The following is a 72,089-nucleotide window of genomic DNA, read 5'->3' as shown; positions in this document are numbered from 1 at the left end:
CTGGTTATAGAACCTGTGATGAAGAGAGCATTTGAGAAGAAGCGAGAAAAATGTTCAACATAGGCAGCATTTGGAGGACTTACTAAAAGAGTGAGTGGAAAATTTGAAGAGGAAATGCATACAAAATTAAAATTCATGGATTTTGAGTTAGCCCTTGGATCTCAGCTGCAAGAAAGGCCTCACTTTGCCTTGCAGGAATTAGAATATGTACTTACCTCTGCGTTCTAAACAAAGTATTACTGCCCTGACAATACTGATTGAGAGTTAAGCTGAAACCTGGGTTGAAGTCACAAGAATAGTGAAAAATATCTTAGAAAAATAAAATCTAAGCATAAGGAGGACTGAAAAAAAGGCCTTGGGGAATAGCAGTATTTAAGGAAAAGCCAGTAGCACGTTCTATTGAGACAGCAGAGGCAGGGCTGCTACTGCTAAGTCGCTTCAGTCGTGTCTAACTCTGTGAGACCCCATAGATGGCAGCCCACCAGGTTCCCCTGTCCCTGGGATTCTCCAGGCAAGAATACTGGAGTGGGTTGCCATTTCCTTCTCCAATGCATGAAAGTGAAAATTGAAAGTGAAGTCACTCAGTCATGCCCAACTCTTAGCAACCCCATGGACTGCAGCCTACCAGGCTCCGCAGTCCATGGGATTTTCCAGGCAGGAGTACTGGAGTGGGTTGCCATTGCCTTCTCCCAGAGGCAGGGCTAGTAAGGTGTAAATGAACCCCAGGAAAATGCAAGGACTTCATCAGTTTTTCTCAGACCTCTGATCTCAGAGCTAGGAAAAATAGTGTGTAAGAGTATCTATTGAATAACTGAATTGAATTGCATCTGATAATACTGATAGACCCTAGGCACTTAATATCAGGCATTTTGTGGTTCCTGATATAGATCCCTTTGAATGAGAAGCAGAGTTCAGGTAAACATACTGGTATGTAGTAATATAGGAGATAAACTAACAATTTTCCTATTAACCTGGTGTTTATCTTTAATACTTGAACTTTGCTCAAATTTAGATCTGATGATAAAAACCAATTTTTCTGAAGTCATTTTGTTGTTGTTTAGTCGCTCAATCATATCCTACTCTTTGTGACCCCGTGGACACAAAGGCTTCCCGGTCCTTCACTATCTCCCGGAATTTGCTCAAACGCATATCTGTTGAGTCGATGATGCCATCCAACCATCTCATCCTCTGTCATCTCTTTCTCCTCCTGCCTCAATCTTTCCCAGCATCAGAGTCTTTTCCAATAAGTTGGCTCTTCCCATTGGGTGGCAAAAGATTGGAGCTTCAGTTTCAGTCCTTGCAATGAATATTCAGGGTTGGTATCCTTCAGGATTGACTGGTTTTATCTCCTTGCTGTCCAATGGACAGTCTTTTTCAGCACTGTAATTCACAAGTATCAATTCTGCACTCAGCCTACTTTATGGTCCAACTCTCACATCCATACATGACTACTGGAAAAACCATAGCTTTGACTATATGGACCTTTGTTGTCAAAGTGATGTCTCTGATTTTTAACATGCTGTCTAGGTTTGTCATAGCTTTTCTTCCAAGCAGCAAGCATTTTGTTTGTTTGTTTGTTTGTTTGTTTAATTTCATGACTACAGTCACTGTTTGCAGTGATTTTGGAGCCTGAGAAAATAAAGTCAGTCACTGTTTCCATTTTTTCCCCATTATCAAGTGGGGGGACTGGATGCCATGATATCAGTTTTTGAATGTTGAATTTGAAGCCAGCTTTTTCACTCTACTCTTTCACCTTCATCAAGAGCCTTTTTAGTTCCTCTTTGCTTTATGCCATTAGGGTCATATCATCTAATGCACATTACCTTCAGTTAAGTTCAGTTCAGTTCAGTCTCTCAGTCATGTCCGACTCTTTGCGATCCCATGAATCGCAGCACGCCAGGCCTCCCTGTCCATCACCATCTCCCGGAGTTCACTCAGACTCACAGCCATCGAGTCAGTGATGACACCCAGCCATCTCATCCTCTGTCGTCCCCTTTTCCTCCTGCCCCCAATCCCTCCCAGCATCAAAGTCTTTTCCAGTGAGTCAACTCTTCGCATGAGGTGCCCAAAGTACTGGAGTTTCAGCTTTAGCATCTTTCCTTCCAAAGAAATCCCAGGGCTGATCTCTTTCAGAATGGACTGGTTGGATCTCCTTGCAGTCCAAGGGACTCTCAAGAGTCTTCTCCAACACCACAGTTCAAAAGCATCAATTCTTCGGCTTTCAGCCTTCTTCACAGTCCAACTCTCACATCCATACATGACCACAGGAAAAACCATAGCCTTGACTAGACGGACCTTAGTTGGCAAAGTAATGTCTCTGCTTTTCAATATGCTATCTAGGTTGGTCATAACTTTCCTTCCAAGGAGTAAGTGTCTTTTAATTTCATGGCTGCAATCACCATCTGCAGTGATTTTGGAGCCCAAAAAATAAAGTCTGACACTGTTTCCACTGTTTCCTCTTCTATTTCCCATGAAGTGATGGGACCAGATGCCATGATCTTCATTTTCTGACTGTTGAGCTTTAAGCCAACTTTTTTACTCTCCACTTTCATTTTCATCAAGATTCTTTTGAGTTCCTCTTCACTTTCTGCCGTAAGGGTGGTGTCATCTGCATATCTGAGGTTATTGATATTTCTCCCGGCAATCTTGATTCCAGCTTGTGTTTCTTCCAGTCCAGTGTTTCTCATGATGTACTCTGCATATAAGTTAAATAAGCAGGGTAACAATATACAGCCTTGATGTATTCCTTTTCCTATTTGGAACAAGTCTGTTGTTCCATGTCCAGTTCTAACTGTTGCTTCCTGATCTGCATACATATTTCTCAAGAGGCAGGTCAGGTGGTCTGGTATTCTTATCTCTTTCAGAATTTTCCACAGTTTACTGTGATCCACACAGTCAACGGATTTGGCACAGTCAATAAAGCAGAAATAGATGTTTTTATGGAACTCTCTTGCTTTTTCCATGATCCAGTGGATGTTGGCAATTTGATCTCTGGCTCCTCTGCCTTTTCTAAAACCAGCTTGGACATCTGGAAGTTCATGGTTCACGTATTGCTGAAGCCTGGCTTGGAGAATTTTGAGCATTACTTTATTAGCATGTGAGATGAGTGCAATTGTGTGGTAGTTTGAGCATTCTTTGGCATTGCCTTTCTTTGGGATTGGAATGAAAACTGACCTTTTCCTGTCCTGTGGCCACTGCTGAGTTTTTCACATTTGCTGGCATATTGAGTGCAGCACTTTCACAGCATCATCTTTCAGGATTTGAAATAGCTCAACTGGAATTCCATCACCTCCACTAGCTTTGTTCATAGTGATGCTTTCTAAGGCCCACTTGACTTCACATTCCAGGATGTCTGGCTCTAGATGAGTGATCACACCATCATGATTATCTGGGTCATGAAGATCTTTTCTGTACAGTTCTTCTGTGTATTCTTGCCACCTCTTCTTAATATCTTCAGCTTCTGTTAGGTCCATACCATTTCTGTCCTTTATCGAGCCCATCTTTGCATGAAATGTTCCCTTGGTATCTCTAATTTTCTTGAAGAGATCTCCAGTCTTTCCCATTCTGTTCTTTTCCTCTATTTCTTTGCACTGATCGCTGAAGAAGGCTTTCTTGTCTCTTCTTGCTATTCTTTGGAACTCTGTATTCAGATGCTTGTATCTTTCCTTTTCTCCTTTGCTTTTCGCTTCTCTTCTTTTCACAGCTAATTGTAAGGCCTCCCCAGACAGCCATTTTGCTTTTTTGCATTTCTTTTCCATGGGGATGGTCTTGATCCCTGTCTCCTGTACAATGTCACAAACCTCATTCCATAGTTCATCAGGCACTCTATCTATCAGATCTAGGCCCTTAAATCTATTTCTCACTTCCACTGTATAATCATAAGGGATTTGATTTAGGTCATACCTGAATGGTCTAGCGGTTTCCCCTACTTTCTTCAATTTAAGTCTGAATTTGGTAATAAGGAGTTCATGATCCGAGCCACAGTCAGCTCCTGGTCTTGTTTTTGTTGACTGTATAGAGCTTCTCCATCTCTGGCTGCAAAGAATATAATCAATCTGATTTCAGTGTTGACCATCTGTTGATGTCCATGTGTAGAGCCTTCCTTTTTTTTTTTTTTGTATAGATGCTAAACCCCCACCAAGTGGGACAAAGTTACTACTTGATGACCAGGAACAAGTTGCCCCATACTTACTGGAACCTAAGGACTGATAATGTTAACAACCTGTGACAATACCCTGTTCCCTCATCATCATCCAATCAGAGAATTGTGCACAAGCTGTTTACAGGTCGCGGGACACCTATCCCTCACCTTGCCTTTAAAAATGCTTTTCTGGTGGATAGAATAAAAATTATGTATGCTGAAAAAAAAAAAAGCTTCTCTGAAACCCATGTGATCCATGAGTTTGAGTGTTTTGAGCTCGAGCTGTCCTGAACTCCTTGCTTGTTGCTCTGCCCTAATTTCTGCACTTCTCTTCACCACCATCAGTAGATGAGCTTTACTCACAAAGGCAAGCAGACCCATGTTTGGTTCCATAGCAGAAGCAGGCTCTTGGGTTAATGTTCTTTTTACTATAGCAAATAAATTATGAGACTTCAATGGATTAGCCAAATGTCCAAGCTAGTCTTCTCCTTGAAGGCAATGGCAACCCACTCCAGTGTTCTTGCCTGGAGAATCCCAGGGATGGCTGAGCCTGGTGGGCTGCCCTCTATGGGGTCGCACAGAGTCGAACATGACTGAAGCGACTTAGCAGCAGCAGCAGCAGCAGCAGCAGTCTTCTCCTTAACAATAGTGATAATATTTCAATGCCTTCTACAGGCCAAACAGTTTATATTATTTTATCTCTTTTTCTTTTTTTGAAATTTAATTATTTTAATGGAGGTTAATTACTTTACAGTATTATATTGTTTTTGCCATACATCAACATGAATCCGCCACGGGTATACACATGTCCCCCATCCTGACCTTTCCACTCTTCTGTAAGCTTTTTATGCTATCTTTTTTCAACTGATCAAATCAAAGGGAAATATAGTAAGGTCTACTCTAATTCAGAGAACTGTTAACTAAAATACATGAGCAGGAATATCTTTCCCTTTTTTAAATTCTGATTCTTAAACTACTCTTGCCTGTTCTTGTCCCAAAACTAATGAGCAACTAACAAATAACTATTCTTGGAAAGATACATTTAAATGTCCCTTTTTTTCCCCCATAGGGAATTCATTTTTTTTAACTTTTTATTTTTACTTTATTTTACCTTATAATACTGTATTGGTTTTGCCATACATTGACATGAATCCACCACGGGTGGATACATGAAGGACTTTGACTTAAACATCTTGTAAGCAGACCACCAAGAACCTGTAAACAGATTGCCCCATTACAAAGCTTCACATCTATTACTGTCACAACATGCATCACATATAACTAGCTTTTTTCACAGATGAGAACATTGAGGCTAAGATTAAAAAACAAATGTTCAGCAAAGTCATGTTACTTTCTCACTTTTATCCATGTGGCAAATCTAAGAATTGAACTGTGTTCTCTATGAATTCACTCATTCTCTTCACTTATTTTTAAAACATCTTAAAAATGTGGAATGAATGAATACATGCTCATGACTGCAGTAGATATTTTCATAACTATTTTGAACAATACAACAATTGTTTCCAATTGATACAATATATTGATATTTATGGGGGGGCTTCCCTGATGGCTCAGTGGTAAAGAACCTGTCTACAATGCAGGAGATGTCAGTTCAGTCCCTGGACTAGGAAGATCCCCTGGAGAAAGAAATGGCAACCCACTCCAGTTTTTTTTTCTTGGGAAATCCCATGAACAGAGGAGCCTGCTATGCTACAGTCTATGGGGTCACAAAAAGAGTTAGACTTAGTAACAACACAACAACAAATGCGTATATATATAATATACAAACCTCTTTAATATGTGCTACTGAGTTCACCAGTTTCCTGTGAACAGTTGGCTTTATAAACTATATGAAGATTTATACAGTCCCTGATTTATTCAGAAAAGACTTCGCTACACTGAAACACTGACCTCAAGCAAAGACTTTCTGGGTCTGAAAAAGGAGATTTGATCCTTTGAAAGTCAGCCCAAGCATTAGCAGAGAGTCTTTATAAGAGAGAATTATCTCCATTTCACAAACTTACAAGCAAAAAGGTCTCTGTCCTAAGGCTGGGGAAATACTTCCTCATCAGCCCTTCCCCCTTAATCCATCTCCAAAGAAGCTCTCTTTTTTTTTCAGGAGACCTCGTAGGGACTTTTCTGGAATGATCAAACTCTCAGACTTGAGAAGACTTTATAAGGAGCCCAGGATCTGCTGGGTGAGAGCTGTTTACTCAGCAGAAAAACAATTCCTAGGAGAGAACTCCACACAGTTGTGTCCTGCTAACCCTTTACTCCCCAAACAACTGACTGTGGACAGCAGTTTCTTTTCAGACTAACTTCTCTTTTTTTACCCCCAAAAGATAATCCTGAAAATGGATTATGATTGTAGTTCTCATTGAAAGGAATTTTACCACTGTACAACTTACAAGACAGCAGCTCAACTAATGAGCATATGAAAACATATTCCACATGATGTCATCAAGGAAATGAAATTAAGCTAGTAATAAAATGCTGCTATATACTCCACATCATAAGTCATCAGGGATATGAAATTCAGATAGTATTAAAATACCACTGCATACCTGGTAAAATGTAAAACTTCCGAAACTGATATCAAATTCTGTTGAGGATTTGGAGCAACAACTCCCATTCATTGTTGATGGAAATGCAAGATGGTATTGCCCCTTTGGAAGGGTGGTTTCTTACAAAATTAAACATACTCATATCATAAAACCAACCAGCTATACGCCTTACTATATACCCAGAAGAGTCAAAATCTGAAGTCTGTAAACCAAAGATCACACATGGATGTTTACAGAAGTTTTATTCATAATTGCCAAAATTTGGAAACAACCAATATGCCCATCAGTAGATGAGTGGATAAACTGCTATATCCAAAAAATGGATTATTTGTAGGGCTGAAAAGGAATGAACTGTTAAGTCATGAAAAAACATGAAGAAAACCTGTTAGAAGGCAATCATAATGGCTATATATGACTTTCTGGAAAAGGCAAACTATTGGAGATAATAAAAAGATCAGTGATAAACAGAAAGTGGGGGGAGGGAGGAATTCATACATGGAACATTGAGGATTTTTAGGACAGTGATAATACTCTGTATGATACTGTAATGTTGGATACATGTCATTATAATTTGTCCATAGCCACAGACTACACAACACCAAGCATAAAGCCTAATGTAAACTATTGACTTTGGGTGATAATGATGTATTCATTAATGTAGGTTTATCAGTTGCAACCAATGAAACATTCTATTGTGGGGTACGGGGGTCACTGTTGTTAATGGATAGAGAGCATACACATATGTAGGGGCAAGAAATAAATGGGAAATCTCTGCACCTTCCCCTCAATTTGCTGTGAACCTAAAACTTCTCTAAAGAGTAAAGCCTATTCTTTTTTTTTTTTTTTTTTTTTTAAAGAAAACAGCTAAAGATGATGAAACTTTATGTCCTGGTGTGTCCCTTGCCAGCTTACAGAAGTAATAGGCTATTCCGATGACTGGCCTAAAACTGCCACTAGTGTATTCATCCCCATGATGGAGGTATTAACCATGTTTAACGGACAGTCTCTGTCAAAACTTATGGAAACACATTACCGGTTTTCAGTCTTTGTCCTCTTTATACAGTCTTTGACAATTTGTGGTAAACTGAGGTTGGTGAGTTTCAAATCCAATAATGAATTAAACTTGCTTCTTGGCATAGAAGACTATGCTAAGAGAACATTGCCTTGCAAAGGTCTGCTATATGGAAGAAGAGGATGAGCTAACTATACCACTAGAATTATTGCAGATCAGAGACCTTACTTATCCTATTCAATTTTTTTCCCTTCTGTTGCAAGATTCTAGACTCCCAGTGTAAGGAAAGAGCAGTTTGTCAAAAGTGGTCAGTCTCTCTTGCTCCATGCCCTCTCACTCTCCCTCCACCTTTAGTAAATACATGGTTATGTAACAACTGAGATCTTTTATAGCACTGCACATATGCAATGACCTATATCAACACAACCTGAAAAGCTCTTATAGTTGAGTTGAGTAGGCTGTGTCCACTGGGTCAACCATAGGAGAGTACAGCATGGCTGCTGCTGTTGCCTTCCAACCAGCAGAGAATAAACCTACAGTTCCTTACGTCATTTTCCAGCTTCTCCACTTGCACCTTGCCTGCCCTGGGTTCAGCGAGATACCCAGGAAAGTCTGAAAAGACATGTTTGTTTCCAGGAGTTCATCAAGAACCTGATAAGATATGCTGCCATTTTTTTATATCTTCTGCTTTAGTAGAAGCATTGTCTTCCCCAAGAAAGCACTTCAGCAGATGGGGGAGACTTTTTATAAAACCCTGAATATGTTTGCCAGGAAATATTTGAAACTCGGTGGAAAAAAATGTACAATTGAAATAAGTTTCCAAGATATAAAAGCAAACAGAGATGCCCAGGCTGTTATAGGGATATAAAAATGAAAGTCCTGCTGGCTATGCTAAAGATTCCAATTAGAATGGTGCTAGTCCATGAGCCAGAAAGGGCAATGGCACCCCACTCCAGTACTCTTGCCTGGAAAATCCATGGACGGAGGAGCCTGGTAGGCTGCAGTCATGGGGTCGCTAAGAGTCAGACACGACTGAGCAACTTCACTTTCACTTTTTACTTTAATGTGTTGGCGAAGGAAATGGCAACCCACTCCAGTGTTCTTGCCTGGAGGATCCTAGGGACGGGGACGTCTGGTGGGCTGCCATCTATAGGGTCACACAGAATCGGACATAACTGAAGTGACTTAGCAGCAGCAGCAGTCCATGAGCGGGGCTACAAAAAAGGCTACACAGCAGAACCTCAAGCTTTCTTAGCACAAGCCAAAGGGTTTTAAATTATTCATCAGCCCAGGAATAATAAGCAGTGGGTACACAGACAGAGGGGAAAATTATCAATGTTTCTTCAGAGTGTCTTGTCTAATGACCTGTCCCAAGATTTGACCAGTTCAAATACTTTCTCTGCACACACCTACCCAGCTAGAATGCTATCGTGAAATGCTGTCTTTCTACTTTTTCTGCTTCAGCCCTCCTGAACACATCTTCAACTTCCTGAAAATGACATGTTCTATTTTTCCTCCTCTAAGCCTTGTTTCATTCTGTTTCTCCAAGGTAACATTAAGGTGTTTATTTATTCCAAAATTCTGCCACAAATGCTAGCAGAAAAGAGATTTTATTTTGTATTGACATAAAATTAATGTTTGTATTAAAATAGCTTTTTTCTCCTAGATGTCCTAATTTCACACTTAAGGATAAATGACAGTGGAGTATTGTGAGTTTTTAAAAATTTTGTTTCGATTTTGGTTTTTATTTTTCACTTTGTATTTTAGTTCTCCTGCTTCACGATTTCCTAATGTTGGGCTCGATCTGCCTTTACGATAAAACACACCACAGCTGTGGCCTGTGTCTGCAGCATTTCTTTAACATTCTATTTTCTCCTTGGAAGAAAAGTTATGACCAACCTAGACAGCATATTGAAAAGTAGAGATGTTACTTTGCCAACAAAGGTCTGTCTAGTCAAGGCTATGGTTTTTCCTGTGGTCATGTATGGATGTGAGAGTTGGACTGTGAAGAAGGCTCAGCGCCGAAGAATTGATGCTTTTGAACTGTGGTGTTGGAGAAGACTCTTGAGAGTCCCTTGGACTGTAAGGAGATCCAACCTGCCCATTCTGAAGGAAATCAACCCTGGGATTTCTTTGGAAGAAATGATGCTAAAGCTGAAACTCCAGGACTTTGGCCACCTCATGCGAAGAGTTGACTCATTGGAAAAGACCCTGATTCTGGGAGAGACTGGGGGCAGGAGGAGAAGGGGATGACTGAGGATGAGATGGCTGGATGGCATCACGGACTCGATGGCCGTGAGTCTGAGTGAACTCCGGGAGTTGGTAATGGGCAGGGAGGCCTGGTGTGCTGTGATTGATGGGGTCACAAAGAGTCAGACACGACTGAGCGACTGAACTGAACCGAACTGATCTCCTTCTATCGTCTACTCTCCTAACTTCATCCCTAACTCCCCATGGGAAAATTCTCATTTCCTAAAATCTCATTTTAGTATTTATATTTTGTTAGCCCCCCTTCATTGTATGGGGCTGCTGCTAAGTTGCTTCAGTCGTGTCCGACTCTGTGCAACCACATAGACGGCAGCCCACCAGGCTTCCCCGTCCCTGGTATTCTCCAGGCAAGAACACTGGAGTGGGTTGCCATTTCCTTCTCCAGTGCATGGAAGTGAAAAGTGAAAGTGAAGTTGCTCAGTCATGTCTGATTCTTCACAACCCCATGGAATACAGCCTACCAGGCTTCTCCATCCATGGAATTTTCTAGGCAAGAGGACTGGAGTGGGTTGCCATTTTTGTGATCTACATCAGTTCAGTTCAGTTCAGTTCAGTTCAGTCACTGAGTCGTGTCTGACTGTTTGCGACCCCATGAATCACAGTACACCAGGGCTCCTGTCCATCACCAACTCCCAGAGTTCACTCAGACTCATGTCCATTGAGTTGGTGATGCCATCCAGCCATCTCATCTTCCCTCCTTCCCTTCTCCTCCTGGCCCCAATGCCTCCCAGGATCAGGGCCTTTTCCAATGAGTCAATTCTTCACATGAGGTGGTCAAAGTATTGGAGTTTCAGTTTTAGACAGTCATTCCAATGAACACCCAGGACTGATTTCCTTTAAGATGGACTGGTTGGACCTCCTTGAAGTCCAAGGGACTCTCAAAAGTCTTCTCCAACACCACAGTTCAAAAGCATCAATTCTTCAGCACTCAGCTTTATTCACAGTCCAACTCTCACATCCATTCATGACCACTGGAAAAACCATAGCCTTGACTAGACGGACCTTACTTGGCAAAGTAATATCTCTGCTTTTGAATATGCTATTTAGGTTGATCATAATTTTCCTTCCAAGGAGCAAGTATCTTTTAATTCCATGGCTGCAATCACCATCTAGAATGATTTTGGAGCAACCAAAAATAAAGTCGGACACTGTTTCCACTGTTTCCCCATCTATGTCCCATGAACTGATGGGACCAGATACCACTATTTTAGATTTCTGAATGTTGAGCTTTAAGCCAACTTTTTCACTCTCTTCTTTCACTTTCATCAAGAGGCTTTTTAGCTCCTCTTCACTTTCTGCCATAAGGGTGGTGTCATCTGCATATCTGAGGTTATTGATATTTCTCCCGGCAATCTTGATTCCAGCTTGTGCTTCTTCCAGCCCAGCATTTCTCATAATGTTCTCTGCATAGAAGTTAAATAAGCAGGGTGACAATGTACAGCCTTGATGTACTCCTTTTCCTATTTGGAACCAATCTGTTATTCCATGTCCAGTTCTAACTGTTGCTTCCTGATCTGCATACAGGTTTCTCAGGAGGTGGGTCAGGTGACCTGGTATTCCCATCTCTTGAAGAATCATACACAGTTTATTGTGATGCACACCGTCAAAGGCTTTGGTGTAGTCAATAAAGCAGAAATAGATGCTTTTCTGGAAGTCTTTTGCTTTTTCGATGATCCAGCAGATGTTGGCAATTTGATCTCTGGTTCCTCTGCCTTTTCTAAAACCAGCTTGAATATCTGGAAATTCATGGTTCACATATTGCTGAAGCCTGGCCTGGAGAATTTTGAGCATTACTTTACTAGCATGTGAGATGAGTGCAATTGTGTGGTAGTTTGAGCATTCTTTGGAATTTGAATGAAAACTGACCTTTTCCAGTCCTGTGGCCACTGCTGAGTTTTCCAAATTTGCTGGCATATTGAGTGTAGCACTTTAACAGCATCATCTTTCAGGATTTGAAATAGCTCAACCGGAATTTCATCACCTCCAGTAGCTTTGTTCATAGTAATGCTTCCTAAAACCCACTTGACTTCACATTCCAGGATATCTGGCTCTAGGTGAGTGATCACACCATTGTGATTATCTGGGTCATGAAGCTCTTTTTTGTACAGTTCTTCTATGTATTCTTGCCACATCTTCTTAATATCTTCTGCTTCTGTTAGGTCCACACCATTTCTGCCCTTTATCAAGCCCATCTTTGCATGAAATGTTCCCTTGGTATCTCTAATTTTCTTGAAGAGATCTCTAGTCTTTCCCATTCTGTTCTTTTCCTCTATTTCTTTGCATATTGAACGGCTGCGACGGACCACGCAGAAGCTCTCCGGCTGCAACAGACTGTGCACAAGGTGGCCAAGAGGAGCTATCCCTCGCCCAAGGTCAGGGGCAGCGATAGAGAGTGCCAGGCTGTGATGGCACAGGAGCGGCCAAGAGGAGCTACCCCACGTCCGAGGTCAGGGGCAGCGGCCCAGACCAGTTACCCATGCTAGAGGTCAGGGGCCGGCGGCCGAGAGGAGCTACCGCACATCCAAGGAGCAGTGGCTGCACGGGTGGAGGAGGGCCGAGAGGAGCTACTCTACATTCAAGGTCAGGAGGGGCGGCCCTGAGAAGATACCCCTTATCCAAGATAAGGAGCAGTGGCTGCGCTTTGCTGGAGTAGCCATGAAGAGGTACTCCACGTCCAAGGTAAGAGAAACCCAAGTAAGATGGGAGGTGTTGCGAGAGGGCATCAGAGGGCAGACACACTGAAACCATAATCACAGAAAACTAGCCAATCTGATCACACAGACCACAGCCTTGTCTAACTCAATGAAACTAAACCATGCCATGTGGGGCCACCCAGGACGGGCGGGTCATGGTGGAGAGGTCTGACAGAAGGTGGTCCACTGGAGAAGGGAATGGCAAACCACTTCACTATTCTTGCCTTGAGAACCCCAAGAACAGTATGAAAAGCCAAAATGATAGGATACTGAAAGAGGAACTCCCCAGGTCAGTAGGTGCCCAAATATGCTACTGGAGATCATGGAGAAATAACTCCAGAAAGAATGAAAGGATAGAGCTAAAGCAAAAACAATACCCAGTTGTGGATGTGACTGGTGATAGAAGTAAGGTCTGATGCTGTAAAGAGCAATATTGCATAGGAATCTGGAATATCAGGTTCATGAATTAAGGCAAATTGGAAGTGGTCAAACAGGAGATGGCAAGAGTGAACATCGACATTCTAGAAATCAGTGAACTAAAATGGACTGGAATGGGTGAATGTAACTCAGATAACCATTACATCTACTACTGCGGGCAGGAATCCCTCAGAAGAAATGGAGTAGCCATCATGGTCAACAAAAGATTCCAAAATGCAGAACTTGGATGCAAACTCAAAAACAACAGAATGATCTCTGTTCGTTTCCAAGGCAAACCATTCAATATCACAGTAATCCAAGCCTATGCCCCAACCAGTGATCTACATCAGTGCTTCTCAAATGTGAACGCCAATGAGTTTCTTAGACATCTTACAAAATTGCCTGATATTCTGCATTTCTATTTTTAGAATTTTTTTTTTTTTGGAGTATAGCTGCTTTGCAATGTTGTGTTAGTTTCTCAGTTCATTTCAGTCACTCAGTCATGTCCGACTCTTTGCGACCCCATGGACCACAGCACACCAGGCTTGCCTGTCCATCACCAACTCCCAGAGCTTACTCAAACTCATGTCCATCAAGGCAGTGATGCCATCCAACCATCTCATCCTCTGTTGTCCCCTTCTCTTCTTGCCTTCAATCTTTCCCAGCATCAGGATCTTTTCCAATGAGTCAGCTCTTTGCATCAGGTGGCCAAAGTATTGGAGTTTCAGCTTCAGCATCAATCCTTTCAATGAGTATTCAGGATTGATTTCCTTTAGGATGGACTGGTTGGATCTCCTTGCGGTCCAAGGGACTCTCAAGAGTCTTCTCCACACCACAGTTCAAAAGCATCAACTCTTTAGCACTCAGCTTTCTTTATAGTCTAACTCTCACATCCATACACGACTACTGGAAAAACCATAGCTTGACTAGATGGACCTTTGTTGACAAAGTAATGTGTCTGTTTTATAATATGCTATCTAGGTTGGTCATAGCTTTTTTTTCAAGGAGCAAGTGTCTTTTAATTTCATGGCTGCAGTCACCATCTGCAGTGATCTTGGAGGCCCCAGAAATAAAGTCTGACACTGTTTCCACTGTTTCCCCATCTATTTCCCATGAAGTGATGGGACCACATGCCATGATCTTAATTTTCTGAATATTGAGCTTTAAGCCAACTTTTCCACTCTCCTCTTTCACTTTCATCAAGAGGCTCTTTAGTTCTTCACTTTCTGCTGTAAGAGTGGTGTCATCTGCATATCTGAGGTTATTGATATTTCTCCTGACAATCTTGATTCCAGCTTTGGCTCTAGGTGAGTGATCACACTGTCGTGGTTATCTGGGTCATGAAAATCTTTTTTGTATAGCTCTTTTGTGTATTCTTGAAACCTCTTTGTAATATCTTCTGCTTCTGTTAGGTCCTTACCATTTCTATTCTTTATTGTGCCCATCTTTGCATGAAAAGGACTTCCCTGGTGGCTCAGATGGTAAAGTGCCTTGCTTACAATGCGAGAGACCTGGGTTCAATCCCTGGGTCGGGAAGATCCTCTGAAGAAGGAAATGGAAACCCACTCCAGTACTCTTGCCTGGAAAATCCCATGGACAGAGGAGTGTGGTGGGCTGCAGTCCATGGGAAAGCAAAGAGCCAGACAAGACTGAGCAACTTCACTTTCACTTTTCACTTGCCTGAAATGCTCTCTTGGTATCTCTAGTTTTCTTGAAGAGATCTCTAGTCTTTCCCAATCTATTGTTTTCCTCTATTTTTTTTTTTTGCATTGGTCACTGAGAAAGGCTTTCTTATCTCTCCTTGCTGTTCTTTGGAACTCTGCATTCAAATGGGTGTATCTTTCCTTTTCTCCTTTGCTTTTTGCTTCTCTTCTTTTCTAAGCTATTTATAAGGCCTCCCCAGAAAACCATTTCGCCTTTTTGCATTTTTTTTCCCTTGGGGATGGTCTTGATCACTGCCTCCTGTACAATGTCACAAACCTCCATCCTTCCGGCACTGTATCAGATCTAATCCCTTGAGTCTATTTGTCACTTCCACTGTATAATCATAAGGGATTTGATTTAGGTCATACCTAAATGGTCTAATGGTTTTCCCTACTTTCTTCAATTTAAGTCTGAATTTGGCAAGAAGGAGCTCATGATCTGAGCCACAATCAGCTCCCGGTCTTGTTTTTGCTGACTGTATAGAGTTTCTCCATCTTTGCCTGCAAAGAATATAATCAATCTGATTTTGTTATTGACCATCTGGTGATGTCTATATGTAGAGTCTTCTCTTGCGTTGTTGGAAGAGGGTATTTGCTATGACCAGTGTGTTCTCTTGGCAAAACTCTGTTAGTTTCTACAGCACAACAAAGTGAGTCCATCATGCATATACATATATCCCATCTTTTTAAAAATTTCCTTCATTTAAATCATGATAGAGCATTGTGTAGAGTTCCCCATGCTATATAGTGGGTTCTCATTAATTATCTACTTAATATATAGTATCAATTCTAATCTTCCCATTCATCCCATCCCCTCCTTTCCTCTTTGGTGTCCACGTGGTTGTTCTCTACTTCTGTTTCTCTATTCCTGTTTTGTCAATAAGATCACCTACACAGATTTTTTTTTCAGATTCTACATATATGAGTTAATACAGAATATTTGCTTTTCTCTTTCTGACTTACTTCACTCTGTGTGACAGTCTCTAGGCCCATCCATATTTCTACCTGGGACCCAATTTCATCCCTCCTCATGGCTGAGTAACATTGCATTGTGTATACGTCCCACATCTTCTTTAACCGTTCTTCCTTTGATGGACATTTAGGTGGTCTCCATATCCCGACTTTCATATATAGAGCTGCAGTGAACACAGGGGTGCCTGTGTCTTTTTGAATTAGTTTTCTCTCGACATATGCCCAGTAGTGGGATTGCTGGGTCACATGGTTTGTTCTATTTTTAGGTTTTTAAGTAAGTCCCATACTGTTCTCCTTAGTGAATATATCAATTTACATTCCCACCAACAGTGCAAAAGGGTTCCCTTTTCTCCACACCCTACTCTGCCTTTCTAACAAGCTTCCAGGGAATGCCAATACTACTGTTACTAGTTACAATTCTCGCACTCTTTAATCAATAGAAACTGGTAAGAGGCCAGATGAGAAATTCAGGGAAGGGTTTATTGCGACTTATGCTGCAGAACAAGGGACAGAAAACAAGTAACACGTTTCATTGCTCACTCCCTAAGGAGGGGTGAGCTGGCCCCTTAAATGGGATGAGGCTAGAGGCAAGCCCAGGGGTTAGGCCAGAAGGCTGGCATGGGTTCTCTGCCCACCCTCTTGGTGGAGCTGTGTGCAGGGATCATGCAAAGTGTCCTGCTTTTGCTCTTGACACTTCAGAAGTGGCAGCTGAAGTTTTTGGTCTTTTTGCATCTTGTTCATAATTTGCCCCAACTTACACGCATGCAGTTATTTTTAACCCCTTAATGTTTCTTTGCATTCTGTTGCTACAGGAGACATTTGTCCAATTGCAAACGCTGAAGGCACAAGGTTGCAAGTCCTAGAACCCATCCCATCTCACTGTACTTCTTTAATAGCAAAGATCTCTATTAATTCTCCTTTTTGAATAATTATAATATGACATTATAATTTCCCATGTAATTATATCCGCCACTAGAATCTGTGTATTTGGGCAGTGTTACATCCTCAGATCTTTTTCAATAACATATATTGTGCATACAATGTTTTTGAAAAGATAATTGAATAAAGAATTTTGATGGAAGCACATAAGACATGGTGGAAGCAGAGAGGAATGAAATAAATAGGAAGAATAGGAATAGCTGCAAGAAGTTGATAAAGAGAAAATAGGAAGAGCTATATTTCTTCATGAGTGTCCCTCATGGCTCAGCAGTAAAGAATCCGCCTGCAATGCAGGAGACGCAGGGTTCAATGTCTGGGTTGGGAAAATCCCTTGGAGAAGGAAATGGAAACTTGCTCCAGTATTCTTGCCTGGGAAATCCCATGGATAGAGAAGCCTGGTAGACTGTAGTCCACCAAACAACAGTAACACGTTTCTTTGTCCGCTAAAATCAAATGGTTAATGTTGGCCAGGTCAGCAAAGAAGGAGAAACTGCTGTTAATTTGACAAGACTGAATCAAAGAGAAGAGGAGAAATTAGACTTTCACCAGATCACATAGGGCCAGCACACGTTGTAGGACCTTAATGATTTTTGTGAATAGTGGCCCAAACACAACATTCATTGATGCAGCAACCAGATTTTGCTGCTGTTATTACTGTTTGCTTACTTTTAAGTTCATTTCTACAGTTTTGATATATTAGAATACCTGATTTGCCTCTGGCCTCTTGCTTCTGTCTCAGACTTTGTGTCTTTCAGAACCTATATTCTTTACTGCCCTATAAAACCCTCAACCCTGATTCCTGCTTTCCCACTTCCTGATTCAGGATGACCATCCACATCAGCTGCTATATACATGAATTTTAAAGGTTCTATAACACCCTATGACTCAATATAAATGTTTTATTTCTACACCATTGAGAATTGTCTACATTTACTTCTGTGAATAATGCTGCAATAAATGTTCCCCTACATAAAATGTGGCTGGCATCTCTGATACTTTTCCTTTACATGAATTTCTAGAAATGAAATATTATGGACATTTTAAAGCATTGATATATTGGAAGATTCACTTCCATAAAGTTTATGTGTGCGTGCTCAGTCATGTCCAACTCTTCGTGACCCCATGGACTGTATCCTGCCAGGCTCCTCTGTCCATGGAATTTCCCAGGCAGAAAGACTGAAGTGAGTTGCCATTTCTTATTCCATTCATGAAGTTTATAAAAATATTGTAAAATAGTGCTTATTGTTGTCATTGCTGTGTAGTTGCTAAGTTGTGTCTGACTTTTTGTGATCCCGTGGACTCTGGCCTGTCAGGCTCCTCTGTCCATGGGATTTCCTAGGCAAGAATACTTCCCAGGTTGCCACTTTCTTCTCCAGGGATCTTTCTGACCCAGAGATTGAACTTGTGTCTTCTGCATTAGCAGGCGGGTTCTTTACCACTGAGCCCCCAGGGAAGCCAAAATAGTGCTTAGCAGTATTCCCTGCAACAGGGACAGGGACACAACTGTGCAGTATGTTTTAAAAGTTTGCTGATTTTTTAGGAAAGAGTTTTTACTGTTTACTGTAATAAAATGTTGATACTCTAAGTAATATTTATTGCCACTCCCTATGCTACAATTGTTTTTGTTTGTTTTTAGTTCTATTCTTTCTGTTTGGATTAACAAGTCTGGCACACATTAACATGGAGTTGAATGACATCACAGACTGTGGTATGTTTCCCAGATTCAATGTTATTGATATTGATATTTTGTTAACTGCATATGCCTGTTGCAACTAATTTTATTGAGGGATATTTTGCTCAGGTTTTTCAGAAGGTTGGATTGATATACCAGCTGCTCTTCTCCTAGGCTAGTGTGAGAGAAGAGCAGTGAGAAGGGCCATATATTGAAAGTCTATGCACCCATGTGTGGATCAGTGTATCACAACATCCCTGTGCACACACCAAGCTCTGTCACAGAATGCACACAATGCTACTATAGTAACTCTACTGTTTTGAGAGAAAAGTAACATTTGTGTCTAGAGGAAAAATAATTCTGGTATTGTCAAGTAGTTTTTGAGATCTAGGGCAGCATTCACTGCCCTAGAATTTGCCCAGCCTGGTAGAGGAAATGTTTTCACACATCTTGAGTTCACTGTGAGGACACACAACAGAACAAACCTTCATATGCAAAATATAAACATACACAGTGACAATATGCTAATATCCAATCTGGTATACAGGCATGAATGCGTGCTATGGGATTAGAACATCTTGAATTGGAATCAGTGGTAAATGGATGGTCATGTGAAATTCTCTAAGGAATGAGTTTTAAACATTAAAACTCTCCAATAGGCCATGCTTTGAATAGTGGTTGTGCCACTTAATAACTGAGAGACTGAAGTTAGTTACTTAAATCTTGGCAACAGCATATATCGAAGGACTACTAGATTCTTCTTCCAAATATATTATCTTATAGTTGTGCAGATCACAAGTCTGACAAGAGTCTTACTGAGCTAAAACCAAGGCATCAGCAGGGCTATGCTACGTTCTTTCCTAGAGAGTCTAAGAGGGTCTAAGGAAGGATGAATATGCTTCCTTTTCCCTTTCTAGAGGCTGCCCACTTTTCTTAGCTGCCCACTTTCCTTGCCACCTTCAAAGTCAGCAATAGTGGTCAAGTCCTTCTCATGCTGCCATCTCTCTGGCTCTCCACTTTTCAGGACTCATATGATTAGATTGGACCTACCCAGATTATACAAGGTAATCTCCCATCTCCAGGGCTTCAGCTTCAATCACATCTTCAAAATCCCTTCTGTCGTGTAAAGCCAACATATTTACAGGTTCCAGGATAATAACATATTATTATCCAGGTCATCTCTGGGGGCCATTATTTTGCCTACCATAAAGATTTAGCATAATAACTTGGGCACAGAATACATAATCAAATATTTCTATCATTGTTTTGTTACATTATAAAACATAAAATATTTCAGGCCAAGACATGTTCTGTGGTGAAACAGAGTTGGTGGTAGGGATGGAAGCAGGGAAAATGGTTAGGAAATTTCTGAAAATATCCAAGTGAGAGATAATTGTGTTTTGGATAAGGGAGGCATTTTGGGAGGTGATTAAGAGTGATTAAATTCTGGTTGTGTTTTCAAACATATTGGCATGATTTTCCTGTCATCTGTATACAGAGTGTAAGAGAGAAATCACAGATGACTCTAAGAGTGGTCCAGAAATGGTGGCAATATTTAAAGATATAAAGGTACCGTAAGTAGAGACGATGGACTTCACAAAGAAATATGTGGGTACTAATTACCAAAGACTAAGGAATAATTGATGCTTTTGAACTGTGGTGTTGGAGAAGACTCTTGAGAGTCCCTTGGACTGCAAGGAGATCCAACCAGTCCATTCTGAAGATCAACCCTGGGATTTCTTTGGAAGGAATGATGCTAAAGCTGAAACTCCAGTACTTTGGGCACCTCATGAGAAGAGTTGACTCATTGGAAAAGACTCTGATGCTGGGAGGGATTGCGGTCAGGAGGAGAAGGGGGCGACCGAGGATGAGATGGCTGGATGGCATCACTGACTCGATGGAAGTGAGTCTGAGTGAACTCCGGGATTTGGTGATGGACAGGGAGGCCTGGCGTGCTGTGATTCATGGGGTCACAAAGAGTTGGACACGACTGAGCAACTGAACTGAACTGAACTGAAAGGAAGATAATATTCACCTCACATCAGGCGTACTCAGATGTGCAATATAAGATCCTCCACATTTGAACACAAGTAGGTAGAACCCCAAATTACTGTGATTAGTTTTCTTCCACCTAGTGGGCTGGAACTTTAAAACAGAAAATAGGTTGAGTTATGCAAAAGTAAAAAAACTTAATTTTCTGCACACCTCAACGATGGACTGAGATTTTTATTTACTATATTCACCAACACTTAGTTCAGGCTCTGTGGTAATCTAATCATTGGTTATCAGTATCAGAAATTATCAGTTAACCTGTTTTCTGTACTAAACCAGGAGACCCTGAACAGTAAGAATTATTGTTATATTCTTTTTTTTAAATCTCTAGCACTTCGGAGAAGGCAATGGCACCCCACTCCAGTACTCTTGCCTGGAAAATCCCATGGACAGAGGAGCCTGGTGGGCTGCAGTCCATGGGTTCACTAAGAATCGGACACGACTGAGCGACTTCACTCTCACTTTTCACTTTCATGCATTGGAGAAGGAAATGGCAACCCACTCCAGTGTTCTTGCCTGGAGAATCCCAGGGACGGTGGAGCCTACAGGGGGCTGCCGTCTATGGAGTCACACAGAGTCGGGCATGACTGAAGTGACCTAGCAGCAGCAGCAGCAGCAGCAGCAGCAGCAGCAGCAGCAGCAGCACTTAGCTTGATGTTCAGAATTTAGGACAATTTTATTACTGAATATGTACAGATAGATAATATTTTTTGTGAGAGAGGCTATTGGTGGGTAGTTTAATAAAACAAGACTGTACTTAATGACAGATACTATGGGGTAGAGTATGACTTACATTCACAATAGCTGGTGGATTTTAGCAGTTGGGTATAAAATTTCATTCTAAAAAAAAGTCCTCTTTAGAGTGACTGCAAATGAGTATGGAGTTTCTTTTGGGGGTGATGAATATTTTCTAAAATCAGACTGTGATGATGGTTGTTGCACAACTTTGTGAATTTACTAGAACTTTTAAAATTGTACACTATAAATGGTGGAATTTATGGTATGTGACATATCTCCAAACTGTTCATATGCGAAACCCTTCAATAAAAGGGCACAGTACAAAAAATTACATCAGCCTATAAAGCACATAGCCGCAAAATGCAGTTGCTTAATGGAAGGCATAAAAAGACTATATGAGGCAAAAGAAGTCTTCTGGGAACCAGCATACTCTAGAGACGTAGTGAGTGACAACACCAAAGGGAGTTGGCTGCTCGGTTCTGAGACTGTCTCCAGCCAGACAGCCAGTAAGTCTTCTCATAAGCTCACCCTCAGCTGGATCTAAAGCCTTCCCGGCATTGTGAGTCAGCCCGAGAGGGACAGGAAAACTGCTGTATGGGCCCTGTAAGTAACATTGTTTTGAAAAAGCTCAACTCTAGGCAAGCCGAACTTTCCTACCCACAGATGAGCGTCTCCTCACCCGGAGCAGAATTAGCCTAGATAATGGGATGGTGGGCTGAGATGGAGGGTAGAATTTATATAATTATTTATTCTCAGGAAAGCTGTAGAAAAGGGGTGTTTTGTTCTGTCAGGTGTGGGTGGGATATCCTGCTGTTCATTAGTCAAATGACTTAATCAGTTGCTAATACATTTATCCTAGTTAGTGGTTTGGTGCTCAAGAAAACTAAGGAGGTTTTCAGGGGCTGAAAAGCCCAGTGATTCTTACTAAAAATGAAAAAATACCAATTTTGAACATCTAATGCATGCCAGGTACTATACTAGACACAGTGTGTGTTCAATCTCACAGAGAAGGAAAACAAATGAAAGAAAGTTTACACTACTTGTAGGTTTTAGTGAGAATAGTTTTTGAGAGCCTGAGCATTGAAATTAAAAAGAAATGGGTTTTTTTTTATTAAAAAAAAAAGAAAGAAATGGGTTTAGAATCCCTACTCTGATGTTCACTAGTTGTACATGGTCTTGTATATGTTTCATAACTTCTTTCATATTCAATTTATTCATCAGAAAAGTGAATATAATACTGCTCCATGGTGTTATAATAAAGATGAAAAGATAAAATGCTTATAGAGTACTGGGCAAAGTAATGTTCATAGAGCAGTAATTGTTGTTATATTTTTGTCATTATCACTATACAAGGTCTCAAAACTAGTTGGTGTTTGAGCAAGGATCTAAACCCAGATCAGTCACACAATAGCCATGCTGTTGGCAATGACTTGGACAATACAGATAATATTATATAGTCTAATTCAGCCATTAAAGCCATCACCACAAACTGCAGCTCATGGCAGTGCAATGGACAAAGTGCATCACTGTGATCAAAGTGGACAAAAAAATTAGTAGAGAAACTGTAGCTTATTTCCCATAAGAGAAAATGAAGGCTGTGCAGGAACTCAGAGGATGGGCTGAACAGACCTTCTGGTGACGGCTACACAAAATGTTCATTTGAGGGAATTTTTGTGCTTCCTCCTAACCATATTCATTAGTCCTCCTTTATTCTTTAAGATCAGTTCATGTTTTTTATTTAAGAAGATTGCAATGAAATACAACTGCAAGGTTCCACGACCAAACAGACTGCTATTACTAAGTCTCCATATGAAATCCTCTTGTGGCTCCAGTTTTTGACATTTCAGAAATAAAATTAATATTGAGGCTAAGTGAGTGGATGGTGAGTATGTGTGGTATGTGTGTGCATGAGGGAGGCAGTTCTGAGCAGATGATCTGCTAGAGTTCAATGTCATTTTCTGGTAAATGAAGCAAAGAAGAGGGACCCAGGTTTGGAATGGGAGAGGGAGTAGGATCTTCTTGATTCTTACTGACTGAGCTGTCTGAGGATATATGGGTGGAGGTATCCTTCAGGTATAGATAAAATAGTTTATTCACATTTTATTCACTGGCCCTAAGCAGAGAGCTTTGATTTGTTCTCCAAACTACTGCCAGTCTTTTTCTACATCATCTATTTGACTTACTCATTCTACTTCCATGACCTAGTTGAAGCCTAAAAATCTTACAGCTTCAAAGATTCTATTAACTTTTTTTTTGGATATTATAATTTATTTAGCACAATACAAGCATGGTTGTAATTCCCACACATACTGAAAGAGATCAAGTTTCTAGTTAATAGGCTCTGCATCTGTGATATAGTGCTTTGATATCCCATTTGGTTTCCATTATAATAAGCAAACATACTGCTTATTTTGCATCCATGAGATCTGAAGTCCTAAGCAGAACAGTAAGGATTAATTTCATCTTCATCGGAATCTTACTTAATGTTACTTGAAGAAAGCATTTGATTGTGAGGCAATACTCCATCTCTAATTTGTGATTGGGTATTCATAGGCCCACTGTTTGTCACTTGATTCTTCTTCATATGTTATTTGACATTTTCCCCCCTAAGTATTAAGAGCTACTAATTCTCAGTAGATGGGTTCAGAACACAGGCACACATTATGAAAATGAAATGTCACATGGAAGTGTCCAAAAACATCAGCCAGAAACATTCCTTGAAAATCTAGCTACCAGAACTCCAGATGATGATCCAGGTAGCGCAGAACAACTGCCAGGTGAAGTTAAATCTTTCCCAGGCTGGTCTTGGCCACCATGCTTCTCAGAATGCAACAAACGTTTGCCACACTACTTCTCTCGCTCCTGCTGAACTTTCAGTCAATAAAATCTCACAGCTTTTCTTCCATGGATGGTTGTTAAATCAGTTTCACGTCCTGCACTATTTTTTTGTAGTAGTAGTATCTAATTTTCTTTTTTTTTAACTTTATTTATTTTAATTGGAGGTTAATTACTTTATAATATTGTATTGGTTCTGCCATACATAAACATGTATCTGCCACAGGTATACACGTGTTCCCCATCCTGAACTCCCCTCCATCCTCCCTCCCCGTACCATCCCTCTGGGTCGTCCCAGTGCACCAGTCTTAAGCATCCAGTATCATGCATTGAACCTGGGCTGGCAACTCATTTCGTATACGATATTATACATGTTTCAATGCCATTCTCCCAAATCATCCCACCCTCGCCCTCTCCCACAGAGTCCAAAAGACTGTTCTATACATCTGTGTCTCTTTTGCTGTCTCGCATACAGGGTTATCATTACCATCTTTCTAAATTCCATATATATGCGTTAGTATACTGTATTGGCGTTTTTCTTTCTGGCTTATTTCACTCTGTATAATAGGCTCCAGTTTCATCTACCTCATTAGAACTGATTCAAATGTATTTTTTTAATGGCTGAGTAATACTCCATTGTGTTTATGTACCACAGCTTTCTTATCCATTCATCTGCTGATGGAGATCTAGGTTGCTTCCATGTCCTGGCTATTGTAAACAGTGCTGCAATGAACATTGGGGTGCACGTGTCTCTTTCAAATCTGGTTTCCTTAATGTGTATGCCCAACAGTGGGATTGCTGGGTCATAATGGCACCCCACTCCAGTACTCTTGCCTGGAAAATCCCATGGACAGAGGAGCCTGGTAGGCTGCAGTCCATGGGGTCGCGAAGAGTCGGACATGACTGAGCGACTTCAGTTTCACTTTTCACTTTCATGCATTAGAGAAGGAAATGGCAACCCACTCCAGTGTTCTTGCCTGGAGAATTCCAGGGATGGGGGAGCCTGGTGGGCTGCCGTCTATGGGGTCACACAGAGTCGAACATGACTGAAGTGACTTAACAGCAGCAAGGCAGTTCTATTTCCAGTTTTTTAAGATGGCTAACAAACACATGAAAAGATGCTCAACGTCACTCATTATCAGAGAAATGCAAATCAAAACCACAATGAGGTGCCATTTCTATTAACTTTTAAAATGCAGAACTTTGGAGAGGCCATAAATAGATCTCAGGTTTGTGAGTCATCAGGATATAAGCGCTATTTAAAGCCATGGGAATAACTGTTATATCACAAGAAGAATATATGGAGAGCAAAAAATAAGAGGAACTTCTTGGAAGAAAATGACAGCCTTCAGTTTAGTTCAGTTGCTCAGTCATGTCCAACTCTTTGTGACCCCATGGACTGCAACACACCAGGCTTCCCTATCCATCACCAACTCCCAGAGCCTACTCAAACTCAGGTCCATCGCGTCAGTGATGCCATCCAACCATCTCATCCTCTGTTGTCCCCTTCTCCTCCTGCCTTCAATCTTTCCCCGCATCAGGGTCTTTTCAAATAAGCCGGTTTTTCACATCAGGTGGCCAAAGTATTGGAGCTTCTGCTTCAGCATCAGTCCTTCCAATGAATATTCATGACTGATTTCCTTTAGGATGGGCTAGTTGGATCTCCTTGCAGTCCAAGGGACTCTCAAGAGTCTTCTCCAATACCACAGTTCAAAAGCATCAATTTTTCGGTGCTCAGCTTTCTTTATTTTTTCTTAATTTAAATTTATTTATTTTAATTGGAGGCTAATTACTTTACAATATTGTAGTCCAACCTTCATAATCCATACATGACTACTGGAAAAACCATAGCTTTGACTAGATGGACCTTTGTTGATAATGTCTCTGCTTTTTAATATGTTGTCTAGGTTGGCCATAGCTTTGCTTCCAAGGAGCAAGTGTCTTTTAATTTTGTGGCTGCAGTCACTATCTACAGTGCTTTTGGAGCCCAAAAAAGTCTTACAGACAGTCTTAAAGAATAGCACAATTACAAGACAGGGAACAAAAATATTGTTTGATCACCAGGGCAAAAATCCTTATAGAATCACTATCACTGAAGCTAATAAAGGAGACAATTTCAAAGAGGAGATAGTCAACACTGAGAAAATGTGAAATAAGGGAGAGGAAACTGAATGTGCAAATAAACTTTTGGACTTGGTATTTAGGAAGTCATTGGTGACAGTTCGAGAATGTTCTGAGAGTCATTAGAGAAATAATCTGGATTGTTACTGAGAGTGAAGGAATGATAAACAAAAGTATACTGCCTTTCAAAGAACATTTTTGTTATTATAAAATATGGCAGGAAACTGAGAGAGAAACAGTTTGTGTTCTACTTATTCCACTAGATAAGCACAGTGGCTGGTTAAGAAGGATGATCAATCTGTCTTGGTTGAATTGCGTGTGTTGGAAAAAATCAATATAAATGTGTGGGAAGCTTTCATTAATAGATTGGGATAAAACTTGAGTATTTTAGAGTGCAGGAAGGGAGTCAGTTGTACTAAATAAGACACTAAAGAAGGAAAGGAATCTTCCTGGAGTTAAATTAGAGGAGATGAAGAATTATTTATTTAGCTATTCATAAAATATTTGGAAATGCCTGGCTTCTGATGCTCTGGAAATAAAATCCAAATTCCTAATCTCTTCCATGGAATTCAAGATATTCATGTCCTAGCCCCCACCTTCTCTTACTTTATTTCCTATAGCACCCAGCTTCACATTTAAGGCTCAGTAGTCTTCCAACAAATTGTAATATATCATTCAGCCTCTGCTTCCTTGTTATCTATGTCAAGAACATATCTTTGATTTCCATCCTTGTAAACTCACACCCAACCATCAAAACTTTACAGAGTTAAAATCTATCTCATCACTTAAGATTTCTTGGAACTAATATTTCTTAGAACACAGTCAAACACATTCATGTATACTTGTATTCAGAATCTGTCGCTCCACATTAGTTTTGTCTTATCTGTCACTTTGAAGCATCTTACCTTCACATACTTTACAGTTCAGTTCAATTCAGTCACTCAGTCCTATCGAACTCTTTGCGATCATATGGACTAGAGCACGCCAGACTTTCCTGTCCATCACCAACTCCCAGAACTTGCTCAAACTCACCTCCATTGAGTCGGTGATGCCATCCAGCCATCTCATTCTCTGTCATCACCTTCTCCTCCTGCCTTCAGTCTTTCCCAGCATCAGGGTCTTTCCCATTTGTCCATTCTTTGCATCTGGTGACCAGAGTATTAGAGCTTCAGCTTTAGGATCAGTCCTTCCAGTGAATATTCAGGACTGATTTCCTTTAGGATTGACTGGTTTGATGTCCTTGCACTCCAAGGGACTCTCAAGAGTCTTCTCCAACACCACAGTTCAAAAGCATCAATTCTTTGGCACTCAGCTTTCTTTATGGTCCAACTCTCACATCCACGCATGACTACTAGAAAAACCATAGCTTTGACTAGATGGACCTTTGCTGGCAAAGTAATGTCTCTGCTTTTTAATATGCTGTCTAAGTTGGTCATCGCTTTTCTTCCAAGGAACAAACATCTTTCAATTTCATGGCTGCAGTCACCATCTGCAGTGATTTTGGATCCCCAAAAAATAAAGTCTGTCACTATTTCCATTGCTTCCACATCAACTTGCTATGAAGTGATGGAATCAGATGCCATGATCTTAGTTTTCTGAAAGTTAAGTTTTAAGCCAACTTTTTCACTCTCCTCTTTCACTGCCAACAAGATTTTCTTTAGTTATTTTTCACTTTCTGCCATAAGGGTGGTGTCCTCTGCATATCTGAGGTTACTGATATTTCTCCTGGCAATCTTGATTCCAGCTTGTGCTTCATCCAGCCCAGTGTTTCTCATGATGTCCTCTGCATATAAGTTATAAATATGCAAGGTGACAATATACAGCCTTTATGGACTTTCCCGATTTGGAACCAGTCTGTTGTTCCATGTCCAGTTCTAACTGTTGCTTCCTGACCTGCATATAGGTTTCTCAAGAGGCAGGTCAGGTGGTCTGGTATCCAATCCCTTTCAGAATTTTCCACAGTTTATTGTGACCCACACAGTCAAAGGCTTTGGCATAGTCAGTAAAGCAGAAATAGTTTTGTTTTGTTTTTTTTTTGTTTTTTTTTTTTTTTTTTTTTCTGGAACTCTCTTGCTTTTTCAATGATCCAATGGATGTTGGCAATTTGATCTCTGGTTCCTCTGCCTTTTTTAAATCCAGCTTAAACATCTTGAAGCCCATGGTTCACGCATGTACTGGTGAAGCCTGGCTTGGAGAATTTTGAACATTACTTTACTAGTGTGCGAGATGAGGGCAATTGTGCAGTAGCTTGAGCATTCTTTGGCATTGCTTATCTTTGGGATTGGAATAAAACTGTACTTTTCCAGTCCTGCAGCCACTGCTGAGTTTTCCAATTTGGCTGGCATATTGAGTGCAGCACTTTCACAGCATCATCTTTTAGAATTTGAAATAGCTCAACTGGAATTCTATCACCTCCACTAGCTTTGATCATACTGATGCTTCTTAAGGCCCACTTGACTTCGCATTCCAGGATGTCTAGCTCTAGGTTGGTGATCACACCATTATGATTACCTGGGTCATGAAGATCTTTTTTGTATAATTTTTCTGTGTATTCTTGCCACCTCTTTGTAATATCTTCTGCTTCTGTTAGGTCCATACCACTTCTGTCCTTTATTGTGCCCATCTTTGCATGAAATGTTCCCTTGGATCTCTAATTTTCTTGAAGAAATCTCAAGACTTTCCCATTCTATTGTTTTCCTCTATTTCTTTCCATTGATCATTGAGAAAGGTTTTCTTATCTCTCTTTGCTATTCTTTGGAACTCTGCATTCAGAGTCAGAAAGGGTGTATCTTTCCTTTTCTCCTTTGCCTTTCACTTCTCTTCTTTTCTCAGCTATTTATAAGGCCTCCTCAGATAATCATTTTGCCTTTTTGCATTTCTTTTGCTTGGAGATAGTCTTGATCTCTGCCTCCTGTACAATGTCATGAACCTCTGTCCATAGTTTTTCAGGCACTCTATGAGATCTAATCCCTTGAATCTATTTGTCACTTCCACTGTATAATTGTAAGGGATTTGATTTAGGTCGTACCTGAATGGTGTAGTGGTTTTCCCTACTTTCTTCCATTTAAGAGTTCTACAAGTAGTGGCATTTCTTTGCCTGTGATTCCGCTGATATGCACATGCTTAGTACACAGTGCCTGGCTTTTTCAAACAGGTAATTTTCCTTTTTTTTCAACAGTGTCACTGGGCTCTCTTTAAAGATGAGGTTTTCTGCCTCTCAGTGATGAGGTCCTGACATCTCTGGTTTTCTCAGGCACCAAACCTCCGTTATTTTGCTTGCTTTGTGCCATTAGTGCTGACATAATCTGGTCTTTTGTATTCTCATGACAATTTTTATTATTCATCATAATATGCTGGATGTTGAAATTATTTATAAGCAGCAGCATTCACTCTCTTTTAATTATAAACCTTGTAAGAGGTGTTTTGTTTGTGTTATATCTTAGCTTCTAGCACAGCACTGTACCCAGAGTAGGTGCTCAGGAAATGTCTCAGAGTGTAAGGCAAGAGCAAAGAAACAATATTACAAGCTCATTCTCTCAACAGTTTCTGGCTTGGAATACTTTGTCTTGACATACACAAAATGTGGAATTATTTCAAGTACTGTTTTTCTTGGAAAGCCTTTTGCAAGTACCCCAAACATTTTGTACACAGAACTGAAGTGATTCCTTTTTTTAATAATTTTTCTACTTCCAAGTAACCTCAGAAAGTTGTTAACTTCAAAAACTGAGTCCTAAATTCTATGAAAAATGATAAGAAATAGGTCAAAGACTTGTGGAAAATGAGATGTGAACCCATTATTATAAATTATCATGAGTATCATTCATTTAATAGATTTTTAGTTTATCTTCCTGATCAATACATACTTATTAAATGTAAAAGCTGTAAAAAAAAAAAAAAAGATGTTCAGGAATCGCTATAGTTATAATTAATTTCAAAAAGTGCTAATAGAACCTGTTAATCTTTCAAACTTTCACAGTTAATTGTTAAATACATGCCAGTTGCGTGAGACAGTATCTACTTCATTTTTTTAAGTATTTTTTAATTGTTTATTTATTTATTTTTGGCTGCTCTGGGTCTCTCTTGCTGCGTGTGATTTCTCTAGTTGCAGCAAGCAGAGGTTACTCTCTAGCAGAGGCATGCACTTCTCATCGCAGTGGTTTCTCTTATGGCAGAGCATGGGCTCTAAGTACCCAGGCTTCAGTACTTGAGGCACATAACCTTATTTGCCCCAAGACATGGGGGATCTTCTCAGACCAGGAATCACATTTGTGTCCCCTGATTAGCAGGCAGTTTTTTTTTTAACCCCTGGACCACTAAGGAACCTTGATACTTCAGTTCTATAAAATGATCAAATCCATGGCAGTGTCATGGGAGTAGTAACCAGAAAAAGAAATTCCTTTTTAAATAAATATTCCCTTTTTGTTAACTCTCATTTCCCTTATGAGATTTGCTAATATATTCTGACAGCAATTTAATTGGTTCTCTGAGAACAATCTAATTTTTCTAAACTGGGGAATATGAAGTCATAGTTCACTGATTTGACCAACTCATGTAATTTAACACTCTTTTTTCCTTGAATTTTCCATTAATCAAATTAAAAATTTCCTGTTAAAACTAAGAGATTTATTTAGGGAATTCTTGACCTTGCAGTTTGGGTAAAACTGTGTGTTCTGGAAACCCTTAGGTTCCCTTAAGGAACAGTGATCTTAACATTGGTTACAAGTTCATTCTGGCTCAACCCTCTTTCACATATGCCATGCTAAAAGCTTTGGAATACTAATCTCTGTTTTTCCCATACCTCTTCTTCCAACTTATACAGACCTATTTATCCAGGCTGCAATTACTTACTCAATGAAAAATAAAGTTATGTTCCCCTCCAAAGCAAAGCAGTAAAATTATATTAGGTGTCTCCTCAGAAGCATGTCTTAACAAAATGGAGAAAAATCTGTTCTTTGCTAATGGAGAAAAGCTAGTTTTTAAAGAAATTGAAGAAATATATTTGAAACTGACAGCATGTTATATCAAGCAGGGGCCAGAGGCCTCTGTAGGTAATAAGTCTGTGTTCTAGCTCTCCATCTCTCTAATGCAATTCCAGATGCTGTAAGGGTCTGGACAAGGGTTAAATGACAGGGGTCATTTGAAAGATTAGATACTATAGTCACCTGCACATGACCGCACTGATGCCTAAGTCATTTATTATCACATAATACATGTAATTTTGCATTATAAGTATCTCTCAATATTTTCTCGCTTCCCAAATTATCTGTAAGCTTCACTGCTTTCTCTTCTCTCGACCAATGTAATACTGCTCTTCCAAATCTTCAATCATCTGTCCCTGATGCCAACTATACAGAATATATTCCAAAGAGGATGGACTATGATCAGCCAGTCTTGGATCAAGTGTGTTTTCTTAGTTCTGCTATCTCTGGCTAGAGGAAAAGGTCACATAATATAAACCTTGCTATCAGCAAAATGCTCCAGAGAAGAAAAATCATGAGCAGGAGCAAATACAAAAAAAAAAAAAAAAAGTATTTTTAAAGCAGTTGAAATTTTTCAATTATTTTATCAATTTATATCAGCCATTCATATGTACATAGTATATAGATCTTCATCTATGGTTAGCTTTTGGTTGAATAAAATTATTCATAATTGGATTGCCTGTTTAAATGTAAGTTTTTTGGTTATTCCAGAATTTCATCTTGGAATTCTGTACTTTTTAATTCATCATGTCAAACTTGAAAAATACCACATCCTCTTCCGTCATTTTCCTGCTGACGGGTGTTCCCGGGCTGGAAGCCTTTCACAGCTGGATCTCCATTCCCTTCTGCTTTCTCTATGCAACTGCTCTCTCAGGAAACAGCCTGGTTCTCTTTGCCATCGTCACTCAGCCCAGCCTCCACGAGCCCATGTATTATTTCCTCTCCATGCTGTCCACCACTGACCTTGGCTTGTCAATATCCACTCTGTTCACCATGCTGGGTATCTTCTGGTTCAATGCCAGGGAGATCAGCTTTAATGCCTGCTTGTCACAGATGTTCTTTATTAAATTCTTCACTGTCATGGAGTCATCAGTGTTGTTGGCCATGGCTTTTGATCGTTTTGTGGCCATCTCTGACCCCCTCAGGTATGCCATCATTTTGACAGACTCCAGAATAACTCAGATTGGAGTGGCCATTGTCATCAGGGGGGTGCTAACGCTCACGCCAATGGTAGCACTTCTTACGAGACTGTCCTATTGCCGCAGCCGCGTGCTCCACCACTCCTACTGCTTCCACCCGGATGTGATGAAGCTCTCGTGCACAGACACCAGGCTCAACAATGCAGTGGGGCTGACTGCCATGATCTCTACTGTTGGTGTGGACTCGATCCTCATCCCCTGTTCGTATGTTTTGATCATCAAGACTATCCTCAGCATTGCATCCCCAGAAGAGAGGAAGAAAGCCTTCAGCACATGTATCTCTCATATTGGGGCTGTTGCCATTTTCTATATCCCATTGATCAGTCTGTCCTTTGTTCACAGGTTTGGGAAATGGGCCCCAGCCTATGTACATACTATGATTGCTAACACCTACTTGCTAATCCCCCCTGTCATGAACCCCATCATCTACAGCGTGAAGACAAAACAGATACGCAGAGCTGTGATAAAAATTCTCCATTCCAAAGACACATAGAATCATAGAAACAATCTATGTCAGGTTGTTTTATCAATTGAAAGGTGAATCTGGTGATCGTTGATGCCAAATGTGCAAATATTTAAAATCAAAGATGAAATATATTTAGAAAATCAGCTTGACTGACCCATTTATTTTACAAACGAGGAGACAAGACATTAGAATAGGAGGAACGAACAGCTTTACTGTTTAGAATTTCTCCTCCAATGACTGCTTATTCTAAACTGTTGTTTATCCTGCCAGTAGTCTGTCTCCTTTTACTTCATCCTCCTCTCAGCAGGTAAGATGACGCAGTATGAAAAAGTCACTCCTTTTTGAGAAATAGGTAGTATTTTCTAACTGTAATAATAATTTTAACTAATTTTATTATTTCCTTTAACCAGTCATTATTCTGTTTTTTACACATATTAACACATTTTTATATTTGAAACAAAATGATAAGATAGTCACTTTTAGTATTAATGAGAAAAACTGAAGCACAAAAATGTTAACATGCTTAAACAGATAGTAAGTAACAAAGCCATATTTCCTTTCCACCTGCAAACTGACTTATTTCAGGGTCCTCCTACTCTTAACTTTAATGGTGTATGTAGTATAAACAATATATGTATTTATATATCTATACTATATTTATATGTAATATAAACATGTATATACAATATAGCATATAATTATACATGAATTGGATCCCCTAGAGGAGGAAATGGCAGCCCACTCCAGTATTCTTGCCAGGAGAACTCCATGACAGAGGAGCCTGGCAGACTACAGTCCATGAGGTCGCAGAGAATGGGACACGACTGACCGTCTGAGCAGCAGAGTACATAAATTAACTAACTTGTACTGGGGGGACACAATTTAGCCAAACAAACAAAAAAAAATAAAACTGTATTCTCCAGAAATTTTCAACCAATTAATCAAATAAAAGCTTAAAACAAAATCCTCAAACCTCACAAATGTATTTCTACCTGATGTTCTCTCCCAGCTAAGCATATTCCAGAATTTCTTTCTGACCTCCCTTAACATTCTGCCCCAGAAGAAACTGAAAAGTGACTAGAACTGCAAAGGAATTACAAGTTGTGTTATTAGAATTGTTTTAATTTATAGCATTTATTTCATGTATGGCTTAATCCAGCAAGTTAATTATTTTTTCCAACCTGGGTATATCCAATAATTCTCAAAAATTTAAAGTGCATGTTTCATTGATACATTGGTATCACTCAGTAATCACTCAGTAATCACTCAGTAATGGTGGGCCCTATAGCTGGTATCAGATCCAACAAGGAAGCAGAAGTAGTCATTCATAGCTACAGGGAATTTATTCACAGTACCAGCTATTTAATCGTTAGGATGATATCAAAATCCTCAGCATGTTTGACAATAGTATTTTCAGAGTCAATTACTGTTAATCTTCATCTTTGTTATTGTTGCATGTTGAAATGTCCCAGAACTTTGTTTTGAGACCTGTCTTATTCTTTGTTATATTCTCATTTCTGGTCATCTAATGTAACATCATGTCTTTACATACCATCTATAGGCTTGTAAATCCCAAATAAGTATTTATAATATAGTCCAGACTCATATCTAATTGCCTGTGCATCAGTATCTTCATTTGGACATCTAAAAATCATCTTAGACTCATCATATCCAAAACCATATCCTGGTATTCACATCAAGGAAAAAACATTCTCAATCACGGTTTTTTATAACCCAGAACTCTGCTTTTCAAGATGCTGAGAGAAGACTTGGAGTTATTTCTGGCACATGTTCACCTCCCCTATTCTACATCCAATCTTTAGCAAATGCTGCCTACTCTTTATTCCAGATATTCCAGATGTTGATATCTGGAGTACAACTACTTTCTACTACTTCTACTGCTACCACCATGTTCCAAGCCATCATCATTTTGAACCTGATTTGCTTTATAGTACAGTCTATTTTCCCCACAGTAGTTAAAAGGATTATCTTAATACACAAGACAAAGCATGTCACATCCTCTGTGCAACATGTTCCAGAGGTCTCCTGTTTTACCCAAGAAACATTTATAGTCATTATAATACCTTACAAGGATTTATGTGCTCTGACTCATCTTCATCAGCTCAACTTCATCTCCTACTGCTCTCCTCCTACTCACTGTACTGCTGCTGCGGCTGCTAAGTCGCTTCAGTCATGTTCGACTCTGTGCGACCCCAGAGACGGCAGCCCACCAGGCTCCCCCGCCCCTGGGATTCTCCAGGGAAGAACACTGGAGTGGGTTGCCATTGCCTTCTCCAGTGCATGAAAGTGAAAAGTGAAAGTGAAGTCGCTCAGTCGTGTCCTACTCTTCGCGACCCCATGGACCGCAGCCTACCAGGCTCCTCCATCCATGGGATTTTCCAGGCAAGAGTACTGGAGTGGGGTGCCATTGCCTTCTCCTACTCACCCTACTACACCCACACTAACCTCCAAACATCCCCTAAATACACCGAGTGTGCTTCATCCTCAGACTTTGCACTTGCAGATCTCCTTACTTGAGATGTTCTTCCTCCCGATGCGTGATTTACTGCCTGTCACCAAGCAGTCTCCGCTCATGCCCCCCCCCTTACTACAGGGCCCTTTATACTACAAAAAATAATAATGACAACACCACCTCTCCTCAGTTCCTGCCTACATTCACTCTCTTCCTTACCTACCTTGTTTTAACTTCTAGCATTTTCACACCCTCTGTAACACATTACATATTTATATCTTTTCTAGCTTCCCCATTAAAAGGTAAGGTCTTTGAGAATAAGGACTTTGTTTCTTTTAAGCTCTCTTCCTGCCAGATAGGAAGAAAAAAATCATAAAATCTGTGTGGCCTGCTCAAACTCGTTGCTTCCTCTCCACCCAGTGCTCCAGGCACAAAAAACAACTTGCATTTCCTTAGCCTTGATTGCTCTATCTCACTTTCAAGCCTTTGCACAGGCTCCTCCACTTACAGCACCCTCACTCTCTTCCCTCTGACCAAGTAGAAGCAGCTTTCCTTCAGAGATGTTTTCATGATGTCTCAAGTCTGTCTGATACCCTTTTCAGGTTCTCCTGCATCATTTTGTGCTTCTTCGTCATGGCACCCTTTTTCAGACGCTACTGAAAGCATTCTCCCCACAAAAGGCTCTCCTTACTTCTTGAGATCAAGGGACCACGTCTCAGTCACCATTAGAAATAAGAGAAAATGCTCACATGATGTGGGTTCACAGACTCAATTTTTGTTTGATATGACTTAAGATAGGGCAGGGAGATAAGGGAGAGAGACAAAGAGGTGCTTGAGCTAGAGAAGATGGATGGGGGTACCCAGCGACCTAAATATGGGAGGAGATGGAATTTCAGTCTTAAGAACTAGACAGCCAGGAAGCTCTCACTACTTCTACAGATGTTTCTCTCCCATCAACACCCGCCCACAGGACCAACACTAACATGTGAAAAGCCCCACTGTGCAACCATCCAAGCAACTTGTAAGCTTCCATTCCTAGGGAGTACATAATATAGACGTTAAGGGACATGGGGGTGGGGTGCAGAGCAAATGTCGTCTTTGACCCAAGGGACAAGCTCACAATGAATTGGAGATTTTCCTAAAGGCCAGAGCAGTGGTAGACACATGGCCACTATTTCACTTGGACTTCTTAATCAAAATCCTTAAAAATTCCATAAGTCCTATGAGGCCCTATACGATCCAATTGCCCATTACTTCTCTGATTGTATCTCCCTAATACTCTTGTCCTGGTTCCCCCTGCTCAGCACAGTGGCCTTCTTGGTGTTCTAAACTCGCAGATACATTCTCTTCTCAGGAATTTTATTTGTGGTTTCTTTTCCTTCTTCCTGGAATAGCCATCTTCAAATACCTCCATGGATATATTTCTCACTCTGTTAGGCTTCTCCTCAAATGCTTTCATTCTGTGTGGTCTTCTTAATATTGTCCAATAGCTTCATTTAAAATTTCTACTATCCCCTTGAGATGTATTTATTTCCTTCTTCCCTTTATTTTTTTACTCCTGAAGCCTACCTAACATTCTCTTTCATTTTTTATAGCAACTCCATTTACTGTCTGTGCCCCTAACCAGAGTACTCTGTGAGGCTGGAGATTTGTATGTGTGGCGTCTGTTTTTCTTATTACATTGCTGTCATTGTTCAGTTGCTAGATCATGTCCAACTCTTTGTGACCCATGAACTGCAGCATGCCAGGCTTGATAAATCTTTGTTGAATGTGAATAAAGAAAGAATCCAAATACTTGGTTCTCTGACCATATTATAATTCAGGAACCATATGACCTAAGCAAAGAGACTTTAGGTCATGTGTATGCTTTATCTGTGACACAGGTGCAATGAAAAGTGGCTTCCTCACCTGAAAGTCCATTTCATCAACTGAAAGAAAAGCTGGGGCTGGGAAAAGAGAAGTTCAAGAGGTACATGGCCTTATTTTAAATTATGGGACTATATTTTTGTGTGACTATCTCAGTGAAGAGAATATGAACTCCTAGAGCTCAGAACCAAACTACATGCACTGGCCGCTGTGTCTAGTAAAGTGGCTAACTAGAGTCTGAGTTACTTGGAGGGGCAGATATAGATTGTCGAGAGCCCTGTATGTTTAGGTGTGGGAGTGACGGCAGAGGCAGTGGGCCCCTGGTAATCTTCGCCCATCCACGCCCACCAGACTGAAACAGTGGGAAGCCTGTGGAGTGACATACAAGTAGCCATGGAGGTTTTGCTCCCTGCCTGCCCAGCCCCAAGGCCCTCAGTCCGTAGTCCCATAGCCTATCCCCATGGGAGTCCTAGGCAGTTATAAATAAATCTGTGCCTGAAAGGGAGAGTCAGCTTCAGTTGCCTCTCATCAGGACTGTGCCATATTCAAGTGAGTGCACCCTCACTGGGGTCAGGCAGCCCATGGTCCCTGACGTCCTAAGGAACCCTGAAGACCCTACAAACTGTCTCATGGCAAGGTAAAGGGAAGCCTTTGTATCGCACCCACATCTTCATGGATGAGGAAGAAGTGTCCCAGAGTGTTAGCTGCCACCCAGAAAGGCAAGTGACAATAGATGCTACAGCCACACTCAGACCCAAAGAGAAGCTGCAAGTGGGTCTGGCTAGCATCCCTTTGGGCAGAAGACCAGACCACATGGGAGGAAAGCATGAGGTCTTCTGGGATAGGTAACTGGGGAGATGAAACAATGGCCCCAAGTCTTAGGCTGCTACCCGCAAAGCAGAAAAGGTGCCCTGCGGAAAGAAGAGTCAGGAAGATATCTGACTCTGAGGCCACCAGAGACCCTTCTTGTCTGCCCATGTGGATGTTGTCATCAGAGGCGCTGAGAAAGGGGAAATGCATTACTGTCCTCCCCTTGCTACCCTCCATGCTTGTGAGCATCTCCTCTGAAAAACACTTTTCATTCTTTGACAGCAGCTGAGGGGGACAAAGCTGGGATCTGATATTTGTCAAGGAAGGTAGCTGTAATATCTTGGCACATGTCTGAGAATGGAGAACAAATAGTCATCAGAGGAGAGATTTTCTGACCTTTGAACCTGGATCTGTTCTTCCTTGCTTATCTAATATGAGGATAATCTAAGTCAAAATGTTTAGTTTTCATTTTATCATATTGTGTTTTTAGATACCTCGTCACTCTCCTCTCCAAACCCTCTCCAAGCCCTCTCTACTAAGGCCAAATATAAGAGCATGTCTCAGCAGCAGAAAGGACACAGGTTAGGAGTGAAGAGGAATCCTGGTGGGGTGGGGAGAAGTGGGGAGGATGAACAGTTTAATCCCAATATCACTGATGAAGTCACCTGCAGAGTGTATTCTATTATTTTTTTTGAAAAGCCAAGCTTTTAGCTCTTTAGAGACAATTAGCTCTATATACCAGGGTATGAAAGTGAAAGTGGAGAGTGAAAAAGTTGGCTTAAAGCTCAACATTCAGAAAATGAAGATCATGGCACGTGGTCCCATCACTTCATGGGAAATAGATGGGGAAACAGTGTCAGACTTTATCTTTTGGGCTCCAAAATCATTGCAGATGGTGACTGCAGCCATGAAATTAAAAGACGCTTACTCCTTGGAAGAAAAGTTATGACCAAGCTGGATAGAATATTCAAAAACAGAGACATTACTTTGCCGACTAAGGTCTGTCTAGTCAAGGCTATTTTTTTTTTCCAGTAGTCATGTATGGATGTGAGAGTTGGACTGTGAAGAAGGCTGAGCGCCGAAGAATTGATGCTTTTGAACTGTGGTGTTGGAGAAGACTCTTGAGAGTCCCTTGGACTGCAAGGAGATCCAAGCAGTCCATTCTGAAGGAGATCAGCCCTGGGATTTCTTTGGAAGGAATGATGCTGAGGCTGAAACTCCAGTACTTTGGCCACCTCATGTGAAGAGTTGACTCATTAGAAAAGACTCTGATGTTGGGAAGGATTGGGGGCAGGAGGAGAAGGGGACGACCGAGGATGAGATGGCTGGATGTCATCACTAACTCGATGGCCGTGAGTCTGAGTGAACTCTGGGAGTTGGTGGTAGACAGGAAGGCCTGGCGTGCTGCGATACACGGGGTCACAAAGAGTGGGACATGACTGAGCGACTGAACTGAACTAAACCAGGGTACTTCGGGAGACTTTCAGGAAAGAGTTTGATGAGATCAGAACATTGAATAAGGCAGAGCAACACTGAGTTTCCTAAGAAAGCAAAGACTCACCTAATATAAATAACTCATGGCCAGAGGTTCCAAGAAAGATGAAGCTCTAGGAGCATCAAGACTCATCTCAAGCTCTCTTTGTAGCAGTGAGAGTGGGCTTAGAGACAACTTTCAAAAGTAGAGGAGCCCATCAGCTAGGAACAGAGAGAAAGCCTTCATAGGGGCCACACCTGGCAGCTAAGATCCTACCAGCACCTTCATCTCCAGAGAATTCATTAATGGGAGCTACTACCTTTCATTTGATGACCCCAGATAAGCTTCCCTGTTACCTTAAGATATTGACTTTGGCCTTTTTACTTTAATTTTTATTTTGTGGGTTTTGTTTGTTTGTTTTTATTGTTTTTATTTTTTTATTACAGTTGTATCTTTCCTCTCTTGCTGACCTTAGACCTGATGACCTGGAATCCTGAAAATTTGCAAGCAAACAAAGCAAAACCAAAACAAAATAAAAAATCTCGCTATCCCCACTGTTTGCTCTACCTTGTATTCCCTTCTCTGTCTTTTTAATTTCTACTCAATATTTCAGGACTGAACAGAAGGATCATCTTGTTTCAGAGAGTTTCCTCTGATGATGCTTTCCCCATCCTATGCATTAAATGCACATCTTTTCCTAACACATATCCCAAGATCCTAATATTTTCATTACTTATCTATCTTTCACTCTAGGCAAGGTATCTGAAAGGCAAACGATGTGTCACAGCACCTGAAAGGCAAAAATATGCATTTTTGTCTCTGTATTTTCAGTATCTAGCAAATATCCTTGATATATGGTAAGTCTTATAAGTAAATGCTTATAGAGCAGAAAAATGATTCCCAGGGAGCTTGAGAAGGACAGATTTTGGGGATGAGCATTGTTCTCTCCAGGTTCCCTTTTACAAATGTAAATGGACTTTGAGAGTAGTGACTGATAAGTGAATCTGAGCTGTCACTTTGCCCTTTGACAGGAGGCTTCAGACAGCCTTTTTATGAAACAACACAAATGACTTGGAGGAGTGAGAGAAGAGAGAAGGCGAAGGAGAGCTAAGGTGTGTTCAGTCTGCAGGTCTCTGGGGACAGCCTCTCTGATTGTGCTTCCTGTCTTAGCAGGCTAACAGGCTGCCAGCGTGACCTCACCTTCTCGGTGCCAGCTATGAGTACCTGCAACTTCACACATGCCACCTTTGTACTTATTGGTATCCCAGGACTAGAAGCAGCTCAATTCTGGATTGGCTTTCCCCTGCTTTCTATGTATGCTGTGGCATTGTTTGGAAATTGCATCGTGGTCTCCATCGTAAGGATGGAGCGCAGCCTCCACGCTCCCATGTACCTCTTTCTCTGCATGCTGGCAGCCATCGACCTGGCCTTGTCCACATCCACCATGCCCAAGATCCTCGCCCTCTTCTGGTTCGACTCCCGGGAGATCACCTTTGATGCCTGTATGACCCAGATGTTCTTTATTCACGCTCTCTCAGCCATCGAGTCCACCATTCTACTGGCCATGTCCTTTGACCGTTACGTAGCAATCTGCCACCCGCTGCGCCATGCCGCAGTGCTCAACAACACAGTGACAGCCCAGATTGGCCTGGTGGCTGTGGCCCGCGGATCCCTCTTCTTCATCCCACTGCCTCTGCTCATCAAACGGCTAGCCTTCTGCCAATCCAATGTGCTCTCGCATTCCTATTGCTTGCACCAGGATGTAATGAAGTTGGCCTACGCAGACACATTGCCCAATGTGGTCTATGGTCTTACTGCCATCCTGCTGGTCATGGGTGTGGATGCCCTGTTCATCTCTTTGTCCTATTTTCTGATTATACGAACAGTTCTACAACTGCCTTCCAAGTCGGAGCGGGCCAAGGCCTTTGGAACCTGTGTGTCACACATTGGTGTGGTGCTGGCCTTCTATGTGCCTCTCATCGGCCTTTCAGTGGTGCATCGCTTTGGGAACAGCCTTCATCCCATTGTGCATGTTCTCATGGGTGATGTCTACCTACTTCTGCCTCCTGTCATCAATCCCATCATTTATGGTGCCAAGACCAAACAGATCAGAACCCGGGTGCTAGCTACGTTTAAGATCAGCTATGACAGGGAGTTTCAGCCTGTGGGAGGCAAGTGACCCTTACCACTGCACTTATTCTTACCTTTAATGGCTTGATATAATGATTTCCTAATGCTAGCTTGATCTTAGTTGCCCATAAACACATCGGTGATTTTCTCTGGTTTAGCTTCTAAATACTTCCTCTGTTTGGGGTGAAATTTTTGAGGCTGCCATAATTATTTTCTAGGCTTCCCAGGTGGGCATGAGTGGTAAAGAACCCATCTACCAGTGCAGGAGATGTAAGAGACATGGGTTCAACCCCTGAGTCAGGAAGATCTGCTGGAAGAGGGTGTGGCAACCCACTTCAGTATTCTTGCCTGGAGAATCCCATGGACAGGGGAGCCTGATGGGCTACAGTCCCTAAGGTTGCAAAGAGTCAGACACAACTGAGTGACTAACACTACCACTATTACTACTATCCTTGTTGTATAAAAAGCTAAAATTAGAAAATAAGCAGCAAAAGAATGTAAAGGAGAGTGGCAAAAGTACAATTTGACTTTTACACAAGGGAAAAATTGCTTTCGTTATTAGTCTAAGAAACCTATGTTAACACAATAATTAGGTAACACTTTTGCTTATTTAATTAGCAGTTTTTATTAATGAAAATTCACAATGAAAAAGAAGTTTGTGTGGAAGCATATATGCTTTAGCATCACAGCTGATGGTGCAACTGGCAAAATGTAGCAAAGGCTTTTTAAAAGTTAGGAGTGTTCATGCTGTAATCTCTCTTTTGAAAATTTCATCTAATAAAATATCCCTAAATGCAGAAACCAAATTTCTCATAAGATATATCAGTCATACCATTATTTATAGTAATCATGTATTTGACATCCAAGGTTTGATTTATAAAAATAAAGAATTGTAAACTCAAGTATGGGCTTCCTTGGTGACTCAGACATGGTATTTTCACTTAATGGAATATTATGTGAAATATTCCATGTTAAGAAAATATTATGTGACCTTTAAAGGCTCTGCTATAAAATGAAACATGTATATAATGTTAAGAAAAATAAGGAGGATACATGATTGAAACTAACTTGTAAAACAATCTACGCCTTGAAAGAAATGTGCTCAAATTACTAGTGACTTACTTCTGTTTCTATCTTCTAATTCTTTTTTTATGGAGATCTTGTACAGCTTTTATAATTTGTACAAGTTAACATGTATAACTTTTAAAATGGAAAAAATGAAACTGACCATTTATGTATACCAGGGCTTGTCAAAGACTCATTGTTTCCTATTTATTACCTGGGAAGTTCAGCTTTAAATAATAATGCCAATGAATATATCTTGAGTGATTGCAATGTTCCAGAAATCTAAGTGCTTTATAGGTTTTATCTTATCTTCACATCAACTTTATGGCATAGGGACTATTTTTGTCCTCCATTACCAGTGCAAGAAATAAGGTTTACATTGAGAAAACTAAGGTGCACAGTTTTGTGGTTACCGTGCCATGATTCCTAATTAAATTTCATAACCAAATACAGTATTTAATGTCCATACTGCATTGCTTCCTGTTTAACATCTGCCATTTATTTCCTCAGCCTGTGTAAATCTTGTTTTTCTTCTGCCATGTGCCTTATGAGATAAATGACTATTTGTGTTGAGAGAGAACCCTGCCTTTGTTGTGAGCAACAAATCTAGGTTACGCTTCTTGTTTCACAGCCAACCTTCATGTTCTACAGCCTACTTCTTTCTTTATTAAAGGAGAATATTTTTGTTTATTTATCCCCATCTTCTCAATCATGTCTCCCTTTTTTAAAGTATTTTCTGTATCTATCAAACATATCCAAGGTCTGAGTTTTCACTTAGGTAATGAGACATTATAAATTTTATTTCAAATTTTGCTAAGTGTTATGCCTACTGCTTTCACATTCATAGAATCCTATGTGAGAGTTTCCCTGGTCTTCTTTCTCACCAGCGCAAAAAGCTAAATGCATCTTTTCAAAATGGACTATTCCTATTGTATCATTGAGCAGGTCTGATGAGATGCTAAAGTCTGAAGACAATCACTGGGCCTATGTGTTCCCTCAGCAGCTTCACTGAACAAATCTTTTGTGGGTAATTAGGAGGATAAACCATGAGGGAGACTTCAGCCTGTAGGCTCTTGCTCAGAAGGAGGGAACCTCAGACTCTTAGCCTTTCTCCTGGAGAAGGGTCCTCCTAGCGTATGATTTATCTGTGAGCATCCAATTCTGATCACCTGCCCAGAGGCTGTAAAAGAGCCTCCAAAGTCTTGCAGTTCATCAGTGCACATAGACCAGGTCTGAGAGGGAGAGAATGGAAGAAATGGATGACTCCTTTAAGAAAACAAAGGAGTGCTCATGCTCTGTAAAAGTGGAAATTCGAGTATTGGACCTCACCCCAAATAATGATTGATGAAATTGACTATGTCTCTTCCTACAACTTCCGTTCTCTTCTATTTTCCTGTGCATTGCTCTACCTCAAATCATACCCTCTTAACTACTTCCATACACCTAAGAGAATAACCAGATTCACAACTTAATAAATTGTGCCATCTCTCACTCCCAACTCTCTCACTGTTCACTGCTGTCCAATTTATTCATATTCCATTTCTGTCTCAACTACATCTCCCACTGCCCCAGGATTTTAACTTAAAAAAAAAAAAAAGTAGTCCCAAGACTTGTATTCATAGCAACACTATTCCCAATAGCCAAAATGTGGAAACAACCCAGGTGCTCAACACTTGAATGGATAAAGAATACTGGTTATATACATACAATAGAATATTATTCAGCCATGAAAAAGAACAAAATATGATACATTCTACAACATTAATGAATCTTGAGAATATGATGTTAAGTGAAATAAGCTAGACACAAAAGGACAAATATTGTAGGATTCCAATTATATAAGGTACTAAAAATTCGTTGAACTAGAAAGTAGAATTCATCGAAATAGAAAGTAGAGGTTTCCAGGGGCTGTGGGTAGGGGAGAATGAGAGTTATTGTTTAATGGGTAACAGAATTTCAGTTTGGAATGATGAAAAAGTTCTAGAAATGGATAGCGATGATGGTTGCACAACAATGTGGATATACCTAATCCCACTGAATTGCACACCTAAAAATGTTTGTTAGAATGGTAAATTTTATGTATGTTTTACTATGATAATTATTTTTAAAATGTAAAACATCACTATCAATTTTATAACAAGAACATGTTGAAATGATTGCATCTAGGTTAAAGAAAGTATATTAAGTTTTTGTTGCTGTTGTTTAAGTATCCCAAAGAACATATCTGATCACCATACTGAGAGGAGTGCAGAGCCCTGGGGTGAGACTTAGGAGCTCAGAATTCCAGTTGTGCCACTAAGCCTTGTGACCTTGTCTAAATCACATTATCTCTTTGAAGTCTATAAACATGGTGATTAAATTATGCAAAGTCTAAAAAATCTAAATGCCATTTCCAATCTTTTTTTTTTTTTTTTTACTTTTTGGCTGCCCTGTGTGGCATGTGAGATCTTATTTCCCTGTCCAGGGTTTAAACCCCTTCCCTTGTCACCCCCTCTCTCTGTAGTAGAAGCTCAAAGTCTTAGCTGCTGGACCACCAGGGAAGTTATATGATGTGCTCTGAACATTAAGAAAGTGAAAGTCACTCAGTCGTGTCTGACTCTTTGTGATCCCATGGACTAGGCCAGAACACTGGAGTGGGTAGACTTTCCATTCTCCGGGGGATCTTCCCAACCCAGGGATTGAACCCAGGTCTCCTTCATTGCAGGCAGATTCTTTACCACCTGAGCCACAGGTGAAGCCTAAACATTAAGAAGCCAGGAACAATTCTAAAGATCCTGCAAGGCTGAATCTCTCCAGGGACTCCTTCGGAACTGCTTTCTGACCCACATAAGAAAACCAGCCTCCTTCCCTGAGGCCACACCTACTATTTGCCCAAACACTGTATTTATCAACTTGACCTCCTACTCCTTGATTCTACCAATTATAGCTCTCTCCAAAAATCAAACCTTCCCTCAAAGATGGGGAAATTTCCACCCAGTAGATATGCATGGGCTCTCTGAAAGGAGGCCCAGTCCATCACAGAGAGCAAACCATTCTGATCATCAAGTCAATTCACTTTCTGTGAGGCTTGTTTTCCTCTTTAGTTTATTATGGGCAATAATAGTGTCTACCCCTCAGTGCGTTTGTGAGGATTATGTGCAATTATCCATACACAATGCTTAGTGCAGTGTTTAATACATAGTATGAACTCAAAACAACAAAGGTCCGTCTAGTCAAGGCTATGGTTTTTCCAGTGGTCATGTGTGGATGCAAGAGTTGGACTGCGAAGATACCAAAGAATTGATGCTTTTGAACTGTGGTGTTAGAGAAGACTCTTGAGGGTCCCTTCGACTGCAAGGAGATCCAACCAGTCCATTCTGAAGGAGATCAACCTGCAATTTCTTTGGAGGGAATGATGCTAAAGCTGAAACTCCAGTACTTTGGCCACCTCATGCAAAGTGTTGACTCACTGGAAAAAACTCTGATGCTGGGAGGGATTGGGGGCAGGAGAAGAAGGGGACAACAGAGGGAAGATGAAATGGCTGGATGGCATCATTGACTCGATGGACATGAGTCTGAGTGAACTCTGGGAGTTGGTGATGGACAGGGAGGCCTGGCGTGCTGCAGTTCATGGGGTCGCAAAGAGTCGGACATGACTGAGTGACTGGACTGAACTGAGAACTCATAAATACTCATTATTATTATTATCATTGAGGAGATAGACAATAATCCCTGCCTTACAGGGATAATGAGGAGATAGGAATGTGGGTTTCTGCCCGTGGCAAGCAAGACACACAGATTGTTTTAAACACTGATTAGATCACATTAGCCTAGGAGCTTGGAGTTTAAGACCTGGACTTTGTTCCTCTCCCACCCCTCCAATTCACACGTGCACACCAGCAGGACTATGATTGGAAAATGAGATGAAGGAAGGGAGTAGAGTGGAGGGGGGAATTGGGACTTACATGGGATTCAATTTGGATTGAAATGACTGATTATATGCACTAGAGGAGAAAGATCAACAGAAAGGCCATAGTCTTCAAAACTGTACCAGAAAAAATGCTATTGCATTCCAGAAGGTGGCAAACTAAAAACGGGTTATGGCCATTATTTATGCCTTGTTCACACAAACCAGGGTCCTGGGAGAGTGTCTGCCTTTTGTTTCCCAATGGCCTGGAAGGACTTCAAGAAGGAGGCCTCTGGGTGCCTGGGGAGCTGAGTCAACTGAGAGAGGTGGTCCCAGGCAGCCCCTGCCGTGAGAGGCCTCTGGGTCTCAGGCAAGTGCTCGCTGTCGTGAGAGTCTCTTTCCCAGTGAACAAGGGTCTCTGGGGACCAAGGACCATAAAAGCTTTGCCCTGTTCCCAGCCATGTTTATGTTGGCCTGAACAGTGGAGGGCACCAGTTTAGGTACCCAGTTCCCCATGAGAGCCACAGTGTCTGAGGCTGCTCTGTAAGCAAGACAACTCCCATCCCCACAATAATGACATTTACCCCCCACCTCTGAGCAGCACATCATTTACCCAGCCCTGGACTGACAAGAAATAAGAACACCACATAAGTTTGTTTTGAGAGATAGAGATTTCCCCAGGCTTTAAAAATTATTATTAGAAGAAAAGATTTACTCTCAATACATATTTATGACCAGAGATTACCAGCATCACATATCTGAGATTCTTTCCAAAGATGATCACCACCAATTCTCCCAACTGGTGCCGGAAATCATGCCCAATGTCCATGCTTAAATGTCATTTAACTTTAAATATTCAAGCATAATTTACAACATTCTAGGCCTTGTAAGAAATGAAGAGAATACCAAAATAAACAATAGTGGATGTTATAGTGTATGTCAGATATTACCCAAAAGGAAAGAGATAACAAGTGTTGGCAAGGATGTGGCAAGAAAGGAACATATGTGCCCAGTTAGTGGGATTGTGAATTGGTACAGGCATTAGGAAAAACAGTATGGAGCTTATTCAAGAAATTAAAAATAAAAATACCATAAGCAATCATTACCTCAAAGAGATACCTGCACTCTCATATCAGCATCATTCACAATAGCCAATGTATGGAAACAGCCTAAGCATCTATCAGCAGATGAATGGATAGAGAAAATGTGATGTACATATATATTACATATATATATACATACACAATATATGGATATTATTCGGCCTTTTAAAAGGAAACTCTGACATTTGTTACAGGATAGATAAAACTAAAGGGCATTATTCTAAATGAAACAGTCTAGACAGAGATAGACAAATAGTTCATATTCTCACTTATATGTGGAATCAAGGAGGAAAAAAACATCAAACTCAAAGAAACAGAGCAGAATGGTTTTTGTCGGAGGCTGGGAGTTGTGGGCAGCCAAATGTTGATGAAAAACATCAGGAAGGAGAACATCAGTCAGGAAAATGTTGATGAAAAAAACATAAACTCTTAGTTACAAGATAAGTAAGCTCTAAGGCTCTAGCATGTAATGTGATGACTATAGTTAATAATACTACCTTGTATAACTGAAATGTGCTAAGAGAGTACAACTTCAGTGTTCTCAGCAAAAAAAAAAAAAAAAAAAACAAGTATTTGAAGTGATCGATTTTTGTTAATTAACTAAATGGTGGGGATCCAGCCCTTTCACAATATATATGTGTATATAATTGCCACATTTTACCTTTTAAGTATATTACAATTTTATTTATTAATTATACCTCAATATATACATAAATTAACTCAAAGTCAATCACTGACCTGAATGTAAAACTTTTTTAGATGTAAGCATAAATCTATAAAACTCTTAGAAAAGTGTAAGAGAAAACCTTCAGTATTTAGAGCAAAGTTTTTCTTAGTCTTGACACCAAAACCATGATTCATTTAAGGAAAATTGATAAATTAAGCTTCACTAAAATTAAAAATTGCAGCTGTATCAAAGACTCAGTTTAAAGGATGAAAAGACAACATACAGAGTATGAATTGAATATGTGTGCCAATTACATATCCAACAGAGGCCTAGTATCTAGAATAGGAAAAAGACTTTGAAAATTTAGAAAAAAAAATCTAAAGATAGGCAAAAATCATAAAGTGACATTTTATGGAAAAAGATACATGGAGGCAAATAAATATATGAGAAGACGTTCAAAATTATTAGCCCAGTAAAAAATGAAAATTAAAACCATGCTGAGATATCAATATATATCTATAAAAATAGCTAGCTTTAAAAAAAAATGTGAAAACATCAAATGCTAGCAAGGATGTTGGGAAACTGGATGCTTAATGCACTGCTGAGGAAATGTGAAAAGGCATAGCTAGTCACTCTGAAAAACATTTTGGTAGTTTCTAAAAACTGAACATGCAACAAACATATGACTGAGCGTCTGCACTCTGGTATTGATCTCAGAGAAATGAAGAAATATGTGTACCAAAAGCTTGTACACAAACGTTTGTAGTAACTTTAAAATACTAACCCCAAACAGGAAATAAGACATAATGTACTTCAACAGGTGAATTGTTAAGAAAACAAAAACAAACAAACAAAAAAACAGTGGTAATAGCCATACCCTACAATATTGCTCAGCATTTAAAAAGAATGAACTGTTGAAGATGGTGAAATAGGAAGACCCTGAGCACACTTCCTCCCATCAGTTCAGTTCAGTTCAGTTCAGTCGCTCAGTCGTGTCCGACTCTTTGCGACCCCATGAATAGCAGCATGCCAGGCCTCCCTGTCCATCACCATCTCCCGGAGTTCACTCAGACTCACGTCCATCGAGTCAGTGATGCCATCCAGCCACCTCATCCTCTGTCGTCCCCTTCTCCTGCCCCCAATCCCTCCCAGCATCAGAGTCTTTTCCAATGAGTCAACTCTGCATGAGGTGGCCAAAGTACTGGAGCTTCAGCTTTAGCATCATTCCTTCCAAAGAAATCGCAGGGTTGATCTCCTTCAGAATGGACTGGTTGGATCTCCTTGCAGTCCAAGCATGGTTACATCAAAATTACAACTGTTTACAGAGGTGGCTCAGATGGTAAAGAATCCGCCTGCTATGCAGAAGACGTGGGTTTGATCCCTGAGATGGGAAAATCCCCTGGAGAAGGAAACAGTTACCCACTCCAGTATTATGGCCTGGAGAATTCCACAGACAGAGAAACCTGGTGGGCTACAGTCCATGGGGTCACAAAGAGTCAGACAAGATGGAGCAAGTTTCACATACGTACATACAGAGCACATACAGAGCAACTATATATGAGACAGTTTTCCACAGCCAAAGATACAAAGAAGAAATCACAGTGAATGGGTGGGAGGTGCAGAGACACAATGTAGTCAAAATTCACAACCCTGGGAAGGCAACACACAAATAGGTGGCTAATCACAATAGCAGAGATGCTCTCCAAGGCACAAAGGGCCCAAACCCTACATCAGGGTCTCCAATTCAGGGGTCTTGCATCAGAAAGATGAAACCCAAGAACATCTGACTTTGAAGACCAGTAGTGTTTACATACGGGAGAGATAGAGGGCTGTAGGAAAAATCTCCATGTTCTGAGTCCTTAATTTCCTTAATGTCCATGTTCCTTAATTTCCTAATAGAAATTAAGGAAATAATCCCACTCACAATTACATCAGAAAGAATTTAAAAAAAAAAAAACCTTGGAATAAATCTAGCTAAGGAAATAACAGACTTGAACTTTGAAAACTATAAAACTGATCAAAGAAATTGAAGATGAAAAACAGAAATATATATAGTTTCAGATCCCTGAAACTAACACAAAACTGTAACTCAATTATACTTCAATTTTAAACAGGCACAAGCTATTAATACATGGAATAAGCTGGATAAATCTCCAGATAGTCATGCTGAGTGGAAAAAATATAGTCCCCCAAAATTATATACTATACTATTTCATCTGTAAAAACAATCTTGCATTGACAAAAGTCTAGAAATAAGTAACACACTAGTGATTGCCAGGGATGAAAAAGGGGGTGGGAAACAGCAGAGTGAGAGTAGACATAAAAGAAAAAAAAAAAAGAATGACGGAGCCTTGTGGTGATGGAAATGTTCAGTATCATGACTGCAGCAATGCCAGTCTTCCTAAATTGGCATTGCACTGTTGTTTCACAAGATGTTAACTTTGGGAGAATTGAGTGAAGGATATATGGTATCTCTGTGTTGTCTTACAGCTGCATATGAATCTACAACTGTCTCAAAAAGAGTTTTAAAGAATAAAGTATCTCAATTTCTGCTTTGCCATTCCAGGATTTCTTGTTGTTGTTGTAAGTGATGGACAGCCAACAAAGAAGTGGTTAAAAGCTTGGAGATGGGATTGATATGAAACACACATGCCTTAGAATGGTCCCTCTAGTAGGGTGTAGATGTAGGAGTGGAAGCAGGAAAAAGAGCAGATGGACTAGGCAAGACTCAGAGAGGGCACATTTGATGGCCTTTGTTTCTCATTGTGAAGCTGGGAGCAGTAACATATGAGCTACTGAGAGTAAGATGGCAGACTGGACAAAGAGCTTGAGAAGAATGGTGACAATTTAAAAACCAAAAGGAAAATTATGGAGTACTGCCAAAGTCTCAACTCAGGTAAATGAACATGAATTTATTTTGATATAAGATTTGAAAGTTGAGTAATTTTTCCTAAATTTATTTATCACCTATGGAGGAGAAAGGGAGATACACTGGGCCCAGTTCAGCTGGGAGTGCTGTGCTAAGTCAGTTCAGTCGTGTCTGACTCTGTGTGACCCTATGTACTGTAGCCGGCCAGGCTCTTCTCTCCATGGGGATTCTCCAGGCAAGAATACTGGAGTGGGTTGCCATGCCTTCCTCCGAGGGATCTTCTCAACCCAGGAATTGAACCCAAATCTCTTAAATCCCCTGCTGCTGATTTCTTTACCATCCTGAGTTCTTTACCACTACTGCCACCAGGAAGCCCTCAGATGGGAGAGTGCAGCCAAAATCAAAGAGGAGAAAAGTCAAATGTGTTCATAGAAAGCAGCTCCAAGTGAGTGACATTAGTCCAAATTGATTTAGGAAAAAGCTGAGGTCACAGCTATTTTGGAGTAGAACTCTCAAGAAAGGGAGAAAGAAGGAACACAGACCTTACATGTGGGAAGAAACATCAAGAAATGGAGAAAGATTTGAACTGAGTTTTGAATGGCTCTGTAGTTTGTATTGTTTCTACTAAGTTTCCTCCTTTTGACCTAGATTCAACAGGGCAGCCCCAGGCTAGGCGTGTGGGCAGAATCTGTGCCAGCTGCAGTCTGGAGCTACAAGCCTAAAGTCTTGGAGTCCGTCCCAGAATGAGAGCTGAGAGTTCAGAACAGGGTCTGTGGGTCTTTTAGAATCCTGAGCTCTCTCCACTTCCTTTAGGAAGCCTTCTCTGATGCCCTCTGGCTGGGAGAGGCCAACACTACTAGGCCCCTAACACATCATTCCACCCTCCACAAAAATGGGCTGTTCCTGCAGGATTCGTCTTGGAGTTTGGCCAAGACGGGGCTGGCCTGAGGAATATTGTCTTCGAAGGATTTCAAATGCAATTGAAGTGGATCGTCTGTGAAGATAATTTAAACTTGCTGGGGTACTGTAGAATCTATGAGTCTGTCTCCTTTCCTCCATTATTGTTTAATTGCGCCAACCACTTCCCTATTCCAAGAGCTAGCCACAAATTGTTCAGTCCTCAGGGACCCGAGTGGAGTGGCTCCTCTGTGGCTCAGGCCTGGTCTTCCCTGGAGATGGCGCTGCAGCTAAAGCATCTTAAAGACGTCCTGGGCTCTTGCAGGATGTGGAGTTGGCAGAGCAGCTGGAGACAACAAGCAGCCAGGGTGAGTAACCTGGGCTCTCAACACACCTTCTTCTCTGCTTGCAGGATGAGTGACCACTAGTGCCTCTGCCTCAGATGGAGGTAACAGTTGGAAAGGTCTGGAAGTCAGGTAGAAGAAAGAGAAATAACCATTCTTTGACAATAAGAGATGGGCGTGCCTTCTTGAGAAGAGAGTCTGAAGAAGGCTGCCTTTCTGAGGATTAGGGAGTTTATAGCTTAGAGAAGTGGAGAAGGCAATGGCCCCCCACTCCAGTACTCTTGCCTGGAAAATCCCATGGACAGAGGAACCTGGTAGGGTTCCATGGGGTCGCTGAGAGTCAGACATGACTGAGCGACTTCACTTTCACTTTTCACTTTCATGCATTGGAGAAAGAAATGGCAACCCACTCCAGTGTTCTTGCCTGGAGAGTCCCAGTGACGGCGGAGCCTCGTGGGCTGCCATCTATGGGGTCACACAAAGTCGGACATGACTGAAACAACTTAGCAGCAGCAGCAACAGCAGCTTAGAGAAGAACTGGAATCCCAGACCACACTTCCAGGGAGAGGTGCCCCTCGTAGCCTCTGCAGAGAGGAAGTAAATGAGGGGAATTGTCAAGTTTTCATCACATCTGGCATTCATTTTCCTTAATTTATCACTGACCCATTTTTATATCACAATATCAAAAAATTAATTTGGTTCATGATTTCTTTAATTTCTTTACTTGAAAAGTATTTATACAGAATTTTCTTTTCTCTCTTGAATAATTCCTTATTTCAAAGAAACGGGGGCAACAGAGGATGAGATGGTTGTTGGATGGCATCACTGACTCAATGGACGTGAGTTGGGGTTAACTTCGGGAGTTGGTGATAGACAGGGAGGCCTGGCATGCTGCGGTCCATGGGGTTGCAAAGAGTTGGCCATGACTGAGTGACTGAGTTGAACTGAAGTTGTTTTAACACTTTTAATTTTTACAACATGTGTCTGCACAAGCTCTGTGATGGAAACTTCTCTGTTACTTGGCTTTGAATGGAGTGAATTCAGTCATGTTTTGATATTTGCTCACAATGTCTGAGAGAGATTGGACGGAGGGCTCCAGAACTGACATTGTCAGCAACGTCACTATGTTTTCTTTAAAAAGTTTCTGCCAAATTATGCACAATCTTATGCTCCAGAGAAACAATGCTTGTCACCCACCCAAGAAATAAAGGAATTAAAAAAAAAAAAAGTCAGTCCTACCTTTAGAGTGAGTTGATGCTGTTGACTAGATATGACATAACTGTAGGCCCCAGGGTTCAGATTAAAGCCCCTTGTAGCTCTCAGACATACTTTTGGTGGAATTTTATACTCTGCTAAAAGATATCTGTGCAACTCTTCCTCTTACATTCTTTTACTGACCTACCTTTAAAGAGTTTTTGTTTGCTTACTTACTTGTTTATACTTTTTGTATTGAGATTTAAAGGAAAATCCCGGGAAAACAATGAGAGTGAGCCCAGGTCATCAACCGTTTAAGTTTCCACAGTATATTTGCAATTTATTTTGATGAGGCCATTGCTTCTTGTTTAAACTAGGGCTTTTAAAATTGCACTGTTTATGATCATCTCATGTATTTTTAAAGAAAGTACCACTTTTTCAATAAGTGAAGAGATCAGTATTTCACAGCATAGCATTTCAAAAATGATACTACAAAAGTATTTAAATTATAGTTAAATATATTATATATCAATATATTTAGATATTTAATATTTAAATATATCAATGCATTTAAATTATATTATCTTTTGCTTGCTTTCAGATGGAATACATTTTCAATCTCCTTCACGTTTAATATATGCTATTGTGTGAGAACTGATGTTACCTAATATCAGAACTGCCATTTTTCCCATGTTTTTACCTTGTTTTATTCTTCTTCCAGATTGAAAATACCCATCTTTCTGGAGATCTCATCTGTAAACTAAGGATGTTCCCTTCCTGGTCCTTTGCCAACATCTCCTTCTTCCAGCCTCCTGCTTTCCTGATGATTGGCATCCCAGGCCTGGAGGCCATTCATGACTGGATCTCCATCCCCTTCTCCTCCATGTACACTGCGGCCCTCACTGGAAACTGCCTGATCCTCTTGGCTGTGAGGAGGACCCCCAGCCTGCACCAGCCCATGTACTACTTCCTGTCCATGCTGGCCCTCACCGACATGGGCCTCACCGTGGCCACAATGCCCACCACGCTGGCTGTGCTCTGGTTTGACCGTCGGCTCATCGGCTTCAATGCCTGTCTGGTCCAGATGTTCTTCCTCCACTTCTTCTCCGTGGTGGAGTCCTCGGTGCTCCTGGCCATGTCGTTTGACCGCTTTGTGGCCATCTCCAACCCCCTGCGCTATGCCTCTGTCCTCACGAACAATGTCATCATCAGGATTGGGCTGGCCATTGTGGCCCGAGCCACTGTGTCCCTCTTTCCATTGCCCTTCTTACTAAAGAGACTGAACTTTTGCCCTGGCAAGATCCTCCTGTCCCACTCATTCTGTTTCCATGCAGATGTCATGAAACGAGCCTGTGCTGACATTACTGTCAATATCATTTATGGGCTGTATGTGGTTCTGTCCACAGTGGGTTTTGACTCCTTGCTTATTGCGCTGTCCTATACCCTTATTCTTCATACAGTGATGAGTCTGGCCTCTCCCAGGGAGCGTAGCCGGGCCCTCAACACTTGTGTTTCTCATATTTTAGCCGTTCTGGTTTTCTTCATCCCAGTCATAGGTGTGTCCATGATCCACCGTTTTGGGAGACACCTGCCCCCCATAGTACAAGCCCTTGTTGCCTATGTGTACCTGGTGGTGCCCCCTGTGCTCAACCCCATCATCTACAGTGTCAAGTCCAAGCCCATCAGGGAGGCCATGCTTAGGGTGCTGAGGGAGAAGAGGAAAGGCTGATGAAGTCAAGAAGTAACCTCAAAAATGGAGGGAAAACACAGTCAGTTATAACCTATGTCCAGAAAGCCCATATACTGAGCCCTGACCCAGAGACATTATCAAGAGAATGACAAGCAAATGCATATCCTCAGAATCAGCCCTGATTCTTTACTTCACTCATTAACCTCAGCTTTTCTATTCAGAGTTACTCGTGCAAGAGTCTGTGGTTGTTATGAGAGAACATTAAATGAACCATACATAGTCTCTTCCCTCCACTGAAGAATAGAAGTTTCTAAATACACAATTATAATAAGTGCAATAAGACTGTGAGAGGTCCAAACATAGAGCTATAGGAACCAAGAAGTGGTCTTACTGCTTCGACAGGAAAAAATGAGAAAGGAGTCAGGGAAGGAGTCAGGAAAGAAGGAGGCTGCAAAGTGAGTAAGAGCTTCTCAGGCAGAAAAGGTAGGCGAGTCGTGCTCAGTTGCGTCCCACTCTTTGCGACTCCATGGACTGTAGCCCACAGGTTCCTCTGTCCATGGGATTTCCCAGGCAAGAATCCTGGAGTGGGTTGCCATGTCCTCCTCCAGGGGATCTTCCTGACCCAGAAATCAATCTCACATCTCCTATGACTGGCACAGGCAGATTCTTTACCCACTGAGCCACTGGAGAAGCCCCAGGCAAGCAGAGAAGAATGGAAAAGAATGGAAAAACAAATGTGGCGTTCTCTGGTTGCTGTGGGAAATGAGTGGTCAGATGTGCCTCAGCGTTGGAGGCAAGGAAAGCTGTAGTTACCGCTCTTCACAGCTATAGATCCAACGGACATCCCTTGCTCCAAAGGGATAGCTCCTGCTATCCCTTGCTATTCTTGCTCAAGAATGACCTTCCTCTAGCCTGAGATCATAATACTAGAGCCTCTAGTTCAGTTACACGTCACTCTCTGTCTCACCTCTTAAAATTCCATGTGCCTGGGACAGAAATACCTTCATTCTAAAGTCATCCCAAAGAAGCAACTCAGGTAGGAATTTTCTTCACTGGCAGCTGCATTGGCAGAAAAACAAAGAGTCAGCAAATTTAAGCAGGATTTAGAGGCCAATGTTTGAAAACATAAATGTCCTCTTAAGATGCTCCTGCACATATGTCTTAGATCCTGATGTCAGTTTGGGGGCTATATATTCAGCAGTCATACTGCTAGATGATATACTAGATCCACATTTAGTCTTTAAGGAGCCCCTTACTATTTTCCATACTGGCTCCAGGAGAGTACACCATCACCAACAATGTGCAGGGTTTCAGTTGCTCCACATGCTCACCGATGCTTGTTGTCTTTTTCTTAATGATAGTTGTGAAGTGATAGCTCATTTTGGTTTTGATCCTTTTTTTTTTTCTAATAATTAGCCAGGTTGAGAACCTTTTCATATCCCTATTTGTTTATCTTTGGAGATGTGTCTGTTCAATTCCTTTGCCCATTTGTTTCTTCAGGCTATTTCTTTTCTTCTCTTTTTTAGAATGGCAGGAGTCCCTTACATATATTTTATATCAGTCCTTTATGAAGTATGCGGTTTGCAAATATTTTCTTCTTTTCAAAAGTTTTCTTTTCACTCCGTTGATTGTTTCTCCTTTTCCATGCGTTTTTAGTTTGATGTATCCCCACATGTCTAATTTTGCTTCTGTTGCTTGGGATTTTAGTTTCATATTCAATAGGTCATTGTCAAGTTCAATTACATGAAGCTTTTCCCTAAGTTTTCTTCTAGGTGTTTTATACTTCCAGGTATTAGGTTCAAATAGTTGATCTATTTTCAGCTAATTTTTGCATGTGATGTGAGATCAGGCCCAATTTTACTCTTTTGCATGCAGGCATCCAGTTTTCCCAATGCCACTTGTCAAAGAGACTGGTCTTTCTCTATGGTATATTTTTGGGATCCACGTTAAAAATTAGTTTACTCTATATGAGTGGGTTTGGATCTTCATTTTTTATACCAGTACCATACTGTTTTGAATTGCAATACAATTTAGGTTACAATACATAATCTTTAGATTTGTAACACATTTTGAAATCAGAAAGTATGTGTTGCCTCCAGCTCTATTCTTCTAGTTTAAGATTGCTTTGACCTTTGTGGGTCTTTTATGATTCCATATGAAGTTTAAGATTGTTGCCACATTTGTAAAAAATATCATTGAGATTTTTATATAAATTTCATTGCCTTTACAGATCACTGGGGGTAATAGGCACACTTTGACAATAATGAGTCTTCCAATCCATGAATACACAATGTAATTTTATTTATTTGTGTCCTCTTTAATTCTTTCTTCAGTTATTAACAGTTTTCCATGTACCAGTATTTCACCTCCTTGGTTAAGTTTATTCCTAAGCATTTTATTTTCTTTGATGCTACTGTAAAAGGGATTATTTTCAAAATTTCCATTTTGGATAGTTCATTTTTAGTGTTACAAAAACAAAATGGATTTTTCTGTATTCTTTGTATCCTGCACTTTGCTGAATTTGTTCTAATAGCTTTTTATGGAATTTGAGGGTTCCAAAGACATATGATCATATTGTCAGCAAACAGAGAAAATTTTACTTCTTTTCCAATTTGTTTCTTTTTCTTATCTCACTACTTTGGCCAAGACTTTTAGTACTATGTTGAATAGAATTGGAAAAAGTAAGTATCCTTCCCTTGTTCGTGATCCTTGTTTCTGAGAAAAATCTTTCAAGTTTTTATTCTTAAGTATAAGGTTAGTTATGGGCTTGTCATACATGTTCTTTATTATGCTCATGTACATTTCTTACAAATCTAGAAATACCATAGTCATTTCAGCATTATTCACAATAGCCAAGATAGTAAAACAACCCAAATATTCATCAACAGATGAATGGATAAAGAAAATGTGCTAAACACATAAAGTAGAATATTACTTACCCTTTAAAAAGAAGAGAATACTGCTATCTGCAACAAGGAAATATTTGGGGGTGATGGATATGCCTGTCATCTTAATTGTGATGAATGATTTTATGGATGAAAAGATATGTCCAAATGAATCAAATTGTATACATTAAAGGAATTCAGTTTTTTGTACATCGGTTATACCCCAATAAAGCTATTATGCACACATACACACACACACACACACACAGATGCTTCTGCATGTTGGCTCTGGGGCCTCTTCATGCTTTCAGTATTGTTTTCACTCTATTAGAAGTAAAGGAAGCCCCTGGGGATGGAACAAGTTAGCAAGGACAATGTCCTTGGTAGGAAGGCATGCTACATCTCTAAAACACAGGTCCAGAGACATGGATGAGCTCCCATGTCTACCCCCAGTTGTCTCTCTGTGTCTGAGGCCATTTATTCCTCATATGTCTTCCCAGGTTACTTGATCCATAGTTGCTATGCAACATGATGGGGCTTTCACAAAATCACAGGGAAAACAGAAACAGAAGTGAGTCTCCTTAACCTGCAAGAACAACCCTAGGAACCAAGGAGAGAGTGCAGAGAAAGAGACGCAACTCACCTGAGTGTCCGTAAGGCTCACTTGGAGGGACCAGGAAGTGCTCTGTGTGACTCCAGATAATAGATCTGATATCATTGGAAGGCACAGTGAAAAAAAGGTTGAAGTGCCAGTAGAATTTCCTACAAACGTAGCGGAATGGATGAACCGAGAAAGGGTGATGATCCTAGCACTCTCCGCCACAGAGGTGTGTCTGCTTCTCGCCACTCTCCCTTTGGTCCCTAGGGTTGTTCTTGCAGGTTGAGCAGATCCACTTTTGTGTCGGGTTTTCCTGTGATTTTGCGAAAGCCCCATCATGTTCCATAGTTTCAAAGTTGCTCAGATCCACAACTTTCCAACCAAACACATGTTTTGCACATTGTCCATTTCCCAGGGAAGACTAAGCAGAGACTATCCTCTGTGGTCTGTGGCCAGGACATCCCTGGGGAGCAGCAAATCACTAAGGCACCCAGTCAGTGGTATAAAGTAGCATTTAAGTTGCAGAGTTTTTCTGGGTTCTTCAGAATGACGGGCAATAGAGAAGGCTGCAATGATAGGAAGGGTGAGTAACTTAGGTTAGAACTCTTTTTACATTATTAAGAAGGGTGGGGACCTGGTTAGTGAGTCTGAAATTCTCTCTCTGTCAGCTGCTGTCATGTGGAGGAATCAGTGGGATGGAGGATGAGTGGATGCCAGAAGCAGGAAGAAAAGGATTCCAGGCCATTATGAATACTAGGTCTGCATCACCAAATAAAAGAGAGGAAGTGAAAAGGCTACTTTCCTGATGCACAGATATTGTCTAATTCAGATAATTATGCAGAAACCCAGACTCTGTGTCCAAGAAGATTAATACCTTTTTTATTTCTCTAAGAAAGGCATCAATGTAAGGCTATCTTTAAAATCCCACTCCAGAGAGCATCCTGTGGGTGATCTGAATGTTTGCTAGGTTTCTACACTCTCACTATGAGATTGTCCTTTCCATCTTTCTGAGTAAGAAGAGGCTTTTAGAAAGAACCTGGCTTAAATATTGCAAAATGACTACAACATAGTATTAGATAGCACCTCCATCATGTCACACAATTATAAGATTTCTTTATTTCTCTCTTTTGTATAAAAAGAAAACAACTTGGCTTTGAGGTCACATAAAGAGTGTATGTTGGATTCAGCCTTTTGCTTCTCAGCTGTTTGACTTTCCAAGACACACGGAGTCACAAGATAACACAGTCCTAGAGTGCTAAAGTGGAAAGGATGGAATTCCTCAGGGGAGAGCTATAATTTAAAATATCTTTGACCCTTTAGTGTGCTGGAGATAATAATAGAAGACCAAACCTGATCTGATTCCATGTTAAAGTGATTTATTACAAAATTCTGAATGACATGGGAAGCAAGAAACATATCAATCCAACTTGGCTGCTAAAATAGGCATTTTAGTAAAAGAACAGGGAGAAAAAAAAGCCTTTCCTTTCTTTCAACACAAAGAATCTTTCCCAATGTTCAGTTCAGTTCAGTTGCTCAGTTGTGTTGACTCTTTGTGACCCCATGGACTGTAGTACACCAGGCTTCCCTGTCCTTCACCAACTCCCGGAGTTTACTCAAACTCATGTCCATCCAACCAACTCATCCTCTGTTGTCCCCTTCTCTTCCTGCCTTCAATCTTTCCCAGCGTCAGAAGAAGTGAAGTGAAGTCGCTCAGTCATGTCCTACTCTTTGCAATCCTGTGGACTGTAGCCTACCAGGCTCCTCCATCCATGGGATTCTCAGGGTCTTTTCAAATGAGTCAGTTCTTTGCATCAGGTGGCCAAAGTATTAGAGTTTCAGCTTCAGCATCAGTCCTTCTAATGAATAGTTGGGGCTAATTTCCTTTAGGATGGACTGGTTGGATCTCCTTGCTGTCCAGGGGACTCTCAAGAGTCTTCGCCAACACCACAGTTCAAAAGCATCAATATTAGACTCCTCATAACAATGTAATATATATTAACAAAAGAAAGGTAGAAAAGTCATTATCTGGATATAAAGAAGAAATTGGCTTGGTTGTACTAGAGTTGCTCAAAATATGACTTATGTGGTATACTATAATTTTAGCCCCTTAAGCTCTGAACTTCTTATAATGTTCAGCTTAAGTTACCATTTGGATCTTGCTACCACAGCCAAGAATAATAGATCACATAAATGCCTACAGTTGCATGGGATCTACATATCAACTATGGAAAAGGTCAAGTTCTAGGATAGGGGTTTGAGAATAATTCAATAAGAGATCAATTAATGCAGAATGAAAGAAAGAGACCTGTGACATTAATCCCAGATAAAATTAATCCTGATTCCTTCAAATTAAATGGAGAGCTGACACATTCTATTTTGATTTATGCTGCCAATAACAAAGAGTATTTCCTGGGTTGATCCTAAGCAAATCCAAATAAAATGGGATAATAATAAATATTAGCTGAAGAAACCACTGATCTTTATACAAAGTATATAGTTTAAGCTGAAGGGTTGAGATAAGGGGAACTAGAAAATGAAATTATTTTCACTCAATTATTCATTTTCTTGTTTATTAACTGATTATCCCTAAAAAAAAAGAGGATAGAAAATTTTGAAATCATCAAAATCAGAACAGTAAGAGGGAATGAGAGAGAAGAAATATGTCTGGGATTAGAAAAGCAGGAACAAGGAGATAATTAGCACAGCAAAAGGCAAATGGCTTTATAAGAAGGACACACAAGGTAACAGTGAGCATTAAGATTTTTGGAGAAATAGGAAGGAGCTTCATTTGGAGAAACTTCAGTCTTATTAACATGGAACATCAAAAGAGAACAATCTCTTCTTGATAATTTGATCCTGCCAGCCCCACACTTAACAAACCTCCAGTATCTAGTACAGCCCATGGCCAATACAGAGGTTTAAGACTGTTGAAAGCATATAAGCCAAATAGACCTGAATTTGGATTTGGTCTCTTTCCTGGAACAGCCTAGACAAACTCTCTAAGCCTCTTCCTTCCAGTTTAATGTATTTTTTCCTTTTTTTTTTTTTCTGGTGTGTACAACTTTTAAAGTCTTTATTAAATTTGTTGCAATATTGTTTCGGTTTTATGTATTGCTTCTTTGGCCACGAAGCATATGGGATTTTTGCTCCCAAGCAGGGATAGAATCTGCACCCTCTGTGGAGGGTAAGTCTTAACCACTGGATCACCAACAAAGTCCCTGTAATTTTTATTATTTGTTAAAAAGATACAGTAACACTTACTTTATGTCTTTTTTTTTTTTTGAGACAGAGAGATATTATTCACAAACAAGAATGTTGGGGGGGTCTAACATCTAGAACACAAGAGCTTCGATAATTGTTAAATTAGGAAGTTAATTTGCTCAGCATTATTTTGTTGCTGTTGAGTCACTCAGTCATGTTTAACTCTTTTGCAATCCCATGGGTTGTAGACCACTAGGTTCTTCTGCCTGTGGGATATTCCAGGAAAGAATACTGGAGTAGGTTGCCATTTCCTTCTCCAGGGCATCTTCCCAACCCCGGGATTAAACCCGTGTCTCTTGCACATGTCCCCTGCATTGCAGGTGGCTTCTTTATTGGTGAGCCACCAGCTCAAGATCAGATGCTAAAACTTTGTGACACTACTAGGACAGATTCCACTGAACCGTTAAAAACCTGAATTTATGTCCCTGACTTATGTCTTCAGTTGGCTTCTGTGAAAATTCTGACTCAGAGAAGAGAACCTTAGGTCTCGTCCTCCTGCAGCTGTGGCCCTCCCAGCTAGGGCTGAGGTCAGTGATCAGAGATTACAGGTAGCCCATTCAAGGACAAATCAAATCTTCCAGATGAGTGTGCTAAGAGGCTGAACAAAGGTTTAGCTGGTATTCTAAAAACTACGGCAAATGTTCAATGAATGGTGTGCGCAAATGATTTCTGTTTAGCAACTACTGTAGCCTGGATTGCAAAGGCACCCAATGACCCAGACAGATACTGTCTGGGCAAGGCAAAGCTGGACCCCAAATTCCTAAATGTTCTCAGGGACCTGGTGAGAATCAAGTGTCTCTTCATTTACCGAAGTTTCTTAGTGAAAGTGAAGGTGAAAGTGAAGTCGCTCAGTCGTGTCCGACTCTTAGTGACCCCATGGACTGCAGCCCACCAGGCTCCTCCATCCATGGGATTTTCCAGGCAAGAGTACTGGAGTGGGGTGCCATTGCCTTCTCCAAAAAGTGGCTTCCTTAACCAGGTGAAAAAATGTGCAGCTTCACTCATCAGGGAGATCCAAGTTGAAATGACTCTGAGATACCCCTTTGAGCTTTTCGGATTGGCAAAAATTAAGAAGCTTGACATTTTCTGGGCCAGGCTGTAGGAAAACAGGAACTTCTAAAATAGACCATGGAAATGCAAATTTTAACAGCCCTTGTGAAGGGGAATTTGGTTATCTCAAACCAAACTGTTGATACATGTGTGTTTCCTCTTGATCTTTCCCACCAAAAAAAACTCTTTATCTGTGAATTTACCCTGAAGATATACCTCCAACAATACAAAAATAAATACGCACAAGATTATTCACTGCAACATTGTTTGAAGTTGCAAAATATTGGAAACTGCTAAAATCCTTAACCATAAGAAATGCAAACATAAAGACTGGTACATCCATACCACGTATGGAGTATGATGCAGCTACTTAATATAATTTTCAGCCTAGGTATTTATCATTACTGGATCTTGATTAGAAGACAATGTCCTAGGATTTGTACTCAGACACTCCAAACACAAGAAAATCTCAAGTTTTAATAGTTCAGGAAAACGCTGCAGTTTTCTCTTCCTTTGTTGGACTTCAGAATTTCTCTTTTCACTTTAGATAAAATATTTCACTTCTCTATCAGCAAAGTAATTATGATAGAACACATGATAACTATGTGAAATTGGGCTTCCCTGATGGTTCAGTTGGTAAAGAATCCACCTGCAATGCAGGAGACCCCTGTTTGATTCCTCGGTTGGGAAGATCCCCTGGAGAAGGAATAGGCTACCCACTCCAGTATTCTTGGACTTCCCTTTTGGCCAGCTGGTAAAGAAATCACCTGCAATGTGAGAGACATGAGTTCAATCCCTGGGTTGGGAAGTTCCCCTGAGGGAAAGGCTTAATCACTTAAAATATAACATCATTTAAACTATAAAAAAAATTCATTCTCAATTGAATAAGAATAACCAGGACACAGAGAGGAGGATGACAATGATCATGAGCATTTTCAATGTGCTGTATATATTAAAGAGAGCTGCTGTGCCTGATGCTGCTAGGTCACTTCAGTTGTGTCAGATTCTGTGCGACCCCATAGATGGCAGCCCACCAGGCTCCCTCATCCCTGGGATTCACCAGGCAAGAACACTGGAGTGGATTGCCATTTCCTTCTCCAATGCATGAAATTGAAAAGTGAAAGTGAAATCGCTCAGTCGTATCCGACTCGTAGCAACCCCATGAACTGCAGCCTGCCGGCTCCTCCATCCATGGGATTTTCCAGGCAAGAGAACTGGAGTGGTTGCCATTGCCTTCTCCTAACACACATCAATTTATTTAAAGAAAACATTGGATGGAAGGGTATAAGTTGTATAAAATTTACATTTAGTAAAAACTAAATCCATTCCTGTCATTTATTTGCTGGTAACCATAGAAAATTTACACTATGTCCTACATGCCATATTTGTTTTGATGACACACTGGCTAATGTATGTACATTCCTAGAACAGTTAACAATATAAAGTAAAAGCTGAGAAATGGAAAATAAATAGTGAAAATGCCTACACAGCATAATTATCTGCCTATTGACAGGTGTCTGGTCAGTGTCTTTGTGTCTGTCCAGATTGAAAAAGTCACAAATTTCTGGAGCCCTCATCTGGCCCCTAAGGATGTTCCCTTCCTGGTCCTTTGCCAACATCTCCTTCTTCCAGCCTCCTGCTTTCCTGATGATTGGCATCCCAGGCCTGGAGGCCATTCATGGCTGGATCTCCATCCCCTTCTCCTCCATGCACACTGCGGCCCTCACTGGAAACTGCCTGATCCTCTTGGCTGTGAGGAGGACCCCCAGCCTGCACCAGCCCATGTACTACTTCCTGTCCATGCTGGCCCTCACCGACGTGGGCCTCACCGTGGCCACAATGCCCACCACGCTGGCTGTGCTCTGGTTTGACCGTCGGCTCATCGGCTTCAATGCCTGTCTGGTCCAGATGTTCTTCCTCCACTTCTTCTCCGTGGTGGAGTCCTCGGTGCTCCTGGCCATGTCGTTTGACCGCTTTGTGGCCATCTCCAACCCCCTGCGCTATGCCTCTGTCCTCACGAACAATGTCATCATCAGGATTGGGCTGGCCATTGTGGCCCGAGCCACTGTGTCCCCCTTTCCATTGCCCTTCTTACTAAAGAGACTGAACTTTTGCCCTGGCAAGATCCTCCTGTCCCACTCATTCTGTTTCCATGCAGATGTCATGAAACGAGCCTGTGCTGACATTACTGTCAATATCATTTATGGGCTGTATGTGGTTCTGTCTACGATGGGAATAGACTCCTTGCTTATTGCGCTGTCCTATACCCTTATTCTTCATACAGTGATGAGTCTGGCCTCTCCCAGGGAGCGTATCCGGGCCCTCAACACTTGTGTTTCTCATATTTTAGCCGTTCTGGTTTTCTTCATCCCAGTCACAGGTGTGTCCATGATCCACCGTTTTGGGAGACACCTGCCCCCCATAGTACAAGCCCTTGTTGCCTATGTGTACCTGGTGGTGCCCCCTGTGCTCAACCCCGTCATCTACAGTGTCAAGTCCAAGCCCATCAGGGAGGCCATGCTCAGGGTGCTGAGGGAGAAGAGGAAAGGCTGATGATGTCAAGAAATAACCTCAAAAACAGAGGGAAAACACAGTCACACAGTCATAACCTATGTCTGAAAAACCCATTTTTCTGAGCCCTGACCCAGAGCCATTATCAAGAGAATGACAAACAAATGCATATCCTCAGACTCATGGGTGAAAAACAGTCCTGATTCTTTACTTCACTTATTAACCTCAGCTTTTTCATTCAAAACTTACTTGTGCAAGACTCTGTAGTTGTTATAAGGAATAACATTAAATGAACCATAGGGAGTCTCTTCCCTCCATTGAAGGATAGAAGCTCTAAATACACAATTACAGTAAGTATAATAAGGCTGTGAGAGTTTCACACAAAGAGTTATAGGAATGTGGAAGAGGGTTTGCTCCCTTGCCAGGGGAAAATGAGAAAGGTCTCAAGGAAGGAGGCTAAAAGGTGAGTCAGTTGTCAGGAAGGCAAAGAGAGGTCACACATAATCACTGGAAATGATTGTAAAAGTGAATAAACTGAGATGTGGAGTTATCTGGTTGCTTGAGGAAAGGTGAGTGGTCAGATGTGGCTCAGCATAATGTGTGTGTTTATGTGTGTGTGTACGTGCTACAGGCAATGAAAGTGTAGTACAGCTCTTCAGAGCTAGGGATCCAATGGACATTCTTTGCTCCAAAAGTGTACCTCCTTGCTTGATAATGGTCTTTTTCTGGCCTTTGACTGTCACCTGAGATTCTAATTTCAGAGACTATAGATTTTAATTACACATCATTCACGCCTTCCTCATCTCTTAAAATTCCATGTCCCTGGGTTAGGAACATCTTCATTCCAAAGTCATCACAAAGAGACCACTGAGGTAGGCACTTTCTGCATTGTCAGCTGCACTGGCGGAAAATCAGGGAGCAGGTAAATTTAAGCAGGGTTTAGAGGCCTATGTTTTGACATAAATATTCTCTTATGATGCTACTGCATATATCTTTTACATCCTGGTGTCCATTTTGGTGGGCATATATTCAGAAGTGATAGTTAGATGATATAGTAGCTCCCCATTTAATTTTTTAAGGATGCTCCATACTATTTTCTTAGTAGCTGCACCAGTTTACATTATCACCAATGATGCAGAAGGTTCCATATTCTCCACATCCTCCACAATGCTTGTTATCTTATTTTTTTAGTGATAGCTGTGAGGCGACATCTCTTTGTGGTTTTGATTTGCTTTTTCCTAAAAAGTAGCAAGTTTAGTTGCTACTTGCTTTGCAAGTTGCTTTTTATATGCCTATTAGTATTTCTTCAAAGAAATGGCTATTCAGTTCCTTTGCCCATTTTTTAATCAGGTTATATTTTTGTTCTTGAGTTACAGGAGTACTTTATATATTGCTAATTTTAATCCTTTATCAGATATGTAGTTTGCAAATATTTTCTCTTTTCCATGGATTGCCTTTTCACTCTGTTAATAGTGTTTCCTTTCCTGTGCAATAGCTTTTTAGTTTGAAGTATCCCCACTTGTCTAATTTTGCTTTTGTTGCTTGTGATTTTGGTTTCATTATTTCATAGGTCTTTGCCAAGTCCAGTTACATGAAGGTTTCCCCCAAGTTGTCTTCTACTAGTTTTATAGTTTATTATGGTCAAATATTTAATCCATTTTGAGTTAACTTTTGCATATGATGTGAGATCTGGTTCAATTTTATTCATTTGCATGAGGACATCTAATTTTCCCAACATCACTTGTCAAAGAGAATCTCCTTTCCTCATTGTATGTTCTTGGGACTCTCATTAAAAAGTAATTGAGTATATATGGGTGAGTTTGGATTTCTATTGTACAAGACAGGTTTTATACCAGTGAAAGTGAAAGTCATTCAGTCATGTCCAACTCTTTGTGAACCCAAGGACTACAGTTCATGGAATTATAGGCCATAATACTGGAGTAGGTAGCCTTTCCCTTCTCCAGGGGATCTTCCCAACCCAGGGATTGAACCCAGGTCTCCCACATTACATGCATATTCTTTACCAGCTAGGCCAGAAGGGAAGCTTATACACAGTACCATGCTGTTTTAAATTGCTATAGATTTGTAATATTTTTTGAAACCAGAAAGTATGTGATGCCTCCAGCTTTGTTCTTCTAATTCAAGTTTGCTTTGACTGTTGGGGGTCTTTCATGATTTCATGTGAATTTTAGGACTTTTTTCTATTTCTGTAAAAGGTATCATTGAGATTTATATATAACTTTCACTGACTTTGCAGATCATCTGGGGTAAAATGCACACTTTGACAATATTAACTCTTCCAATCCATGAACATAAAGTGTACTTTCATTTATTTATTATCTTCTTCAGTGATTTATAGTTTCCAGTGTACAAGTCTGTCACCTCTTTAGTTAAGTCTATTCCTAAGTATTTTATTTTCTTTGATTCTATTGTGAAACAGATTATTTTTTCTTATTGTCCATTTTGGATAATTGATTGTTAGTGTAATAAAAACAAAACTGATTTTGTGTACTAATTTTGTACCCTGAAACTTTCTTGAATTTATTGTAAACTGTTTTCTTATAGAGCTTTGGGGATTTCAAATACATAAGATTGTGTGGCCTGCAAACAGAGATAATTTTATTTCTAATTTTCCAGTTGGAGCTCTTTATTTCTTTTCCTTAAGTCACTACTTTGGCTTGGATTTTAGTACTATACTGAATAGAAATGGAAAAAATGAGCATACTTCCCTTGTTTCCAATTCTTGTTCATGAGAAAAATGTTCCAGTTTTTACTATTGAGTATAATGTAAGTTATGGGCTTGTCATATATATCCTATATTAAGTTGGGAACACATTCTTTACATACCTATAACTCCCATATTCATTTCACATTATTCACAATAGCCAAGATAGTGAAACAACCCAAATGTCCATCAACAGATGAATGGATAAAGAAAATGTGGTATACACATAAAGTGGATTATTACTTAGCCTTTAAAAAGAAAATCCAGCCATTTGCAACAAGGAAACATTTGGAGGTGATGGATGTCTGTCACCTCGATTGTAAGGAATGATTGTAAGTGTATATCAATTCAGTTCAGTTTAGTTCAGTCGCTCAGTCGTGTCCGACTCTTTGCGACCCCATGAATCGCAGCACGCCAGGCCTCCCTGTCCATCACCAACTCCCGGAGTTCACTCAGACTCACATCCATCGAGTCGGTGATGACATCCAGCCGTCTCATCCTCTGTCGTCCCCTTCTCCGCCTGCCCTCAATCCCTCCCAGCATCAGAGTCTTTTCCAGTGAGTCAACTCTTCTCATGAGGTGGCCAAAATACTGGAGTTTCAGCTTTAGCATCATTCCTTCCAAAGAAATCCCAGGGCTGATCTCCTTCAGAATGGATTGGTTGGATCTCCTTGCAGTCCAAGCGACTCTCAAGAGTCTTCTTCAACACCACAGTTCAAAAGCATCAATTCTTCGGTGCTCAGCCTTCTTCACAGTCCAACTCTCACATCCATACATGACCACATGAAAAACCATAGCCTTGACTAGACGGACCTAGTCGGCAATGTCTCTGCTTTTGAATATGCTATCTAGGTTGGTCATAACTTTTCTTCCAAGGAGTAAGCATCTTTTAATTTCATGGCTGCAATCACCATCTGCAGTGATTTTGGAGCCAAAAAAAATAAAGTCTGACACTGTTTCCACTGTTTCCCCATCTATTTCCCATAAAGTGATGGGACCAGATGCCATAGGTATGTTCAAATGGATCAAATTATATAAATTAAAGAAATTCAGTTTTCTGTACATTAATGATACCTCAGTAAAGCTGTAACACACATACACACACACACACACACACACACACACACACACACACACACACACACACAGATGCTTCTGCATGTTAGCTCTGGGGCCTCTTCATGTTTTCATGTTTTCACTTTAATGGAAGTAAAGGAAACCCCTGGGGATAGAAGGAGATGGCAAGGAAAATGTCCTGGGTAGGATGGCATGCTGCATCTCTAAAACACAAGTCCAGAGACACAGGTGAGCTCCCATGTCTTCCCCCATTCATCTCTCTCTGTCTTAAGCCATTTATTCCCCATCTGTCCTCCCAGGTTACTTTATCCATAGTTGCTATGAAACATGATGGTGCTTACACAAAATCCCAGGAGAAACAGACACAGAATTCAATCTGCTTAACCTGCAAGAACAACCCTAGGAACCAAGAAGAGAGTGCAGAGAAATAAACACAACTCACCTGAGTGTCTGTAAGGGTCACTTGGAGGGACCAGGAAGTATTCTGTGTGACTCCACATAATAAAGGACATTGTTTTAAAAAAAAGTTTGAAGTGCCTAGTAAAATCTCCTACAGATGTGGTAGCAGGGATGAGCCTAGAGAGGATGATTCTAGCCCTCTCCTTCACAAATCAGGTGCTCAATAATATAACTTTCCAACCAAAAATACATATTTTGCACATTTTCCATTGCCCAGGAAAGACTAAGTTGAGACTATCCTCTGTGGCCTGTCGCCAGGATGTCCCTGGGGAGCAGCAGCTCAAGGCACCAGGTATAAAGTAGGGTCTTAGTTGCAGAGATTTTCTGGCTCCTTCAGAATGAGGAACAGTAGAGAAGGCTGCAAGAACAAGCAGGGTGAGTAACCTGGGGCCCAGATACAACCCTTCATACACATGTTATTTATTAGGAGGGGGACCTGGTAAGAGAATCTGAGATGCCCTCTTGATCAGCCGCTTTCATGTGGAAGAGCCATTGAATGCAGAATGAGCACGTGTCAAGAATAGGAAGGAAAGGAAGGAGGCCAGCCTTCCCATAAATGCCAGATCTGCATTCATACCCCTCCCCGCCTCCCACCCCGGTAGGGGAAAAGAAGTGAAAGAGACTACTTTCCTGCAGCATAGAGACTGTCTAATCCAGATAATTATGCAAAAACCCAGACTCTGTGTCCAAGCAGATTAGTACCTTTTTATTTCTCTAAGTAAGGTATCAATATAAAGGTATCTTAATATTCCACTCCAGAGAGCATGCTGCGGGTAATCTAGATATTTGCTTGCTGTCTCAATTCTCTCTATGAGATTTGTCTTTCCCATGTTTTCTGAGTAAGAAGAAACTCTTAGAAGAGCACTTGGCTTAAATAATGCAAAATTTTTACACCATAGCTTTAGATAGCACCTCCATCACGTCACATAATTATCATGTTTATTTCTCTTTTTTTCTGGTAGGAAAAAGAAAAGCACTTGACCTTTTTCGGCGGGGGGTATATGGTTGTTTTACAATATTGTGTTGGTTTCTACTTTACAACAAAGTGAATCAGTTTTATGTTTGCGCTCGATTTTATACCTCCCACCCGCACCCCCTCATTCAGCCCGTCTGGGTCACCACAGAGCCCTGAGCTGAGCTCCCTGTGCTGCGCTGCAGATATCCTCCCCGCGAGTCCACATATATGTCTGGTCTCTATTCCTGCCCTGAAAAGAGCTTCCTCTGTACCATTTTTCTAGATTCCACATATATGCATTAACATATGATACTTGTTTTTCACTTTCTTACTTCACTCTGTTGGCACCCCACTCCAGTACTCTTGCCTGGAAAATCCCATGGATGGAGGAGCCTGGTAGGCTGCAGTCCATGCGGTCGCTAAGAGTCGGACAGACTGAGCGACTTCACTTTGACTTTTCACTTTCATGCATTGGAGAAGGCAATGGCAACCCACTCCAGTGTTCTTGCCTGGAGAATCCCAGGGACGGGGGAGCCTGGTGGGCTGCCGTCTATGGGGTCGCACAGAGTCGGACACAACTGAAGCGACTTAGCAGTAGCACTTCACTCTGTATGACAAACTCTAGCTCCATCCACATATCTACGAGTGACCCAGTTTCACTTTTTATGACTGAGAAATATTCCATCATATGTATGCACCACATCTTCTTTATCCGTTCGTCTATCAGTGGACATTTAGGTTGACTCCATGTCCTGGCTATTCTAAATAGTGCTGCAATGAATATTGGACTGCATGTGTCTTTTTGAATAATGGTTTTCTCTGGGTATATACCCAGTAGTGGTATTGCTGGGTCATAGGGTAGTTCTATTTTCAGTTTTTTAAGGAATATTCATACTGTTCTCCATAGTGGCTATGTTAACGTACGTTCTCATCAAGTGTGGGACATTTCCCTTTTCTCCACATCCTATCTAGCCTTTATTGTTTGCAGATGTTTTGAAGATGGCCATCTGACCTGTGTGAGCTGATGCTTCACTGTAGTTTTTATCTGCATTTCTCTAATAATTAGTGATATTGAGCATCTTTCCATGTGTCTGTTGATCATCTGTATGCACTTGATTTTGAGTTCAAGTAAAGAAAGTATGGTGGATTCAACCTTTTGCTTCTAGGCGACTTGACTTTCCCAGACACATGGAGTCAGAAGATAACAGAATCCTAGAGTGCTAAAGTGGAAAGGATGGAATTCCTCAGGGGAGAGCTATAATTTAAAATATCTTTGACCTTTTAGTGTCCTGAAGATAATAATAGAAGACCAAATCTGGTCTGATTCCA

General features: G+C 40.8%; 4 protein-coding genes across 4 annotated transcripts; all 4 read left to right on the top strand.

Annotated features, from left to right (window-relative positions):
• On the top strand, positions 21,692-41,744 carry LOC102183346 (olfactory receptor 51E2). Its single transcript, XM_005689835.2, has 2 exons — positions 21,692-21,774; positions 40,576-41,744. Exon 2 carries the CDS (start codon positions 40,611-40,613, stop codon positions 41,571-41,573), a length of 963 nt encoding a protein of 320 aa, XP_005689892.1. The 5' UTR covers positions 21,692-21,774; positions 40,576-40,610; the 3' UTR covers positions 41,574-41,744.
• LOC102183084 (olfactory receptor 51F2-like) lies at positions 31,854-32,798 on the top strand. Its single transcript, XM_005689834.2, has one exon. It carries the CDS (start codon positions 31,854-31,856, stop codon positions 32,796-32,798), a length of 945 nt encoding a protein of 314 aa, XP_005689891.2.
• Positions 54,316-55,278, top strand: LOC102183619 (olfactory receptor 51I2-like). Its single transcript, XM_005689836.2, has one exon. It carries the CDS (start codon positions 54,316-54,318, stop codon positions 55,276-55,278), a length of 963 nt encoding a protein of 320 aa, XP_005689893.2.
• LOC102172829 (olfactory receptor 51I2-like) lies at positions 64,624-65,586 on the top strand. Its single transcript, XM_013969683.2, has one exon. The coding sequence runs from the start codon at positions 64,624-64,626 to the stop codon at positions 65,584-65,586; it is 963 nt and encodes a 320-aa protein (XP_013825137.2).

The sequence above is a fragment of the Capra hircus genome, chromosome 15 (genome assembly GCF_001704415.2).
Source record: "Capra hircus breed San Clemente chromosome 15, ASM170441v1, whole genome shotgun sequence".
Taxonomy (NCBI): Eukaryota; Metazoa; Chordata; class Mammalia; order Artiodactyla; family Bovidae; genus Capra; species Capra hircus.
The sequence above is the reverse complement of the archived record's forward strand: the minus strand, read 5'-3'. Positions and strand labels throughout refer to the sequence as shown.

Coding starts and splice junctions, on each gene's coding strand:
- LOC102183084 (XM_005689834.2), top strand. CDS start 31,854: ATGTCAAACTTGAAAAATACCACATCCTCTTCCGTCATTTTCCTGCTG.
- LOC102183346 (XM_005689835.2), top strand. CDS start 40,611: ATGAGTACCTGCAACTTCACACATGCCACCTTTGTACTTATTGGTATC.
- LOC102183619 (XM_005689836.2), top strand. CDS start 54,316: ATGTTCCCTTCCTGGTCCTTTGCCAACATCTCCTTCTTCCAGCCTCCT.
- LOC102172829 (XM_013969683.2), top strand. CDS start 64,624: ATGTTCCCTTCCTGGTCCTTTGCCAACATCTCCTTCTTCCAGCCTCCT.